The sequence below is a fragment of the Phyllostomus hastatus genome, unplaced genomic scaffold (genome assembly GCF_019186645.2).
Source record: "Phyllostomus hastatus isolate PE091 unplaced genomic scaffold, TTU_PhHast_1.1 phas_contig_254, whole genome shotgun sequence".
NCBI classification, from domain to species: domain Eukaryota; kingdom Metazoa; phylum Chordata; class Mammalia; order Chiroptera; family Phyllostomidae; genus Phyllostomus; species Phyllostomus hastatus.
Window position 1 is genome coordinate 22468932 of NW_025333810.1, and position 71698 is coordinate 22540629.

At 41.9% G+C, this 71698-nt stretch overlaps 3 protein-coding genes and 1 pseudogene across 4 annotated transcripts in view; 2 read left to right on the plus strand and 2 right to left on the minus strand.

Annotated features, from left to right (window-relative positions):
* Positions 1 to 13016: 13016 nt before the first annotated feature.
* On the minus strand, positions 13017 to 41418 carry TRIM4 (tripartite motif containing 4). Of its 2 annotated transcripts, none has more exons than XM_045838084.1 (6): positions 40890 to 41418; positions 31099 to 31194; positions 30210 to 30440; positions 26631 to 26653; positions 26273 to 26370; positions 13017 to 14951 (listed from the first exon to the last, which is right to left on the minus strand). In XM_045838084.1, exons 1-6 carry the CDS (start codon positions 41286 to 41288, stop codon positions 14365 to 14367), a joined length of 1434 nt encoding a protein of 477 aa, XP_045694040.1. In that variant the 5' UTR covers positions 41289 to 41418; the 3' UTR covers positions 13017 to 14364. The 2 variants fall into 2 exon arrangements, with proteins under 2 accessions (XP_045694040.1, XP_045694039.1); XM_045838083.1 differs by having other exon boundaries at positions 13017 to 14969.
* A 191-nt stretch (positions 41419 to 41609) lies between these two features.
* Positions 41610 to 42623, plus strand: LOC123818137 (gap junction gamma-3 protein-like). Its single transcript, XM_045838086.1, has one exon. It carries the CDS (start codon positions 41689 to 41691, stop codon positions 42463 to 42465), a length of 777 nt encoding a protein of 258 aa, XP_045694042.1. The 5' UTR covers positions 41610 to 41688; the 3' UTR covers positions 42466 to 42623.
* Positions 42624 to 46547: 3924 nt separating this feature from the next.
* On the minus strand, positions 46548 to 48163 carry LOC123818136 (annotated as a pseudogene).
* A 21296-nt stretch (positions 48164 to 69459) lies between these two features.
* LOC123818074 (zinc-alpha-2-glycoprotein-like) overlaps positions 69460 to 71698 on the plus strand; it is a 2464-nt gene continuing 225 nt past the window's right edge. Inside the window, exons 1-2 of the mRNA XM_045837917.1 lie at positions 69460 to 69737; positions 71658 to 71698. The exon at positions 71658 to 71698 is cut by the window's right edge and continues 225 nt beyond it. Of these exons, the coding sequence (XP_045693873.1) occupies positions 69668 to 69737; positions 71658 to 71698 (111 nt within the window). The 5' untranslated portion in view covers positions 69460 to 69667. The remainder of the gene's footprint in view (positions 69738 to 71657) is intronic.

Here is a 71698-nt window from a genome sequence, read left to right on the forward strand (position 1 = left end):
AAAAATGACTCAAACAGAACAAATCAAAGCCTCACAGCCAATACTTTTAAGCGACCAAGAGATAGCCAACCTATCAGATGCACAGTTCAAAGCACTGGTGATCAGGATGCTCACAGAATTGGTTGATTTTGGTCACAAATTAGATGAACAAATGAAGGCTACACTAAGTGAAATGAAGAAAAATGCACTGGGAACCAATAGTGATGGAAAGAAAACTGGGACTCAAATCAATGGAGTGGACCAGAAGGAAGAAAAAAAACATACAATCAGAAAAGAATGAAGAAATAAGAATTAAAAAAAAAATGAGAGGCTTAGGAACTTCTAGGACATCTTTAAATGTTCCAACATCCTAATTACAGGGGTACCAGAAGGAGAAGAGGAAGAGCAACAAGTGGAAAAGTTATTTGAACAAATAATAAAGGAAAACTTCTCCAATCTGGCAAAGGAAATAGACTTCCAGGAAGTCCAGGAAGTTCAGATAGTCCCAAAGAAGTTGGACCCAAGGAGGAACACACCAAGGCACATCATAATTACATTACCTAAGATTAAAATGAAGGAGAAAATTCTAGAAGCAGCAAGAGATAAGGGGACAGTCACCTACAAAGGAGTTCCCATCAGACTGTCAGCTGATTTCTCAAAAGAGACCTTGCAGGCAAGAAGTGGCTGGAAAGAAGTATCCAAGTCATGAAAGGCAAGGACCTACATCCAAGATTGCTCTATCCAGCAAAGATTTTATTTAGAATGGAAGGGCAGATAAAGTGCTTCTCAGATAAGACCAAGTTAAAGGAGTTCATCATCACCAAGCCCTTATTATATGAAACGTTAAAGGGACTTATCAAAGAAAAAGAAGATAAAAAATATGAACAGTAAAAAGACATTAAACTCACAGTTATTAACAACCACACCTAAAACAAAAGCAAACTAAGCAAACAAATAGAACAGGAACAGAACCACAGAAATGGAGATCACATGGAGGGTTAGCAACAAGGGAGTGGAAGGAGGAGGGGGAAAAGGTATAGAGAGTAAGTAGCATAGATGCCAGTAGGTAGAAAATAGACAGGGGTGGGGGGGGCAAGAATAGTATGGGAAATGTAGGAGCTAAAGAACTTATGACACATGGACATGAACTAAAGGTGGGGAATGTGGGTGGGAGGGGGTGGGCAGGGTAGAGGGGAGTGAAGGGGGAAAATGGGACAACTGTAATAGCATAACCAACAAAAAAAAGAAAAAGAAAAAAATCCCCATTTGGAGCTCATAAATTCTCACCTTTTAAGATAATTACTAGATGCCCCACTCATTTGGTTCCTGCTTCTTTCAATCCACAGTTAGTAAGGTGAGACATACTTCAATATTGTAGTCTTAATTGCTTCTATTGAAAATAATGATTCTTTTGAGTGATGTCAGAGGAATGGTGGTATGATAGGTCCCCTTGGTATCTCCTGTTGACATTTCAACAATTTGAACAGCTGTAATTCAACAAAGGATTCCCTGTCCAATGCACAAACACATTTAGGAGAGCCATACATTGAAACATCCAAAAGTGGGCAAGTGGGAGCAAACTGGGGAGGTGGGGAGGGAGAAAAGCTGAGAGGGTGCCAGAGATGCAGCCCAGAGCTCACAGCCTGGAGCTCACTGCAGGTCTCATCCTGGAGAGAGGACAACTCAGGTTGCTGCTGGAACTCCCTTCAGCCAAGAGGAACAAAGAGATACAGTGGGCATTCATGCAGGAGTTGTTAGTATAAGCTGCTGCTGAGCCCAGAGACCTGGACAGGGATGGAGCACAAGGGTGCAGCCACAGTTGGCTGACAATTGGCATCCAGACAGAGAAACAAAGCCACAGAGCCCAGCTATCTCCCCTCAGCCTCCCAGATATCATCTCCCCTCACCCTCCTAGAGCTAGCAGCAGACCCCAGAAGCTGTAGCAGTTGTGTGTTGGGTTGCAGAGCACATTAACTGCAAACCCAAGAACCGGTACTACAGAAACATTTTTTCCCCGAGCAGCAGAAGCAATCTGTCATTAAATCCAAGGTTGGTTAGAGACAGAGAGGGGAGGACACAGAGGTCTGCCAGTCTGCACTACTAGGAAAGCAAAGCAACAAAGGCAATGGCCAGCTTCCCCCAGTTCATCCCACCCCTACACAACACAGCTGCACTGCCTGAAGTATCTGGCTTCAGGGGACAGCACGGGGATTTCACAGATGTGGAACCCCATCATGAACCACATTCCACCCATGGAGTTTGTCCCTAACTCAGAAAATATGCCCATGTTCTCAGGTAACACAGGCCATTTTCCATGGGCCTACAGAGATCTGAAAAGCCAGGGCAGTGAGAGAGAACTAAGAAATTCTGTATCCTAACGTGTAGTCTATCCTAAAGAATGTTCCATGTGCACTTGAAAAGAATGTATATTCTGATGTTTTGGGATAAAATGTTCTGTACATGTCAATTAAATCCATCTGCTCCAGTGTGTCATTTAAGGTCACTGTTGCCATGATGATTTTTTTGTCTGGAAGATCTACCCATTGATGTCAATGGGTATTAAAATCCCCTACTATGACTGTATTTCTACTGATCTCAATCTTAATGTCCACCAAGATTTTCTTTTTATATTTAGATGTTCCTATGTTAGGTGCATATATGTTTACAAATGTTATAAACTCTTCTTGGATTGATACCTTTAGTATTACATAATGTCCTTCTTTGTCTCTCGTTATGGCTTTTGTTTTGAAGTCTATTTTGTCTGATATAAGTATCACTACCCCAGGGTTTTTTTCCATTTCCATTTGCATGGAATTTTTTTACATCCCTTCACTTTCAGTCTGTGTATATCTTTTGTTTGGAGGTGAATCTCTTCTAGACAGTATTTATATGAATCATGCTGTCTTATCCATTCAGCTACTCTATGTCTTTTGATTTAAACATTTAACCTGTTTACATTTAAAATTATTGATATGTACTTATTTATTGACATTTTATTCTTTATGTTTCTCTCTATTTTTTCTCCTTTTTTTTATTGTTGTTCAGTTATAATTGTCCCAATTTTTCCCCATTGCTCACTCCTCCTTAGCATTTCTTACAATGCTGGTTTGGTGGTAATAAACTTCTTTAGCCTTTTGCAGGGAAGGGGGCCTGGGAAGCTCTTTATAAATTCAAGAAGACTGAAATCATATCAAGCATCTTCTCTGACCACAATGTATAAAACTAGAAATCAGTTACAATGAAAAAAGACTGAAAAACAATCAAACACATGAAAACTAAATAACATGTTACTAACCTATGCTACTTTAATGAATGGGTTAACAGTGATATCAAAGAAGAAATCAAAAGTTACCTTGAGACAAATGAAAATGAACATACAACAACCCAAAATCTATGGGCCACAGTGAAAGTAGTCATAAGAGGGAAATTCAATGCATTACAGGCCTACCTCAAGAAGCAAGAAAAATCTCATGTTAATCTTAGTGCAATTGCAGGTAGGAATGCTGATGTGATAGGGGGTTCTTTTTCCTGGCATAGTTTTGGTTGTCTGGTTACACTGCTTTGTTAACCAACACCTGTACAATAGCATGCAAGACAAGGTGAAAATTGCAATATCCAGTAAGCCCACTGGAGGGGAGAGCCCACCAATAAAGGAGCCACCAACAGGTAAAGCCAAAGTACAACAAGGGAGTCCACACAAACAGAAGAAAGGTCAAACCTAAAGCATCCAGACAAGGAGATCATAGAGACCAATTCAAAAGAATCTATGTACCCCAATGTTCATAGCAGCACAATTCACAATACCCAAGTACTGGAAGCAACCTAAGTGCCCATCAATAAATGAGTGGATTAAAAAAACTACCGTACATTTACACAATGGAATACTACACAGCAGAAAGAAGGAAGGAGCTCCTACCTTTCACAACAGCATTGATGGAGCTGGAGAGCATTATGCTAAGTGAAACAAGCCAAGCAGTGAAAGTGAAATACCATATGATCTCACCTATAAGTGGAACCTAATCAACAAAACAAATAAGCAAGCAAGATACAACCAGAAACATTGAAATAAAGAACAATCTAGCCCTGGCTGGCATAGCTCAGTGGATTGAGCACGGCTGCGAACCAAAGTGTCACAGGTTCGATTCCCAGTCAGGGTACATGCCTGGGTTGCAGGCCATGACCCCCAGCAATGGCACATTGATGTTTCTCTCTCTCTCTCTTTCTCACTCCCTTCCTTCTCTAAAAATAAATAAATAAAATCTTTAAAAACAAAAAAAAAGAAAGAAAAGTTGTTGCATCAGACTGTGAGAGTTTATTTAAAAAAAGAACAATCTGACAGTAATCAGAAAGGAAGAAGGAGAGGGATAATAGGGGATAATGAGGGAGGGGGGTAATCAAGGAACATGTATGAAGGACACATGAACAAAGCCAAAGGGGGTGGGTTTCAGGGTGGGAGGCAGGGATGGGTGGGGCAGTGGGGCATGGTGGGGTGAAAATGGAGACAAGTGTACTTGAACAATAAAAAAAAATTAAAAAATATAAATAAATAAAAAATGTTCTTACCTCCAGTGAGCACTCAAAAGAAGTTTTAAGGATACTTCATTAACATAACATATGACTAATTTAATGTGGAGAATTGAGCATAAAGGAACCTCATGGCAGGAAACTAATAAAAGTGCTTTAAAACACACAGGATTAAGAGTATCATGTAATGTAGGAAAACTGCTAAGACAAAAATATGCAACGTTCCTAAATTTCAGAACTATTTTAAAGAGCAAAGAAAATAGACATATGTACAAAGATTTCAAAATAAAAGCAGAGCCCTGGCTGATGGTGGCTCAGCGGAAAGAGCACCAGCCTGTGAACTGGAAGGTCACAGGTTTGATTCTCAGTCAGGGCACATGCCTAGGTTGCAGGCCAGGTTCCTGGTTGAGGGCATGTGAGAGGCAACCAAACAATGTTTCTCTTGTGCATTGGCTTTTCTCTCTCTCTCTCTCTCTTTCTACCTCCCTTTCCCTCTCTCAAAAAATAAATAAAATCTAAAAAAAAAAACAAATTAAAAATAAAATAAGAGCAGAAAATAGATAAATACAGAGACAGAATTCAGGACAAAAATGCTTGGACTATTAATGTAAATTGACCTAACCCAGTTACCCACAGAAAAGGATTCTATGTCTCTTAAAAAGAATGTGTCTCATTTTTTAAAAAAGTGTTTCAGAAACATAAAAATAATAGAAGAGGCAGAGAAATGAAAATTTTAGAAAATAAGCATTTTGATTTTATCATTTGAAAAATTGGAGTTCAACTCCAAAAGTGTGAAAGACAAAGAAAACATTGTCATGTTAATGGGTGTTCCCTGAAGTGTATATAACATTGAAACTAAAATCTGTAAAAAAAAATTGTAAAAATGAGTGCAATATATAATGAAGACCCAGTACTTTTGAAAATGTAAGCACTGAGACAGCAGCAACTTTCTACAGAATGAATTACAGGAACTACAAGGAGAAGAAACAGAAACTCACTGAAGGAAGAAAACTTTAATCCACTCTTTTCAGTCCAAGAAAGATTACATGAACAAATATAAGTAAAGAATGAAGGGGGAAAGATACATAACCAGCATAATCAATCAGAGAGCTTTTATTGGCTTGCTGAAAGAATCTAGGCAGTGCAGTGATTAAGCACAGGATTATGGGGCCAGAGACAATGAGTTCAAATCCCAATTTTACTACTTAATTGGGTGTATAATCTCAGACAAGTTATTTCTATGTTTATTTCCTCTTTTAAAAACTTACAGCAGATAAAGAAGCAAGACCTGAAAGCGTGTGTGTGTCACATCAAATGAAAAAGCAAAACCAGGATGAGCTGTCAATAAGCATTCTATAGTTCTACACCATAATGCCAATGGTGGTAAAACTGTGAGGAAGAACAGAAAAGCTGTGCTTTCAGTTTTATCCAGAGGACCCTGATCTCTTTGACTCTGAAAATCTTTGGCACTTCAGAATTATCTATTTCCTACATTCTTGGAACCCAGGTCACAGCTGAAGGCTGTACCCTTAGGAGGATCAGAGATTTTCTCAGTCTTTCCTCTGAGTCCCTCTTGGCTGTCTGAATGCAGTCTATAGCTTCTAATTCATTAGCATGGGTATTCTATGACAAATGTCTTTCCAAAATCTCTTATGTCTTTATTTACCTGGGTTTCGTCATTGTCTCTTTCCACATTGTCATTTCATACCCCCTTACACTTTTCAGCTAGCAGATGTTTAAAGCAAATAAGTATTAAATGTATTAATAGGAACAATGTGTTGAAAGTTATTGCATATATAATAGTGAAATGTGTGACAATGAAACAAGGACTGGGAATTGAGGACACATTGTTAAAAAGTCTTTTGCCACATGAAGTGACATTATTTGAAGGTAGATTTGCAGTTTTCAAAATGTATTGTAAACCCTATGGCAAAAGAAGTTTAAATAATAAGTGAGGAGATAAAATGAATATTTTTTAAAGGCTCAATAAAATTAGAGAAGGCAAAAAAAAAAAAAGGAAAAAAGAAATGGACTAAATGAAAGTAATAGAAAACAGCTAGCAAGATAGTATATTTTAATACAACTATACAAACAATAAATTTAAAGGTGAATGATTTAAGAATAACAGTTAAAAATTGAGAGACTGGGTTGGAAAGAAAAAAAGTAAGACCCAACTACATGAGACTGAGATTGTATTGGTCAGGATCCTCCAGAGAAACAGAAGCAATAGGAGGGGTCATTGGCTATGGCCTCACACGGTCATGGAGGCTAAGTTGCACAGTTTTCTGTCTGCAAGCTGGAGAGCCAGGAAAGATGGTGGTATAATTCAGTTTGAGTCAAAGGCCTCAGTCATTAGTCCATGGGGACTAATGGTATAAGTGCCAGTCCAAGTCTGAAGGCTGAGAATGAGGAGCACCAATATCCAACAGCAGGAGAAGACAGATGTCCCAGCTCAAGCAGAGAACAAATTTTCCCTCCCTCTCCATTTTTGTTCTATTCAGGCTCTCAAATGATTGGATGATAGCTACCCACACTGAAGAGAACAATTTTCTTTAGTCTATTGATTCAAATGTTAATCTCTTCTGGGAACACCCTCACAGATAAACCTAGAAATAGTATTTTATGGCTATCTGGACATCCATTAGCCCATTCAGGTTGACACTCAAAACTAACCATTACAGAGATCTACAAGAAACCTACTTTAATATTATGATAGTAGACTTCCAGTTTCAGCTCCAACATGTAAAGAATTTAGAAGTCATAACTCATATCCCTAAAAGAAAGAGATGAGAAAAGTGAAAATCAAGGTTTTTCTCAGACCCATCAGAGAACTGACGTTGCATGGCAAATAGCCACCCCAAAATCTAGATAGATACAGAGTTGAAGCTCAGATCTGCTTCCCTGAAGCAAAACTCACCAGAGCCATAAACTGGTAGAGATACTTAAATGGTAGATTTGATGAATTGCTGGGGGTCGAGTGTGGGACAGCTTGAGTAAGAAACCTGTTGGAGCTGCAGTATTGGAGACAGGGGTACATATTCATGGGTTTTACCTCCAGGAACCCCATCAGATTCTCAGAACAAAAGTTGAAAAAGATACCCTCATGACTCTGGCAGGAGGAAGAGGAATAGAAATCATTGGAAACTGTGCCCAAGGCGTTTTCCATAACAAAAGCCTAGTCTCCAAGGGAAAAAGACTTTAACAGAGCCCTACCCAGGATCACACAGCATGGGTGGCTTACAACACCAGTGCAGGTACCACCAACTTTGGGGGCTGTGCAGCACAAGTCTAGGCTGCAATCTGAGATGGTCAATATCACCCGGAGAAAGTGTAGGAGAAATTAGTCACTGCCAAACTGCCTTCTGGGAAGTGTTACTTGCTGTTCCTAGAACTGAAGTTTCTGTGATAAAATAAGTTTGAGAAAAACTGCGTAATAAATACCGGTCCTAATGAGTCAGATAATACATTAATATAGCAAAGACTCAGAGAAATCCCTAAGTAAAATTGAAAACTATTACAAGTTTATTCTCAGTCCTGTTTGTGCATCAGAAGAGTTTATTTGATTTTTAGTAAATACAACACATGGGTCCCACCCCACACCTGAGGATATGAGAAAGGCCAATACCAAGACTCAAAACAAAAAAAAAGGACAAAGAATTGTTAATAAGATGGGAATAGTACTGTAGGAGAGTGCAGCCAAAGGGTCCCCAAAAGAAGGATTTATAATGGAGTTCAGAACTCAAGGCATCCAGGTGATTTTAAGTTGTCCTCACCCCCACCCCCCAGGTGTGGCTTGGGGGAAGGGACAAATGGAGCAGGGCCATTGAGAGCTGTTTCGCATAGCAAGAGCCTTGCAGCTACCCTCTGGTGTGGTCATTTAGCATATCTATAATCTTTAACTGTTTGCATAGATATGTTAAATAGCTGTGACCAGCTCTGAGCCAGGGGAATGGAGGTAACTTCCCCACCAAGACGTGACTGGGGGGCAGGTCCCGGGAGTTAACAGTGCCTGCGTGGGAGCTCAGAGAAGATTGGCTTCATGACATGGGGCCACGCCTGCCCAGACTCATGATGGCAGCCCAGTGAAGCTGGAATGACATGAGTTCTGGCATGTGAGGCCGAGTGTGGGAGGAGTCGGAAATGGGGCTGCAGAGGAAGATTGGCGCAGGGATTTAAACTCAGGTGTGGCAGCCATTAGAGAGAACCATGCGGCTTTAGCAGAGTGGGGACTCCTGTAGACACCGTCCGCAATGCAGCCACCTGCGGCTCCTCTACTGCCCGGCTCCGAGCCCCAGCCGGCTCTGCAGGCGAGGCCGCGGGAAGGGGCCACCAGTAAGTGACTCGGGAGCACCAGGTCACTGCCCGGCCCCCGCAGCCACCGCCAGGCTTCCGCAAGCTGTGCCCGTGCTCTCACCGCTCGGGCTCAGCTAACCTTGCAGCCACCTGCTCTGGCCAGGACACAATAAGCTCCGCGCTAGCCCTCTTGGTGCTGCTGCTGCTGCCGTAGCTCTCCCAGAAAGGGGGATCACACCCCTGCAGCCATGAGAAGAGTCACCACGAGGCTTTAGCTGGAGATCCTGGCAACACAACCAATGGTGTTACAGAACAGAACAAGGGGGGCCTGGAACGATATACTATTATTGAAAGAAGGCCCCGGGTCCGTTATGTCTGCTGCCAGAGGAAAGACGTCTCTCAATGCCAGAGATTTGTGAAAAGGAAAGGAAATGTTTATTTAATGCTATACAGACTTAAAGTAGTGACCTAATGTCTTCATCAAAAATCCCAAAGTCCCTTAAAACACCCACAAACAGACACAGTCCTTCCTTCCTTCCCCCTTTGCCCAGTCCAGAGTACTGTATCTCAGGAAAGGAAATAGAAGTCCATGGCTCAGGCAGTCCTCTGGTTCTTCCCAGTTAGTCCTCCATCTCGACTGGGAGACCTCCCTGGGTTCCCGGCGCCCTCAGCTGAGTCACTGGGATCTCTGCTAAAACCAGGTGGTGGTTCCCCTTCTAAAGCTGTGGGGGTCCCCGCTCTGTCCAGGCCTCGTGGTTCTCCCTTTCAGGGCTGCGGGAGTCTCCACTCTGTCAAGGCCGTGTGGTTCTCTCCTAAAGCAGCACGGTTCTCCTCCTCAAGGCTGTGCATGTCTCTCCTTCTCAGGGCTGCACATGGCTCTCCTTCCTAAAGCAGCATGGTTCTCCTCTCAATGGCCGAGGTCCTCCCCATTCTGCTAAAGCCGCATGGTTCTCTCTTCTCTCAGGGCTGCGCATGGTTCACCTCCTCAGGGCTGCGCATGGCTCTCCTTCTCAAAGCAGCATGGTTCTCCTTCAATGGCCGCCAAGTCTGGGTTTTTAATCCCCGCGGCCAGTCTTCCTCTGCAGCCTCATTTCCAACTCCTCCCACACTCGGCTTCACATGCCAGAACTCGTATCCTTCCAGCTTTACTGGGCTGCCATCTTGAGTCTGGGCAGGTGTGGCCCCATGTCCTGGAGCCAATCTTCTCCGAGCTCCCACGCAGGCGCTGTAGCTTGGGGGGATCTGCCCCCAGTCACGTCTTGGTGGGGAAGTTACTTCCATTCCCCTGGCTCAGAGATGATCACAGCTATTTAACATATCTAAACGACCAGCCAGAGGCTATAGATATGTTAAATGACCACACCAGAGGGTAGCTGCAAGGCTGTTGCTATGCAAAACAGCTCTCAATGGCCTTGCTCCATTTGTCCCTTCCCCCAACCCACACCCTGGGTGGGGGGGGATGGAGACATCTTAAAATCTCCTGGACACCTTGAGTTCTGGACCCCATTTTAAATGCCCATTTGGGGTCCCCCCTCTTGGCTGCACCCTGTAACAATGGTGCTGGGAACTAAGGAAGGCCTGCCAGCTGAGCACAAATTACTAGGAAAAACCGGGAGCTGCCTGAGCCACGGACTTCTATTTCTTTTCCTGAGATATGGTACCCCAGACTGGGCAAAAGGGGGAAGGAAGGACTGTGTGTGTGTGTTTGTGGGTGTTTTAAGGGACTTTGGGATTTTGATGAAGACATTCGGTCACTACTTTAAGTCTGTATAACATTAAATAAACATTTCCTTTCCTTTTCACGAATCTCTGGCATTGAGAGATGTCTTTCCTATAGGTGGCGGACATAACGAACCTGGGGAGTTCCTTTTCGGGTAATAGTATATCAGCGCCCCTTGGCCCCCCTGCTGTTCTGTAACAGTTTTATTGGAAGCAGACTCTTAGCCCAAATACAGCACCAGAGGAATCTGGAAAGTACTCCATTAGTTTCCTCACATATATTTATCTTCCCGCAATCTGCCACCCTTGGGAGGCTGAAGCTGTAATGGGATGCAGCCAAGGGGGACCCAAATAGGTATTTATCATGGGGTCCAGAACTCAGGGTGTCCAGGAAATATTAGAAAAAAATATATAGGATGTCCTCACCCCAACAAATCTGAGCTGGGAGATGGGACACATTGCACTGGGACACAGGGCCGTTGAGAGTTGTTCTGCATAACAACAGTTTTGCAGCCAACCTCTGCCATGGTCATTTAACATATCTTTAACTTTTAACTGGTTTCATAGATATGTTAAATAGCTGTGACCAAGCTTTGAGCCAGGGAGATGGGAGTGACTTCAACTCGTGATGTAACTGGGTGGGAACTCCTTCTGGTTACAGCACCTGTGTGAGAGCTTGCAGATGATTGGCTCCATGCCATGAGGCCACACCTGCCCAGACTTAACTAAGGCAGCTCAGTAAAGCTGGAAGAATACAGGAATGCTAGCAGGTGTACCTGATTGTGGGAGGAGTCGGAAATGGGGCTGCAGAGGAAGATTAGTGCTGGGATATAAACCCAGGCGTGGCAGCCAGATGAGGTTTGTTTGGGGACCGTGCAGCTTTGGGGTGCTCCGATTTGCTACGTGGCTTAGGATGCAGGAGAAACCTTTCTGGGAAGAAAAGGGATGAAAGGACTCTTGCTGGTGGGCCATGAGAAGGTGCCACATGGTTTTGAATTAACTGGACATCGCAGCAGCGACACAGCTGATGGTGCCGGAACCAAGGGGCTGCCTAAACCATGGACTTCTACTTCTTTTTCTGAGATACCATACCCCAGACTGGGCAGAGGGAGAAGAAAGGACTGTGCATTCGTGGGTATTCTAAAGAACTTTAGTATTTTAATGAAGACATTAAGTCATTACTCTAAGGCTGTATAACTCTTTGAATAAATAATTCCTTTCCTTTTCACCAGTCTCTGGCATTGAGAGCCGTCTTTCCCTGGAGGCAGGCAAGGCAAACCTAGTATGGAAAGTGGAGGGGGATCCGGGAGGAGAAAGGGAGTGTCCATTTGGTAATAGTGTATCATTCACCCTCCCAGGTCTGTTCTGTTTCCTTTGTCCTGTCATTTCTCCACAAATTATTGTTCTTTGTTGACACTGTGATCTTCAGAAAGCTAAGCCACCATTTGAGCTACTTTTCATTTTAAGTTTCTCCTGTGTGATGCGTGCTGCATGTGTCAATACACTGTTTTTCTCTTTTTAATCTTTTTGTTAGAATCCCATCTGAAAACCTAAGATGGGTTTCAGATCCCATCTGAAAACCTAAGAAGTAAATTTTTACCTCTGCTAGTGATACGATAGGCAGCTCATGAAAGTCTGAAAAAGAAGGAAAAGTTTGCAACCACTACCACCAGAGATGTAAAAGAAGTCAAGGGATAAAATACTCATTTGTTTACCAAGCAGTTCAAAGAGATCTCTTGAAGTCAGAGCAAGACTTTGTAGCAGAACCAGTCATGCTGGTTCAACAACCCTAAGGCAGAGTGGAGGAAAGGTACTTGTAACTTTCCCAAGGACTAGAAATTAACAAGGCAGGTACTGACAGAAGTCCTGATGGGATCTATTAATTCCCATTGAAAAGTACCACAAACTGATTGGCTTAAAACCACAGAAATGTATTGTCTCAGATTTCTGGAGGCTGGAAGTCTGAAATTAAGGTGTTGGCAGGGCCATGGTCTCTCAGAAGCTTCCAGAGGATTCTTCCTTGCCTTTCCCAGCTTCTAGCAGCTTCAGGCATCCCTTGGCTTATGATAGCATAATTCCAATCTCTTCTCTAGTCATCTTCCATGTCTTCACATGGCATTTCTTGTGTGTGTGTACAAATTTCCTTCTAATTATAAGGATACCAGTCACATTGGATCAGTCCCAACCTAATGATCTCATCTTAGTTTCCCAATAAGGTAATATTCACAGGTAGCACTTCAACATATCTTTTTAGAGGACACATTCAACTCATAACAGCAGGTATTTTGGAGGGCTGAGAAGAACTAAGCAGGAATCACTGAATAGGTGGGTGCTCTGGCTGAATAGAAAGACAAGCCAGAATGGACTGGGGCAAAAGAAGAAGAGTTAGGGAGAGAGCTGGAAGTTCTGAAAGAAGCCTTGTTAAATCACTGCCAGAAAATCAATTGCAAGTCTGGGAGGAAACACATTAAAATGTTAGTAATGGTGGGATCACTGATGACTAATTTTTTTATACTTTTTTATACATTCCAAATTTTGTACAATAAACACAAAATTTTTATAAAGAGAAACAATCATTATCTTTACAGTAACATTCACAATCCTTTTGAGTATGTACAATGGAGAGCAGAAAGGTAAAGTGAGAAAAACACATATATAGAAAAAAAATTAAAGATGATACTGATCCACAATCTGCATTCAATAAATGCTTACAAATAAAAGTTGATTTGAGATATTTATTTAAATCCCCCAAAAAAGTAAAGTAGAAAAAGATGTAGAATTTAACCCCAACACTCCCATTTGCCAGTTAAGCAATAATGAGTGAGTTACTCCAAAGGTTTGTTTTCTCACCCATAAAAATAGATTTTAATTTCCATCTCACCGAGCTGTTACAAGATTCATATGAAAGCATTTTGTGAACAGTCTAGCACAGTGTAAATACTTAAGTATTTTTCAACATTTTCAATATATTAATGAACTTGTACATACACGTATGATTTTGACAAATGGATGGCATAATGAACACGTGAAGGCTGAGACCCGGTCAGGTGAAGAGGAAGAGCATGGGCAGAGGAAGGGAGGACTGTCTCAGCTTTCTGATCCAAAATGTGAGGGGTATTAGTACTAACTGGAAAGAGGAATTACTCAACTGAATTGAATTTGGATTCTATAAATTTTTCAAGTTTCAGAAAAAGTGACATAAGCCTACACTGGGATGTCCATGCTATGTGCCTATAGCACCAGTTAGGATACTTCAGACTGCAACTAACCAAAATGCAACTAAAACAGCCTTATACAAAAAGGGAGCAATAATCTCATATAACAAGAAGCTTGGGATTAGGAAAATCCCAACAGTTTAATGATGCCAACAAAGACCACGCTTCCTCTTCCTTTCCAACACTACTGTACTTTCCTCAATTTTCACACAGCTGCTAACATCAGAAAGGGGCCTGTGTTCCCAAATACCACTTTTTAGAAGCTACAGCAACACTTCCCAGAAAGTTTCCCCACCTTGGAAAATTTCCCACCCTATCTCATTAGCCATAATTATCTCACATGGAACTCCTTCTCTTGACGCATGTGGAGAACACACACCAAACAGTTCAATTAGAAAGAACCAGGGAGAAAAGCAGAGAAGTGGGGCAAATGGCTACTAGGAAGGCAACAACAGGGTCTGCCATATCTGTCTATGTACAGAACATACAGGAAGTTGAACAAAACATGAAATTGGAGTCTGAATGAATAATACTTATGTACTACCAAGGATCAGGATGTATACAGTGAAAGAAGAGGATGGATGACCCTGGGCTGGGATATAGACCGGGTTTCTTGGGCAAGGAAAGAATAGCCTCATTTCCCACCAGTCACTGGTGGGAGGATTAAAGATGCTAATGGGCTCAACCAAAAAAATGGCTGGAGATGTGAGACAAAAGAACAAGAAAACGTGTGTATGTGCACTCCATCCACAGCATTGTAGAATGAGATATCCCCAGCCTCATAATCTAGGAAAACTCCCACTCGTGGAACAGCTGGCTCTAGACTGGTGGAAATTATGGGGTTACCCGTTAGGGGCCAATAGTGGGTGGAGCTCCAACAAATAGCCCAGATGCCCACATCAGGGGATATTTCTGAATTATCAACAATCCCCAGGATGTCCTCCCGACACACTCCCACAGCAATCACCAGGCTACTTTGGTTCTCAACTTCCCAGTAATGTTTCCCTGAAGTGAAAATGTTTTTTCCCAAAACACTGGGTAAGTGTTGAAATCTCTTCACAGACTGCGTGGGCTGCTGAGGATTCCTCCGTGCAGTAAAGTAGTTCCATGCTGAGGAAAATACTGGCCAAGAACTGGCTGGTGTTCCATTTCGCACGCACCTCCCTTCCTGGGAGAAGACAAGTTTGGGGTGAGCTGTGTCTTCAGCTAAACTGATAGCCACTGGAGAGAAAATGAGAGCTGAGATAAGTAACACAAGAGCTTACCACCAGCCCTCCTCCAGAAATACCCATCTTTTCCAATTTCAGTTCCATCCTTCTCCTCCTAATGAGTACGGTCAGGGATGAGCCTCCTCATTGCCTCTCAACTATTCATCAGGTGGGCCTAGTGGGCCCTAGTATGGTCTGTAGCAACCTAAAATTCTCATTTCCCTTTGGCTCCAAAATACGAAGACCTAGAAAATGGGGAGCACATTAGTCCATGGCCCTTGCTCTTCAAAATCAGCATAAAATTTGGAGAAACATTAACAAATTATGACTTACTGAATCAGAACTAGATCAAGGCTGTTGACTAGCTGATTCTTTGTACAGGTACACATGGAGGTCATCATTAACTAGGTTTCTCTTCACTTTTCCAGTTGTTCACTGGGCATCTCCACAGGCCCCCAACAAAGAACTCAAAACAGAACTCATTATCCTAAGTCACCTCCCATATACTTGGGACTTGTCCCCCCACAAATGCAGACATCGTTGTTTTCTGTGTTCTCTAAGGTATAATGGTATTACCTCCACCCAAACACCACATTTGAAATCTTTAGATTATCTGACTATTCTTTCCTTCTGACCCTCAATGACTAATTTTTTAAATATATTTTATTGATTATGCTATTACAGTTGTCCCGTTTTCCCCCTTTTCTCCCCTCCACCCTGTACCCTCTCTCCCACCCACATTTCTCCCCTTTAGTTCATGTCCATGTGTCATACTTATGAGTTCTTTAGCTTCTACTTTTCCCATACTATTCTTGCCCTCCCCCTATCTATTTTCAACCTACATTCTATGCTACTTATTCTCTATACCTTTTCCCCCCTCTCCTCCTCCCACCCACCCCCCTGCTGCTAACCCTCCATGTGCCCTCCATTTCTGTGGTTCTGTTCCTGTTCTAATTGTTTACTTAGTTTCTTTTGGTTTTGCTTTAGGTGTGGTTGTTAATAATTGTGAGTTTGCTGTCCTTTTACTATACATGTCTTTTCTTTATCTTCTTTTCTTAGATAAGTCCCTTTAGCATTTCATAAAATAAGGGCTTGGTGATGATGAACTCCTTTAACTTGACCTTACCTGAAAAGCACTTTATCTGCCCTTCCATTCTAAATGAGAGCTTTGCTGGATAGAGCAATCTGGGATGTAGGTCCTTGTCTTTCATGACTTGGAATATTTCTTTCCAGCCCCTTCTTGCCTGTAAGGTCTCTTTGGAGAAATCAGCTGACAGTCTGATGGGAACTCCTTTGTAGGTTACTGTCCCCTTATCTCTTGCTGCTTCTAGGATTCTCTCCTTCGTTTTTACCTTGGCTAATGTAATTATGATGTGCCTTGGTGTGTTTCTTCTTGGGTCCAACTTCTTTGGGGCTCTCTGAGCTTCTTGGATTTCTTGGAAGACTGTTCCCTTTGCCAGATTAGAGAAGTTCTCCTTTATTATTTGTTCAAATATGTGCTCAATTTGTTGCTTTTCTCCTTCCCATTCTGGTACCCCTATAATTTGGATGTTGGAACATTTAAAGGTGTCCTGAATGCTCTTAAGCTTTTCCTCGATTTTTTGAATTCTTATTTCATCATGCTTTCCTGCTTGGTTGATTCTATCTTCCTTCTGGTCCACTGTATTGTTTTGAGACTCAGATTCCTTCCTTTCACTATTGACTCTCCTCCACGTATCTTCCTGCATCTCTTTTATGGTAACCTGCATCCTTTCATCTAAATTGCGCCCAAAATCAACCAATTCCGTGAGCTTTCTGATCACCAGTGTTTTGAACTGTGCATCTGATAGATTGGCTATTTCTTGGTCGCTCAAAAGGATGAGTCCTGGGGGACTGATCTGTTCTGTTGGAAACATGTCTTTCCCTGTCTCTCCTTTTTTTTTTCCCGGTCTGGTAGCTGTTACGGTGGGGGGCAGAGCCTTAGGTGTTCACCGGGGCTGGGCACCCCAGTCGCTAGATTGTGACGTTATATGTGGGGGCGGGGGCAGGAGCAGGGATGGGAGGGAACAATGGTGGTAGTTCCGGTCTCCTGGGCTCAGACCCTTCTCTGGGATCCTGGGCTGCGAGCTCTGCCCTGGTCCACAATCGCTGCCTCACTGGTTCCACCAGCCGCAGCTTGCGTACTCAGGGATCACCGCTGCGTTCTTGTGCCCCGGATGGCTGTCGCGCCGATTTCACGCCAAATTTTCCCCAACCTCCACGCCCGCCCAGCTCGTCTTCTCCTACCAGTCTGGATGTACAGGTCTACTTCAACTTCTTGGCTGTCCGACTTCCATTCAGATAAATCCTCTATCGGTTCTGGGTGTTATTCTATCTGTAAATTATTGTTGTAAATTGTTGTTGTTCTAATCTTGGTTGTGCGAGGAGGGACGGTGCGTCCACCTATTCCTCCATCTTGCCAGAAGTCCCCTCAATGACTAATTAGTTCACTAAGTCCTATCAAGCCTACGTCTAAAATATCAGTCAGGTTCTTTTCCTCCTCTCCATCCCCACCGCCACAGTCTTTACCCAGGCCTTCTTCAGCATCTCTCACTTTAACTCTGGCTATAACATCCTCCCTGGCCTCCCTGCCTCCAAATTCTCTTCCTTCCAACTCTCCATGCTGCTCTAGTTTGTCTTCTCTTTTTTAAATCAGGACTGGATGTTAGGTTTTGACACAAGCTTTTTCTACATCTACTGAATTGACCAACTTTCCTTTTTTTAGTTTGCTAAGCAGTGAATTGCACTTTTTTTGCCAATGTTAAACCAACCCTGCTTTTCTGGGCTAAATTCCATTTGGTTGTGATGTATTATTCTTTCAATATGTTGTTGGATTCAATCTGCTAAAATTTTAGAACTATTCTATGTTTGGGAAACACTGATCTACATACAGTTCTCTTGTAATGTCTTTGATTTTGGTAATGCAGGCCTCACAGAATGAATTGGGAAGTACTCTCTCCTCTTCAATTTTTTTGTAAGAGTTATTGAAGAATAGATATTTCTTACATGTTTGGTGAATTCAACAGTGAGGCCATTTGGGAAGGGTTTTTAATTTTTTTAATTGTTGTTCAACTACAGTTGTCCCCATTTCCCCCCAGGACTATCCCCTGCCCTACCCATCCTCCACCTCCCACACTCAATCCTCCACCCCCACTATAACTACACACCAATATCTTTAATAGAAATTTAAGTTATTCTAGTTATCTATTTGTTCTTGAGTAAAGTTCAGTCATTTGTGTCTTTTAAGAACTTTGTGCATTTTACCTACTGTGCGTTGTCAAATTTATATTTATAAATTTTATTAGCAGCACAAAGTTGCTCATAAAATTTACTTATTATCCTATTAATATCTGTAGAGTTTGCAGTGATATTCCCTTATTCTTCTCATTGACTTTATGGGTGATACTGGTTAATAAAATTATGTAGGTTTCAGGTATAGCCTCTCTCATTGTTGATATTAATAATAATAGGTGACTTATTTTTCTGGTCATTCTGGCTAAAGGTTTATTAAGAAAATCTCCTGGCTGGGGTAGCTCAGTGGATTGAGCGCGGGCTGCAAACCAAAGTGTCGCAGGTTCGATTCCCAGTCAGAGTACATGCCTGGGTTGCAGGCTATGACCCCCAGCAACCGCACATTGATGTTTCTCTCTCTCTCTCTATCTCCCTCCCTTCTCTAAAAAATAAATTTAAAAAATCTTAAAAAAAAAATCAATCTCCAAAAAGCAGTTTTGGTTTCACTAATTTTTCTGTTTTTCTGTGTTTTATTTTTATTGATGTCTATTTCCATTCCTTTGATTACTTAATCTTCTTTTTCCAGTGTCTTAAGGTGGAAACTGGTCACTGATTTGAGAACTTTCTTTTCTAATATAGGTTAGTGCTATAAATTTCTCCTTAAATTCTAGGGTTATTGAGAAGTTTGTCATTTAGTTTCCTAACATTTGGGAATTTTCCAAGGGTATTTTTGTTGCTAATATATAACATATGCATTAGGATAAAAAAACATACAGTGTATAACTGAAATTCTTTTGAATTTAATGAGATTTGTTTTATGGCCTACCTTGTTCTATCTAGTAAAACAGTTCCAGGTATACTATTTTTTTTTCAAGTCCTCACCCAAGGATATGTTTATTGATTTTTAAAGAGGGAGGGAGGGTAGGAGGGAGAGAAAGAGAGGGGGAGGGCGGGGAGAGAGGGGGAGAGAGAGAGGGAGAGAGAGAGAGAGAGAGAGAGAGAGAGAGCACGAGCGAGAGAGTGAGAGACAGATAGACAAACATCTGTTGTTTCCTGTGCACACCCTGACAGGGGATCAAACCCACAACCTAGGTATGTGCCTGGCCCAGGAATCAAACCTGCAACCTTTTGTATATGGGACAACGCTCCAACCAACTGGGCCACCCAGCCAGGGGTCCATTGATACTTTTTTAAAATGTGTATTCTGGTGTTCTACATATATCAGTGAGGTAAAGCTGGTTACTAGTGGTCTTCAAGCGTACTATATATAGCCTTGCTAATTTTCTGCCTACTTGTTTAAAAATATTGGAAAAAGGTATTAAAAATCCAGCTATAATTGTTGATTAGTCTATTCCTCCTTGCAGCTCTATTAAATTTTTGCTTAATATATTCTGAAGCTATAACTAGGTGTATAAATATTTAGAACTCTATGTCCTCCTGATGAATTAACCCCATTATCATTAGGAAATAACCTTTTTATCTCTGATGATATTCTTTGCCCTGAAATATTTGATATTAATATAACCACTCCAGATTTCTTTTGACTAAAGTTAGCATGGTATATCTTTCTCCATTGTTTTACTTTAAACATATATGGGCCTTTATATTTAGGGCATTTCTTGCAAAATATAGTTGAGTCTTGCTTTTTTTATCCAATCATTTAATCTCATCTTTTTTTAAAGATTTTATTTATTTTTAGAGAGAGGGGAAGGGAAGGAGAAAGAGAGGGAGAGAAATATCAATGTGTGGTTGCCCCTCACATGCCCTCAGCTGGAGACCTGGCCCACAACCTAGGCATGTGCCCTGACTGGGAATTGAACCTATGACTCTTTGCTTTACAGGCCCGCACTCAATCCACTGAGCTACACCAGCCAGGGCTAATCTCATCTTTTAATTAGATTATTCAGACAAGTTATATATACTTATACCACACACACACACACACTTTTTAATCCTCACCCAAGGATATGTTTATTGATTTTGGGGGTGGGGGAAGAGAGAAACACCAATGTGAGAAACACTGATTGATCGCTTCACAATCAACTCCCATACGTGCCCTCACTGGGGTTCAAACCTGCAACCCAGATATGTGTCCTGACCAGGAATCAAACCCGCAACCTTTTTAGTGTACTAGATAATGTTCCAACCAACTGAGCCACCTGGCCAGGGCAGAGGACTTATATTTAATACAATTAATAATAATCATCTTGCTCTATGTTTTCCTTTTTTAATTTTTTTTTCAATTACAGTAGACATTCACTATTATTTTGTATTAGTTTCAGGTGTACAACATAGTGGTTAAGTAATCATGTACTCGACAAAGTGTTCCTTGATATTCCAGCACCCACCTGGCACCATAGTTAAACTTACAGTATTATTGACTATATTCCCCGTGCTGTATTTTATATCCCCATGACTATTTTGTAACTGTCAATTTGTACTTCTTAATCCCTTTTCACTCAGTCCCAAATACCCTCCCCTCTGGCACTCTATTCTCTGTGTCTATGAGTGTATTTCAACTTTGTTCATTTCTTTTGTTCTTTAGATTCTACATATAAGTGCAATCTAATGGTATTTGTCTTTCTCTGACTGAATGACTTATTTCTCCTAGCACAATATCCTCTAGGTCCATTCATGCTGTTGCAAATAGTAAGGTTTCATTCTTTTTCTGGCCCAGTGATATTCCATTGCATGTATGTACCAGTACTTTTTATCCACTCGTCCATTGATGGGCATTTTGTTTGCTTCCAAATCTTAGCTATTGTAAATAACGCTGCAATGAACATAGGGGTGCATGTATTCTTTCAACTTTGTGTTTTGGGTTTCTTTGGATATATATACCCAAAAGTGGAACTGCTAGGTCCTAAGACATTTCCATTTTTAATTTTTTGAGGACCCTCCAGTTCTCCAAAGCACCCATTTGCATTCCCACCAACAGTGCATGAGGGTTCCCTTTTCTCCACATCCTCACCAACACTGGTTGTTTGTTGATTTATTGACAACCATTTCTGACAGGTGTAGATGATACCTCACTGTGGTTTTAATTAGAATTTCTCTAACAACTAGTGACACTGAGGATCTTTTCATATGTCTATCGGCTATCTGTATGCCCCCTTTGAAGAAGTGTCTATTCAAGTCCTCTGCCCACTTTTTAATTGGATTGTTTGGGTTATATATGTTGAGTTATATGAGTTCCTTATAAATTTTGGGTATTAACCCCTTACTGGATTAATCATTAGCAAATATTTTCTCCCATTCAGTAGGTTGTCTGTTTTATTGATGGTTCCCTTTGTTGTGCAAAAGCTTTTTAGTTTGATGTAGTCCCATTTGTTCATTTTTTTCTTTTGTTTTTCCTTGCCTGAGGAGATGTATCAGAAAAAAATAATGTTGATAAGAGAGATGCCAGGCATTTTACTGTTTATGTTTTCTTATATAATTTTTATGGTTTCACATACTACATTTAAGTCTTTAATCCATTCTGAATTTATTCTTGTATATGGGGTAAGAAGGTGGTCTAGTTTCTTGTTTTAAGTATATTTTAATGTTTATGCTATTACAGTTTTCCCAATTTTTCTCCCTTTTATCCCCTCTCTGCCCTGCACTTCCCAACCCTCCAGCATTTCCCCCCAGCCTTAGTTCATATCCATGGGTTGTACATATAAGTTTTTTGACTTCTCTGTTTCCTATATCATTCTTAACCTATCCCCGTCCATGTTATGCCTACCAATTATGCTTCTTACTTCCTGTACCTTTTCCCCACTATTCTTTCCCTCCCCTTCTCCACTGAAAACCCTCCATGAGATGTCCACTTCTCTGATTCTGTCCCTGTTCTAGTTGTTTGCTCAGTTTTGTTTTTGTTTTTTAGGTTGTTATTGATAGTTGTGAGTTTATTGTCATTTTACTATTCACAGTTTTGATCTTCTATGTCTTAGATAAGTCCCTTTAACATTTCATATAATAAGGCCTTAGTAATGATGAACTCCTTTAGCTTGATTTTATCTGGGAAGCACTTTATTTGCCCTTCTATTCTAATGATAGCTTTGCTAGATAGAGTAATCTTGGATGTAGGTCCTTGCCTTTCATGACTTCAAATACTACTTTCCAACCCCTTCTTGCCTGTCAGGTTTCTTTTGAGAAATCAACTGATAGTCTTATGGCACTCCTTTATAGTTAACTTTCTCCTTTCCTCTTGCTGCTTTTAAGAGTCTCTCTTTATCTTCAATCTTGGATAAATTAATAATGATGCCCCTTAGTGTATTCCTCCTTGGGTCCAATTTCTTGGGGACTCTCTGTGCTTCCTGGACTTCCTAGAAATCTATCTCCTTCACCAGACTAGGGAATTTTTCCTTCATTATTTGTTCAAATAAGTTTTCAACTTCTTGCTCTTGTTCTTCTCCTTCTGGCACCCCTATGATTTGGATGTTAGAGCACTTAAAGTTGTCTCATAGGTTCCTAAGCCTTTCCTCTTTTTGAATTCTTGTTTCTTCATTCTGTGCTGGTTGGATGTTTATTTCTTCCTTTTGTTCCAAATCATTGATTTGAGTCCCAGTTTCTTTCCATTCACTGTTGGTTCCTGTACATTTTGCTTTATTTCACTTTGGGTAACCTTCATTTCTTCCTTCATTTTGTGACCAAGCTCAGTCAGTTCTGTGAGCATCCTGATTACCAGTGTTTTGAACTCTGCATCTGACAGGTTGGCTATTGCGTTATCACTTAGTTCTATTTTTTTTCTGGATCTTTAATCTGTTCTTTCATTTGGGTCTTATTTCTCTGTCTCTGCACACTGGTCTAGGTAAATATTTCTTTAACTCCTTGTTGTCAGAGTTCAATGCAGTTTGACTTTCTGGCACTTCTGGTTGTTTATTGTTTTTTAAATTGGTTGTTATCCTTTTTTTGGTTGTGCAAGGAAGCAAAGCGTTTCTACCTACACCTCTATTTTGGCCAGAGCTCTAATTTCTTTTTTTTCCCCATGTATCTGTCCAATTTTCCCAACACCATTTATCAAATAGACTGTTTCTACCTCATCAAATATTCTTGCCTCCTCTATGAAATTTTAATTACCCATATAAGCATGGGTTTATTTCTGGGCTCTCTGTTCTGTTCCATTGATCTATATGTCTTTTTTCCTGCCAGTACCATGCTACTTTGATTACTGTGGCCTTATAGTATAGTTTGATGATTAGATAGTATACCTCCAATATGTTTTCTGTTTGTCTTACTTGTTCCTTTTTCTGCCTTCTTTTTTATTTATCAAATATTGTTTATGATTCCACTTTATCACCTTTGTTTTAACTATTTTACTTTAGTGTTTGCTGTGAGGCTTATCAGAATCTAGCTTCAAGTGATATACCACTTCACAAATAATAATTGTATAATAGTATATTTCCATTTTCCCCTCCTAACATTCATGTTATTGTTGTGTATTTTACTTGTAATATGTTACAAACTTCACAATTTTTTGTCTGTCTGTTTAAACATTCACTTACTACATCATTCATGGTACCCAGAAGGAACAACAAACAGGATGTGTGTGTATTCAGAAAGAGATTATAAGGTATTGGTTCACATGAATATGGTGACTAGCAAGTCCCAGCCTGCTGTGTGTGAGCAGGTTCAAGACCCAGGCAAAACTCATGCTCCTGCTGAAAGGCCTTTAGGCAGGAAAGGCCAAAGCTGCAGATGAAGGTCAAAGGCACTTCCCTCTTGCTTGAGGGTGGGGAAAGGTGCTTCAACACTTTGTTCTAGTTAGGGCTTCAGATGATTTTATGAGGCACACCAACATTATGAAGGACAATCTGTCTTACTCGTAGTTCCCCAACTTAAATGTTAATCTCATGCAAAACACTTATAGCAACAACCAAAATAACATTTGACCAAACATCTGGGCACCCTGTGATTCACTCAAGTTAACACATAAATTAACCATCACTATTAACTTTTAATGATAATTCACACACACAGAATGTGGTTGGTAGGGTAATATAGGTATAATAATTTATGTTTTTAATTTGAACATTTCACCTAAAATGTCCTATGGTGTGCTTGCTTGAGTGTGATGTTATGTTACAGAATCACATGCTTATGATTTTGTAATAAAAAGGGAGGTTACCTGTGCCAGACCCTATATATATTTATATCATTATCATTTCAGGTAATCTTTTAATTCTAGGTTTTTCTTTCAGTTCTTTAAAGATTTTGCTCACTTACATTGTTTCCAATGAGAAATGTGATGACTGACATCTTTATCTTTGTTCCCCTGTAACATATTCTTTTTATCCTGTTACATTTAAAATTTTCTCTTTCATCACTGGGTTTGGTGTAGTTTTCATCATATTTCTTGCACTTAGGGTCTACTGAACTACTGGATCTGTGTACTTACAGTTTTCAATTTTCAAGCTGGAAAATTTGGGGCCATTATTTCTTCAAATATGTTTTGTTTCATCCCATCCCACTTCTCTCCTTCAAGGACCCTAACTACCACATATAATGCTGCATGGAGTTGTCCCACAGTTCACTGATGTTCTTTTCATTTTTAAAGTATTTTTCTGTGTTTCATTTTGCAAAGTTTTCCCTGCTCCATTTTCAAGATCATTAATCTTTTCTTCTGCATTCTCTAATCACCTCTTAATCCAAAGCAGTGTAATTCTTCACCTCAGTCACTGTAGTTTTCGTCTCTAGAAGTTTGACCTGGGGTTTTTTCAAATATCTCCCATGTCTCTATTTACCTATTTACAGAACAGTTAAAATAACTGTATTAATGTCCTCTTATGTTTATTCTGGTCAATTCTGGGTTAGTTCTGATTGATTATTCTCACTATGGGTCATGTTTTCCTACCTTTTTGCATGCCTGGTGATCTTTGATTAGATGCAAAACATTGTGTATTTACATTGTTGAATACATACTCATTTTTTAAAATTCCAATCAATCTTCTTGAGCTTGTCCTGGCATGCAGTTACTAGGGAATAATTTGATCATTTGGGGTCTTCTTTCATGATTTTTAAGGAGGGTCCAACACATGGTTAATTACTCCCCATTAATTAGTCAAGATTTTCCTGAGTGCTCTGTCCTATACCCCATGAATTAAGAGTGTTCCAGTTTGGCTGGTTGACACAGGCATTGTTCCTAGCTGAGCAACAGGAGCTGTTCCTTATAACCATTTTGGAAACTTCCTCAACCTCAGGTAGTTCTTCACGAGCATGTGCGGATAGGTACTCTGCTGAAAGCTCAGCGGGTGCCTCTGTAGATCATCAGAGCTCTCTGTCTCTGTATAGCTCTCTCCTCTCCAGTACTCTGCAAACTCCCACTTTTTTTTGTTCTCCCTGGACTCTCAGTTCCATTGTTCAACTCAGGGAGTCTGCTTGGCTCCACCTCTGTGAACCCTCCCTAAGATGGCCAGAAAGCTCTCTCAAGGCTACAGGCTGGAGTAATCATAGGGTTCTCCTTGTCTGTTTCACATTTGCAACATGCATATGCCTTGGTACTTCCCTAGAGATCCATGAAATTTGTCATCAGCCTTTCCAACACTCATCTTCTCAGCCTCAGCCCCTGCCTTTCCCCACAATGCACCTTATGGTTTAGTCACACTGGATACCCTCCATTCCATTTTTTCCACACCTTTAGCTCATGCTGCTGCCTGTGCTTGGACAGGTATACTCCCTTTTTCATGCGGCAAGCTCCAAGTCACCCCTCAAATCCCAGAGCTATCAGCTCTGCTGTGAAAACTTCCCTACTTCATCCCCCATCAGAGGTCTTCCTCTGTACTTCTGTAATATTTTATTCATACCACTGATACAATGGATCCCACAGTATTACAGTGATATGGGTCTGTGTCCCCAATTTGCTTATGAATTGTTAGAAGAAATAGGTCCTTTTCTTTTTGTATAGCTGGTGGCTTATAATACACAGTATGTGTTAAATAAATGATTCTTGAATGAAGCATAAATCCATTTATTCCTAAGTAGTTATCATTTTTCCTGACCCTGCTGTTAGCTGTATATGCTGCTTCCTCATTCCTTTCCAGACTTCTGTTTATTCTCTTACTGAAAGACTTATAAGGAGCTCCAACTCCTAGAAATTCTGCTCACCTTGGAATCGCTTCAGCATTTCCTTCATCATTGGTACATGACACTCAGTCTTCACCTGCAGAACTTCAACGGAATAGTTTACATCCTGGTTCTCACTCCTAAAGAAAGTACAGAAGGCAGTTCTTCTTAATAGATAACTAGGGCAGCTAAGACCCCAACTCCCATGTGAAGAGTCCAAGCCCAAAGCTTAGACAACTTCTCTTCTATTCCTCCTTGCAAACATGAACAGAATTCCTCCTCCACAGACCCTTACGGTGTGCCCAGATTGACCTATGGAGCCCGGCCTTGTTTCCCTTCTGCTCAAGCTGTATTTTTACTATTCCACTCAGACCCCCATAAAGTAAGAAGGAGATCATACCTGGTCAAAAGATCTTTTGGATTCTGTTAAGAGAAGAAAGAAATAAGTAAGTTATGTACCTTCCTCTTGAGATCTGGTACTCAACTTTATGAGCAGGTATTTTTCTGTCAGTCACTTTTATTTATGTCACATATGATCTCATGCTGCTGGAGCCAATGAACTGACACAGTGCAGTCCTTTTTTTTTTATGTGACCCCTGCATACTATCTGACAATGTCCATCAATTCTTTCCTTGAAATCCTCTTCTTCTTCCTTTAGCTCTATGACATTAACTCTCTCCTGCTTTTGCCAACTTCTATTCTCTTTCCATCATACATAATAACAAACATTGGTGAGGATGTGGTGGTAACATAAAGTGGTTCAGCCACTTTGGAAGAGAGTTTGGCAGCTTCTTGAAAAGTTAGATATATATATATACCATACAGCCCATCAATTCGGCTCCTGCTATCTACCCAAGAGAAATTGACACATATGTGCACACAGAGAATGATGAACAGAGTTCACAGCAACACCATTCATAATAACCAAAAGGTGAAAACCACCCAAACGCCCATCAACTGCTGAAAAAGTAAACAAAATGTGGCATATTCTACAATGGAATACTATTCAAGAATTAAAATAAGAAATGCAAATGCAATACTAATATATGCTACAATGTGAATGAACCTCAAAAAAACATTATACTAGATGAAATACATACACAAAAGAACACATATGATTCTTTGTGTGATATAGCCAAAAAAGGAAAATCTATGGCGTCAGAAAGTAGGTGGTCTGAGGCTGAGGGTAAGAATGGAGATGAACTGTAAACAAACACAGAGGGATCTCATGGAAATGCCCTAAAACTGGACTGTGGAAAGGATTGCACAAATTGATGAAACTACAAATACCACTCAGTTTTACACTTAAAATGGGCAAATTATATCTCAAGACTGTTGTGTTTTTTTAAAGGAATATATCAAAGTGGTTAATTACCATTTGAAAAAGGACTCGACCTCATTATTCATCAAATGCCACCTACCTTTCGGGAGAAGGGAAGAAGTACTGATGACTGAGGGCATGAGATAACATTATACGTCATTTAGGATGGCTAAAGTTCAAGAATTCACGACTCTAAGCATGGATGAGGATATAGAGAGCTGGATCTCTCACACTTGCTAGCTATGGTGTAAACTGGTACAACCTCTGTGATCAGGAATTGCTCTCCTTGGCACTTAACTGACAGAAAATGTATACATATGTGCACCAAAAAGACGTGTTGAAAACTGTTTTTTTTGTAACAGTAAACACCAGAAACAACCCAAATTTTACTATTCAATAAAATGAATATGTTTTCATATACTGATATAATGGAATACTTTCACCCCTTCTGTATCCATGGTTCATATGTATGCAGTTGGTTGTAGCTATGGATTTGACCATCTGCAGATGAACAGATGAAAATATATGTTACATTGTTGCTGACTATGTAGTTAGGCCTACCATGGTTATACCTGTAATAAACATTTACATTTTTTCTTGTTATCATTCCCCATTCCCTAAAAAAATATAGCATAACTATATACATTGTATTAAGTATAATAAGTAATCTTCAAATGATTTAAAGTATACAGAAGGCTGTGTATGGGTTATATACAAATACTATGCCATTTTATGATAGGGAGTTGAGCATCCATAGATATTGGTATCCATGGTATCCATCTCCCCCATGGATACCAAGGGATAACGTACTATACAGCAGGGTTTTCAACATCAGCACTTTGAGCTGGATGAGTCTTTACTGGGTACTGAAGGGGAAGGTATGTTCTGTGCATTATAGGATGTTTAGCCTCTACACACTAGATGCTATTAGTAACCACCTCCGAGTTGTGACAACCAAAAGGGTCTCTAGACATTGCTTGCTCAGGGAGCAAAATCATTACTGGCTGAGAATTACTGCTATGCAGTGATGAAAACAAATCATCCACTGCTACCTACAACAGTACGAATTAATCTCACAAACATAATGTTGAGCAAAAGAAGCTAGACGCAAAAAGAGTGTATACCAAAAGAATCTTATTCAAAAGCAGGCAAAACAAAACAGTGTGAGAAGCCTGAAAGGAGACTAGCTCTCAGGAGGAGGGAAGGGATATTGATTGAGGGTGTGTGGAGGGCTTCTGGAAGGCCACTCTTGTTGTACTTCTGGACTTGGGTGGTGGTTACATGGGTGGGTCACTTCATGATAACTTGTCAAGCTTATGATTTGTATTTTTTCTCTATGGATTTTATACTTAAAATATCTTTAAACATGTTTATTTTACTATAACAATAAAAATATTGTCAAAATCTGTGGACACAGGTAAGCTATACTTAAAGGTGGAAGTATAGCTTCAATATACATATGGTATCTAAATGAAATGATTTCCAAGAATTGTCTAGAACTTTTACTATTTGTTTGAGCAATGAAGTTCCAAACACATATCCAAACATATACTCTAGCAGAATCTTTGAAAGAACACCTTTAAACACTTTTAAAAATACAGATTTAACATCTAGAATGCTTACAAAAAAAATGTATCAGCCAACATAAGTGCGAGGTTAGGCAAATAATTAAGGAACATGGAACTGGATCTTAGAACATCAAAGCCTTAGAGAACTTATTTTACTAATATATCTGTCCTTCCATTCCTTTATGTTTTTCATTTATCCCTTCTTTTTAGCTTATGACCTACTTCCATTCTTCTTAGGAAACATAGAAACACTAAAAATAAAAAAAATATTCTGCATAGCTTACTATTTTTTTAATTTGAATGTGTTCCTGCAAAATACATAGTATTGCTTAGGTTTATGTATTTTTAATTTATGTAATGAATTAGAAGTTAGAGCTCTTGCTGCATTCTGTTTCTTGCTTTTTTTCCTTAGGCACTGTGTTTTTAAGATTCATTCCTGTTGCTACCTATACATTTAATCCCTACGTCCACTTTTTGCCAGTTCCCTCTTTGGTCATGGACACCCAGATTGCCCCCAGCATCATCACCACTACAAACAATGCTACAGCAAAATCATTATCTGCTCTTATTATTACTGTTTTTCCACACTAGTTTTTGGTGTTTGCTCTGTAGCTCTTTATCCCTCTTCTTGAGTTGGCATGCTTAGCTCATTTATACGAGCATTTACCCTTTTGTTTGCTGGTATATACAGGGTGGGGCAAAAGCAGGTTTACAGTTGTGAGTATGCAAAACACAAAATTTATTATTGTATTATTATTTATTAACTATTGTATTATTTTCCATACTAACAACTGTAAACCTACTTTTGCCCCACCCTACATAAACATAAATAAGACAAATAGAAAAGTCTTAGATATGCTTCAGATCTTAGGTAAGTTATTAGACCAAGTGAATCATACCTATCTTTTACATTAATTTCCTCGGAATAGTAAATCTTTGATTCTCTAATTATATAATGACAGTAGTAATTCAATCATCACCAGAGAGAAAACATTTCTTCTAATAAATCCACTCACCAAGAAAGACATCCAGCTCTAAAGACAGGAGTTCAGTTAGCATTGTTAACTAACCTCTCCCCTGCCTGTCTCACCTGAAGCAACTCCAGGGTGGAGCTCTGACTCTTCTTCTCTACCTCTTGCATGAGTTTCTTTAAGGAAGCGATCATCCGATTGAGCCTTAATGTGTTCTCAGCATGTTTCTTCTTTGTCTCTTTTTCTTCTTCACTCAACCTCTGAAGAAACAGTTGCTCTTCCTCGTCCAGGAGGTGGTGCAGCTTTGCAAACTGTGCACTGACTCTCAACTGCTGATTATTCATCTTGTCCTAGAGCCAAAGGAGATTCGCTCAGTCTTTGTCTCTGCCTAATCCTTACTCCTAAACTCCTTGCACGTGACTCCCCAATAATCCATGGTCCTATTTTAATCACCTTCTTCAGAAAAACCCCTGCCCAGCCCCCATAAATTTCCACTACACCTCTACTTACTTGATATCTTTATACTTATCTTTATAGTATTAATTCATTCTTTGTAACATCTGAATCTCTACTATTGCTAGCAATGCCTTCCTTGTTTGTAGACTCTCTGAACTAAAAAGGACATTCACATCTACTATTTAGTTTAGCCCTCAGCACACCTGCTGTTCAGTTTAGTTAAATCTTTAGATATGTGTGTGTGTGCACACATCATGCCTCCCAACTAGATTAGCATCTCTGAAAGCAAAGTCCGTGTACTTCCCACAATGCAATGGACACAAACCAATTCCAATCTTAGGAAAAAGTAGGAAAGGGGCACTGCCTTAAAGTAGAGATGGATATGAAGTGTATGGAACTCACAGGTCTGTACTTCCTGTTCTATCACCTTATTGTCAAAGGGGCCTGGCAACTGATGGCATCCTACAAAGCTCATCCCAGCAAAATTACATGAGCAGCTGCAAACTGAAAGGGCCTCTGAGACAAGAAATGACCAACCACTTCTGCTGTTACCTTCCACTCTGCGGCATTCTTCATTTCCGAGTCCTGTAAATGTGTGACTTTCTCCATCTTGGCCATTAGACTATGTTGAGTCTTCAGGAGTTTCTCCTGTCAGCAGAAACACATATCAGAAAGAAATCATCTTTCCAAGCATCTTCCTTGTTCAAGATCAAGAAGTCACCTAATCCAAACAGGAAAGGATATTGAGAAAAGGTTGAAGATGGTCACAGGACATCTTCAGAATGAGAAATATTCTGGTCTTAAATACTCATAATACTATATAGAGTTTGTCTATTAAATTGGCAAAAACTAAAAATTGTTAGATGATTAATAAATACCTAGCATGACAAGGGAGAAAGCCTCTGGCACCATAATAGTAAGAAAGTATAAAGTTGTCATCTTTTTGAAGGGCACTGGCAAGATTTAACAATTTAAAATGTGTATAATCCTACTTCTAATAATCTATGCAACAAAACACTACCTAAAATAATCAATATATATATGAATGATCACTGTAGCGTTATTCATTATCCATCAATGGGAAATTATTAAATAAATTATGGTATATTGATATTCTACATCAATTTCAGATAGCTCTCTCTATATTAAAATGTTTTTTGTGGGTTTTTTTAGATTTTATTTATTTATTTTTAGAGAGGGAAGGGAGGTAGAAAGAGAGAAACATCAATATGCAGTTGCTGGGGGTCATGGCCTGCAACCCAGGCATGTGCCCTGACTAGGAATCGAACCTGCGATGCTTTGGTTCACAGCCCACGCTCAATCCACTGAGCTACGCCAGCCAGGGCTATATTAACATGTTTTATTAAGTTAAAATTAAGCTGTAAAACAACAGTATTGCAACATTCTATTTTGAAAAGAGTGTGTGTGTGTGTGTGTGTGTGTGTGTTTAGAAGGAAAAGAAGGAAAATATGGGAGGATATACACCAAAGTATTATTAACACTGGTTATTTCTGGAGGCTAGAAATGGCTTGTAAGTTGTGGGGAGGGAAGACTAGAATTTTATAAATTTGTTTTGTTTCAATTTCTACAAGACACATATGCCATTTTTTAATTTAGAAACCTGAATAAGCTATTAAAAAATAAAATGAGTCAGTCAGCATTAAGCAAGTGGGTCAGACATGACCCTGGAGACAGTGCAGGCAGGTTAGAGATCAAAGGCTGCAGGAAGAAGGAGTCCAGATTTAGCCCCTGGGTTCTGACTTGAGTAGCTAAATGGATTGTAGGATATTTACCAAGTTAGAAAACATAGGAAGATGAGCAGCATGTAAATGGAAGGAAAAACAATAAATTCAACTTGAATAAACTGAGTTTGAGATATATGTGGAACATCCAAATGGAGAGATATACGTAGTTTGCAGCTAGGAGTGAAGAAAGAGATCTGGGCTACAGAAGCAGATTTAGGGGTCAGAGCACAGGTAGCAGTTGAAGCTATGGGTTTGAGTAAAATGACCCAGAAGAATTCAACAGAATAAAAAACAGAGTATTACGGCTAAAACAGGGAATAACTACAAGGAGTCTGCAGAGAATGAAAATCATGCAGAGAAACTGCAATGAGTGGTTGGTGAAAAACCATGAGATAATGGTTTCTTACACAGGAAGGAAAAGAATATTTAAATTAAAAACTGGTGAAAACTGTCAAATGCTGAATAATGGTCTAGGGCAACTTTCTATAAGCCTGCATGTATGTCAAAATAAAAAGCTTAAAAAAAAAGAAATGATTAGAACAATAAATAAGCAATATAATTAATTTTTTAATTCCTACCTAGGAGAATAATAACAACTAATAGGTATCACTTTTCTTCCAATCGTTTATAAATGACAATGCTTCAAGTTAGATCATTGAAAACATAACACCAAAGTTGCCAAGGATGTGACGCAAACCAGAACTCTCATACAGTGTTGGTGGGTATGTGAAATGGTACAACCACAGAAAAAGGTCTAGTATAAAACTTAAACATACATTAATCCTGGAGTCCAACAATTCTACTCTTTATCCCAGGAAAAATTAAAATGTGTCTACAAAAAGACCTGTATAAGAATATTCATAACAGCTTCATTCAGAAGAGCCAAAAGCTGTCAACAGCTCAGGAATCCATTAAGAGGAAGATGGATAAACAAACTGAGGTATGGTCAGATGAGGAACACTACTCAGCTGTAAAAAATTAACAGTACTAGCCCTGGCTGGCATAGCTCAGTGGATTGAGCACGGGCTGGGAACCAAAGTGTCCCAGGTTCGATTCCCAGCCAGGGTACATTCCTGGGTTGCAGGCCATAACCCCCAGCAACCGCACATTGATCTCTCTCTCTGTCTCTCTCTCTCTGTCTCTCTCTCTCTGTCTCTCTCTCTCTCCCACTCCCTCCCTTCCCTCCCTAAAAATAAATAAATAAAATATTAAAAAAAAAATTAACAGTACTGATATGCACAAATGGATGAATTTCAAAATCAATGTGCACAGCAAAAGGAGCCTAGATAGAAGAGTACAGACTGTATGATTCCATTTACATTTAGTTCTGGAACAGGCAAAACTAATCTGTGGTGGAAAAGAAACAGAAAAGTAGTTGCACTGGGTAAGGGAAGGGAGCAGAGACCAACTGCAAAGAGCATGAAGGAGCTGTCTGGAGTGGTGGAATGTTCTTTATCTTGAGAAGAGCTTGGAGGTATGCATTTGACAAAGCTCAGCAAATATACACTTAAGATGTGTGCATTTAATTGTATTATTTTTATCTCAAAAAACACCATAAACATATGAACTCTGGTTAATGATAGGCACACTAAAATATAGGAGAAAGTGTACTGTCTGCGATTAACTTTAAAATGCATCAAAAGGAAATAAGAATTGCTGGATGCAGAGAGGATACAGACAGGCGAAGAGGTGGTAAGTAGAATGAAATGTTAAAGGCAGAATCTAGATGTGGGTATAGTTATTATAAAATTCCTCCAACTTTGATATATGTTTGAAAACTGCCTAGTAAAATGTTGGGGGAAACAACATTAGGTTGTAATGGGATTTATATAGCAGTTGTGTTATATATCACAAAATCACCTGTGCTATTTTGTAACACAATGTTTTCTAGCCTTATAAAATCTATTTATTACCCCTAGTTGTTCACTTAAATAGGTATATGATCCTGCTACTCAGTAAGCTAAGTAATTATCTCAAATAATTTGATTCCTTTATTCAATTATATACCTGCCACTTTGTGATCACTGTCAAATCTGATGTATGTGTGATGAGGCTTGTAATGAGATAAACAGCTCCTTTGAATGTGACCAAGATTTTTTTTTAAGTTTTCGCTTTTGTTTGATAAATAGAATTTTTCAAATTTTTAAAGCTTTTAACAATTCTAGTATGCGTGAATTACCCTGCATGATTGGTTCTATTATCCAAGACTCTAACTACTGTATTATGCCATGTATAATGCACACTATTTTGCCTGAATTTTTTAGGGAAAAATAAGAATGTGCATCATACATGGGCAGTGCCTGAAATACCTTGTATCTGTTCTTGTGTTTTGTAATTATTTGTTACATAAAATTTCTTGTACCACAATGTTCAAGAATAAATGCTAAAATTATTTTATAATACAAAAAACAAGTATCTAAATATAAATAAATAAATAATTGAACTTAAAAGAATTAGCCCTGGCTGGTGTGGCTCAGTGGATTGAGCGCAGGCCTGTGAACCAAAGAGTTGCCAGTTTGAGTCCCAGTCAGGGCACATGCTTGAGTTGCGGGCCAGATCCCCAGTAGGGGGCATACAAGAGGCAACCTCACATTGATATTTCTCTACCTCTCTTTCTCCTTCCTTTCGCCTCTCTCTAAAAATAAACGAATAAAATCTTTTTAAAAAATTAAAATGAGCCCTGGCTGGCGTAGCTCAGTGGATTGAGTGCTGGCCTATAAACCGATTCCCAGTCAGGGCACATGCCTGGTTTGCAGGCCAGATCCCCAGTAGGGGGCACACAAGAGGCAACCACACACTGATGTTTCTTTCCCTCTCTCCTTTCCCCTCTCTCTAAAAATAAATAAACAAAATCTTTAAAAAACTTAAAACGAAAGATGTTTTCTCCTGAAAGTTTGGGCCAAAAACGTGGGTGCATATTATACACGGGAGCATATTATACATGGCAAAATATGTTAAGTCTTTCTAAATCTTGCCACAGTTGGTATATAAATAGGGCCCGTGAGTAAACTTGGGAACCCTTTGGGGAGATTAGAAAACTCCTTCCCTGCAATAACAGAAACTGCCAGGAGATGGGAGGAGGGCAACACCAAGCATTTCAAAGCTAGCTAGTTTTTCTTTTTTAAGCATTTTCTCATTTAACATCAGATAATTGTATACAAGACCATTAAGTATCATAAAAGCTCATACACTTACAGAATGAAGATATTTTCTGCTTGTAATCATGTTGTTCAAATAATATTAAACTTCAAATCAGAGAGGAGTTTCACACTAGACCTTTACAAACTAGTTATGTATCTGAGGAAATCAGCCTCACACATTTCCTGGGTTGCAGCTGAAGGCAACTAGAATCAGTGGTCTCTTAAATACCATCACTGCTCTTAACTTTGTGCATTTCAGTCACTGTAACCTCTGCACCCAATCCAAGCAGGTAGCTGTGCCTCCAAAATAGGTACCAAATCAGCCCACTTACTGTCCCCATTGTCACCCTCTAGTTCAAGTCACCATCATCTCTTGTCTGGACATCTATAATAATCCCATGACTGGATTTGTATGTCCAGTCTTGTCCTTCCCTCACCCAATATCCACAGGCAGCCAGAATAATCTTTCTAAACATCAATCAGACCACATCACTATCCTGCTTAAGACTCCATTGGCTTTCCACATCACCAAGAAAATTCAAACACCCATAATGGCCTGATATAACCCCACTCTTGCCTACATCTCTCAACTCATGCTTCTTTTCCCCTCACTCATGATGCTCCAGGTGCCTAGACCTTGTTCCATATATATGTCCAGCTCTTCCCCAGCCTCACATCTTTGCACTTGCTGTCCACAGCCTGGAATGTTCTTCCCTCAGTTCCTCAGATGGCAGGCTCCTTTTCATCCATCAGGTCTCAGCTGAAATGTCATAACCTCAGAGAAAGCTGCCCTGTTACTTCTCTGGCATGGCACATTATTCCTTTCACAGTATATCACAATCTGTGATTATTTCATTTATTTGTCTGCCTATTGTCTACCTCCCACTCCCACCTCAACTAGACTATGCACTCCATGAAAATAGTCTTTACTTGTCTTTTCACCATCGTATTCCCAGTGCTATGACTAGTGCTATAGCACAGTGTCTAACACAAAACAGGTGTTCAAGAAATATTTGTTAAATGACTTAATAGCAATGAAGGGATTCGTTCCAAGAATCACCATATTAAATACTGAAATGATGGTACGAAGAGCAGTGCTTAGCCTTTGCTGTGTAAACAATCTGCTCCCTCAAGTTTATGAAGCTATTTCTTTTTCTGTTCCCTCTTTTTCTCCTCCACCACCAATGATTCTCTTAAAAACAACTTGTGTTCCAAAAGACTTGTTGAGATTTCCCTCTGTGAAAGTATTAAGATGTAGGTCTATGGCTCTCTATCCTGTATGTACTTTAGAATCACCTAGAGAACTTTTAAACAATGCTGATGCTAAGGGCCCTATCGAGTGAATCAAAATGCCTAGGAGGTGAGGGGTAGGGGAGAAGCCTGGCTCAGGGGTTTGTTTTTCCATTTCTTTCTTTTATTTGATAAAATATTATTTTTATTATTTTATTGCTGTTCAATTACAGTTGTCTGCATTTCCCCCCCCACTACTCCACCCCCACCCCAGCCAAACCCACCTCCCTCCCTTGCTTTCCCCCCTTCCCCCTTGGTTTTGTCCATGTGTCTTTGACAGTGGTTCCTGAAAACCCTTCCCCCCATTTTCTTCTCCCACCTCCCCTCTGGTTACAGTCAGATTGTCCTTAATTTCAGGTGCCTTTTCTTTTTCTTTTGTTGATTATGTTCCAGAAAGGTGAGATCATATGGTATTTTTCCCTCACCGCCTGGCTTATTTCACTTAGCATAATGCTCTCCAGTTCCATCCATGCTGTCACAAAGGGTAGGAGCTCCTTCTTTGTCTCTGCTGTGTAGTATTCCATTGTGTAAATGTACCATAGTTTTTTGATCTACTCATTTACTGCTAATCCCAAAACCAGATAAAGACATAACAAAGAAAGAAAACTTCAGGCCAATATCACTGATGAACATAGATACTAAAATCCTTAACAAAATATTGGTAAACCACATCCAGCAATATGTTAAAAAGATCATACACTATGATCAAGTGGGATTCATCCCAGGGATGCAAGGGTGGTACAATATTTGCAAATCAAGAAACATAATACATCACATAAACAAAAGGAAAGACAAAAATGATATGATCATATCAATACATGCAGAAAAAACATTTAATAACGTACCACACCCATTTATGTTAAAAACACTTAACAAAGTGGGAATAGAGGGAGCATTCCTCAACATAATAAAGACCATATATGAGAGACCTACAGCCAACATCATACTCAGTGGGCAAAAATTAAAAACTTTCCCACTAAGAAACAGGAACAAAGACAAGGTTATCTGCTTTCACCACTCCTATTCAATATAGTACTGGAAGTTTTAGCCACAGCAATCAGACAAGAAAAAGAAATAAAAGGCATCCAAATTGGGAAGGAGGAAGCAAAACTGTCATTGTCTGCAGATGACATGATAGCGTACATAGAAAATCCTATAGACTCCACCAAAAAACTACTCAGCCTAATAATTGAATTTGGCAAAACAGCAGGATACAAAGTCAATATTCAGAAATCGATGGCTTGGGTATTTCTTAAAAATGATCCCAGGTCACCTTAATTGTGTCCTGAGCCACTGGTATGGCCCAAAGAGAGCAAGCAGAGTGGACTAGGAATTCATCAGAGGCAGTTTTCTGGATGTAGTACTTAGGAGCTCAGATCCTGAGAGGAAGCATCTTGCACACTGTTTGTCAGGCTCAGGTGTAGGTTTAAGATGGGGGATATTTTCCAGGGATTAGGGGACTCCCAACTTTTAAGACACAGCCCACCCATCCGAGTATATGCTGGAAATGGTATGCTTGGAAACAGGGTAGCTCCACCCAACAGCAATTTAGTGTTTTTCTAACTATGGGTAGGGACAGAGGGTACAGAGCAGGACACATACCGAGGAATTCTGCCTAATGATGTAACTCCTGAACACCCACCCAGTCAACCTTGTGATATTCAGGCCATCCCAATGTTCCTCTTCCCTACTCACTCCCCACCTGTTGAACATATTATTTAGTCCTGAAATTCCACCTCTTTCAAGAAGTCTTGTTGGCTACATTAGATGTGGCAGAGCGAACAGTGTAATGGACTAAGAGTTAGAGGACCTCAATTTAAACTTTCCTACTTGCTAGCTCTGTGACCTTGGGCAAGTGACCTCACATCTCTGTGTCTCAGTTGTCTCATCTGCAAAATGGGGATCATAAAATCCATTAGGGTTGCTATGAGGATTAAAGAATTACTGTATGGAAAATGCTTAGAACTGTGGATGGTACATAAATAGTCAACTGATAGCTACTATTAATATTATTATTATTATTATTATTATTGCTGAAGTGTTAAGGGCTATGTTCCTGTTTCATACCCACCTACTTTATTTGCCTCAGCCCTCACCCACAAATGTGTTTTCCCTTCCATTTCTCTAATGGGTCCTTCAATCTCTTCTGCTGGCTGCTAAGCACTGATATTTCCCAAGCTGCTCTTTATACCCCCTTTTTCTTACCCTCTGTATTGTTCCCCTAGGGGAATCTCATCTGCTTACTTCCTCTATGATTTCAAGGATATGCTGACAATTCTAAAATAGTGTTTCGAGCCTCTGCTGCCCCCTGCCTCCTGTCCCTCTTCCTTGGACTTCCTGTCACAGTTACTTCATACTCAACATGTCCCAAAATGAGTACTAGAAATCTGGATTGCCATCCTGGACTCCTCTCTCTCCCTCACCTACCAAGTCCAATTAGTCACCAAGTCATTCAACTCCTGCTCATCCTGAATCCATCCCCTCTTCTCCATCATCCCTGCCCTCCACAAATTCAGGCCCTTATTGCCTTCTGCTTGAAATGGTGCAACCGCAATCTAACTGGTCTTCTCCATCCACACAGATACCAAAGGGATCTTTCTAAAACAAAAAACTGATGGTGTCATTCCTTTAACTCAATCCCTAATGACTCCCTACTGCCTCAAAGAGAAAGCTGTGAACAGGATCCCTCATGACATGGCCCTTGACTTTTTCTTCAACCTCAACTCCCACCATCCCCTGTACCCCCCATGTTCTACACTGCAGAAGTACCAAGCAACCTCCAGTCCTCATACATACCACATGCTATTCCACACTGCCACACTGAGTATGCTGTTCCCTTGGCTTACATATCCTCTCCCCTCCCTTGTTGTATTCATCCTTCAAGACTGAACTCCTTTTTAATGCCTCTGTGAAGCCATTCCTCACTCCTCATTGATCACTCTGACCTCAGACTTTGTGTACCTGGTACAGAACTGGGTCTCACACATTGAAATTATTAGTGTAAATGCTCATGTACCCTACAAGACAGGGCCCATGTCTTTCTCATTTGTTTATGTCCAGATTCTAGAACAATGCCTGGCATACAGTAAGTATCAATGAATGTTATTAAATGAAGGAATTAATGTACACTTCATTGTCCAGCTTTACATGTTTCCTGTTTATAATTGGCTGATAAAATTGTACAGCATTTTATAGTTTACAAAACACTTTACCTTGTATCATTAAATGAGTGCATGCAACCAGTACTTACTAGACACCAGTTCTGTTGGAGGCCACTGGAGTTGCACTGTCAGTAATGGAAGTGGGGTAGGGCTACCCGGGAAAGGATGATCAAGGAAGGTCTTCAAGCTAAAAGCAAGTAAGATCTAAAGAATGGAAGATGTAAGTAGAGAAAGAGAACAGCCTTGAAACAAAAGCAAGAAGGCCAGTGTGGCTGGAGCAGAGTAGGATAAACTGATTTATTCAACTGAACCTTAACTAATAAATGAGATAGGACAAATAATCTATAATTCAAACATTAAGTGATTTTCCCAACTGATGAAGGAAACTACTAAAATCCAGTCTCATCACTCCACACCATGCTTTCCCAAATCATCAGCTGCCGATAACACCTGTTTGGACAGACCTGCACTGTCCAATACAACATCCAGTTGTCATGTGAGCACCTGAAATGTGCACAGCTCATATCGATATGTGCTATAAATGAAGTACACACAGATTTTAAAGACCTACTATGAAAAAAATATCTCACTGATAATCCTTCGTAACGATAAACAGCATTTTGGATAATTAGGTTATATAAAATATATTATTAAAATTTAACATCACCTGTTCTTTTTACCACTATAAAAATGTTTAATTAAACATGTGGTTTGCCTTATGTTTCTGTTGGACAGCACTGGTATACAAACATGGTCTCGGTGTGTTTTTCTTAAACTACAAGCTCCCCAGGGCCAGCTCCTAGGTGATGACTACCCTTGCACCGCCCCGCCCCACTCCCAGTTTTAACTTCAGCTCTACGATCCTGTGTAGTATAACTTTTTTGAGCCTCAAGGGGTTTTTCATGCTTCCAATGGAACTAGCAGCCACTTCATGGGGCTCTTATGAAAGTTAATTAAACGGTCGACATTCCCGGGCAATACCAGCAGCCCCTTACGGGCCAGCTCACCCGGTAGCTCTCGAAGGCCTCGTCCACGGGCGCCAAGGAGTGGTCCTGGTGCTCCTGGGACTCCCTGCACACCAGGCACACGGGCCGCTGGTCGTCCTCGCAGAAGAGCCGCAGGGGCTCCCCGTGGCGGTCGCACAGGCCGCAGGTCTCGGGAGCCCGGTGCCGCTGCCGGTGCCGCGCCCTCTCCGCCAGCCGGGCCAGGGCCCAGTTGGGCCGCAGCGCGGCGGTGGAGGACGGCTGCCGGCACTCGGGGCAGGGGAAGCTGCCGGCGCCCTGTTCCGAGCTGTGGCGCAGGCAGCGGCGGCAGAAGTTGTGGCCGCACTCTATGGACACCGGATCCTGGAAATACTCCAGACAGATGGGGCAGAAAAGCTCCTCCTGCAGGTCCTCCGCAGCCATGGCGCTTCTCTTTCCCAGCGCCCGAGGCGGCCCGTGGCGAGCGAACCGGGAAGCTGGCGGCCGCACTTCCGGGACCGGGGGCTTCTGCCCGGCGCGGACCCGCCCGGAGGCGGCCCTTCCCTGCCCGGGGGTGGCGGGCAGCTCTGGAGCCGCGGGCTGTCGGTGCGCGGCTACCCAGGCCTGGACACCTGGCGTGACCGGACGTGGGCTGTTCCTACCGTGGACAGCAGAGATGTGGACAGACTCACCGATGGAGAGCAGGATGATAGCTAGTTGGAGGGGGTGGCGAGTGGGGGCAGGTTACCCATCTTTGAAGTCGGAGTGAAAAGGTGGCCTACGGCTCTTCCTAAGGGAGAGTGAGCAACACACCTACACGCACCGTCTTGTGCTCCATAACAGGATGCGTGGCAGGTTCCTGAGGCGGCTGGTGGCCGAGGAGAGCTGGTACTCCATCCCCGTGGGGCGCCTCCTTCTTCCCGTGCTCCTGGGGTTCCGCCTTGTGCTGCTGGCTGCCAGGGGGACTGGGGTCTATGGCGATGAGCAGAGCGAATTCGTGTGTCACACCCAGCAGCCAGGCTGCAAGGCTGCCTGCTACGATGCCTTCCACCCCCTCTCCCCACTGCGCTTCTGGGCCTTCCAGGTCATCTTGGTGGCTGTGCCCAGTGCCCTCTACATGGGTTTCACCGTGTATCATGGCATCTGGCATTGGGAAGACTCGGGAAAGGTGAAGAAGGAAGAGGAGACCCTGACCCAACAAGGACAGGGCAGCACAGATGCCTCAGGGGCTGAAAGGCCCAGGCTGCTCTGGGCCTATGTGGCACAGCTGGGGGTGCGACTGGTCCTTGAGGGGGCAGCCTTGGGGGGGCAGTACCATCTGTATGGGTTCAAGATGCCCAGCTCCTTCGCATGTCGTCGAGAGCCTTGCCTTGGCAGTATAACCTGCAATCTGTCCCGCCCCACTGAGAAGACCATTTTCCTAAAGACCATGTTTGGGGTCAGTGGACTCTGTCTCTTCTTTACTCTTTTGGAGCTTGTGCTTTTGGGCCTGGGGAGATGGTGGCAGACCTGGAAGCAAAAATCTTCCTCTTCTGACTGCTTCCCAACTTCAGAGAGCACCAGGAAACACAAGGAACCAAACGATAACTTCCCAGTGGTGGAATCAAAAGATCAGTTCTGAGTAGCAGGTGAGAAGGGCACTGATGTCCTTTTTACTTCTTTGACTCAAATTATAAGAGAAAATTTATTTAGTAAGTCACAGAGGTAGAAGAAATGAGCTCAGGGAACAAACTACAGAAGCAAAAGAAAGGCTCTTGCAGCTTAAGAGAGGAAGGTCAATGTAACACATCTGGAGGGAGAGACTGGGGAGGGGTGGGTCACTGTTCCCGGAGTGTTGGGTCCCTCTAGGACTTTTCATGGTGGAAGTCTTAGAGGAGGTCCCAGGGGCTGAACAGAAGATTCATCAGCTTTCCAGGTGTGTCCTTTCAGGGTCCTGGTCTACACTGATTATAGCACCAGGGCAGGGGGTCATCAGTCAATGCAGCTGGTCCTGAGGTCAGCTGTAGTATGGCTTCTCTGGTTTTGCTGCTTTTCTGGGCCTGGGGCTGAAATACAACTGAGGCCTAGATGTTATCTTTAGGGAGGAAAGTCTGTGGGTCTAAACTGCATAACCAGCAATGTCCTTGGGGAGGAATGTCACCCTGCTGGGCAAGATCTTTGTTTTCCCAGATTTGCCCCTTGCTAGGCACCTGGGGCCTTCTGCCCTGGTGACCCTCTGTACCTGACCCATTGTCTTTGCTCTGTTCATGTCTGTCTAATTGCTTACCACAGTTACAGTTCCAATGCAGAGCAATACAAATATGTAAATTATTGCAGTCTTAAAAGTAACAGCCAAATAATGTCTAAGTAAAATTTTTTGAAACCAACTTGGTTTTGACCATTGGAGTGGAGTTTTCTCTTTCCAAATGTCTTAGCTGTCATCAGGTTTGAGGGGTGAGGTTAAGAGTTGCAAGCTACTCTGGTGATTTAAGTTCTGGAGTCCTAGGCAAGCTACACCTAGGAGGGCATTGTGGGCTCTCCAGGAGGACTAGAGGTATCTATGTAGCTGGGCCTGGAGTGGGGCTAGCTGGGCCCGTTAGGCTTAGTGTCCCTGAAGCCGCTCTTTTTCAGCTTCATTCTCCAGGGAAAGGAACCTTTTCTCAGCCTCCAAATCCAAGGTCTAGTTGAGTTCCTAGAAAAGCAGGATATCCTGCTCCCCCACAAAACCCACCGACTCTCTGAAGCTCAGGAAACCTGAGAGCCAACTTTCCATAATACAAGCACGAGAGGAAGTGTTAAGCCCCATCTCCTGCCACCCTGATTTCCCTCTTTCTTACCAAGCATAGGAAACTCTAGGTAGAAGAAGTCCATTCTCAGGACATGGGGCACATTCACTCAATGCTGATAGAGGTTCTAGTAGTTAACTTGTTAGGGGAAGGAATCTAGGGTTAGATGGTCTTCTCCAGACTTGACTTTCCATCAGTGTTTTAGGTAGTTCAATTCCCAGAAGGTCTGCAGGCTGTAAGATGCTCTGAGCCAACTCTGGGAGATCTGCTGTGAGTGACAGTTGTCTAAGATGCTGGAAAGGAGCAAATCCTGCAGCTTCTGGTGCTGGAGCAGTTTCTGATCCTCCTCCTTGAGGAGGTCAAGACGAGGATGTGAGAGCAATGGCCAGAGAGTGGTGTAGCTGCTGTGAAGACATTGTGAAAGACCCGATAGCACCTGGAGGATGGATGAAAGGAAATGAAGTTTTTTAAGTGGGAATGGTTAAGATTCAGAAGCACAGATACATTGCCTTTTGGTACCCGGCTTGAAGACAGTGACCATTTTGCTATCCCAAGGAACATCCACTGAGGTTTTCAACAAGTAATATACTTGCCTACTTCAGGGAATTATCTGTTTCTCTTTAATAGATTTTCAACCTTGTATTTCTGAGGTGCTTTGTTTTTTTATTCTTCCCACTTTGTTCCTTTACTTATGAATGAAGTCTTTAATTCCTCTTGTGTCCCAATATCAGACACTGCCTTTCCCATAATATTCTCAATGAGTATTTACTGAATGTATGGCTAAATGATTGGAAAGGGGCTTTCTGCAATTTTTGTTTTGGGTTTTTTTATAAAAGTCCCATAGCATATCTAGTTTTAAAATGTTTAAATTATACAACTAAGAAGTGTATTTCTTCACAAATTGGGATGCTATATTGAGAAAGACTCATTGAGTCTTAATATAAACTGAAGAGGAAATGTTCTTATCAGTTACTGATGTTTGTCATGAATGTTTGTGAGGTGAGGGTGTGAGTATGTGTCTGTATGCCTGCCTGTGTATTTAGTGACAGAAACGAGTCACTAATGCGTGACTGTGTCTCATTAAGGTCCTATGTCTTCAGTCCTACCCTACTCCTAAAATGGATGTTTTTCTTTACTGAAAATATCAAGGTGCCCCAATTCACAATTTTATTCATCTGGAATTTCAGGGGACCCCAAATAGCCAAACAATATTGAAAAATAAGAACAAAGTAGAAGGACTCACACTTCCCAATTTCAAACTTGTTACAAAGCTACAGTAATCCAACATGTAGCACTGGCATACAGATAGAATAGACATCAGTGGAATTGTGTTAGGAAAATTTCCTGGGGCCAAGAGACTGGAGAAAGAGGCTGACAACTCCAGCATTACATCAAGAGTTTTTTAAAAAACACACACAAGGCACATCTTGGGCAGCAGCAAGACAACATATATATCCTCCATGCCACATGGCAGGCACTGAAGGGTTTTCTAGCACAGGTCAGGAAGGATAGTGGTACTGGGGTGTGACCAGCCCCAGATAAGGGGAAAACATCTGACATGCTTTCCCAGGGTAGGGCAAAGGCCTGTTTCAGGAACCAGCATGCCTGGGGTACAGTGTTGGGGTTGATCAGACATTTTCTGAGGGGATTTATGGGAAGCTATCTCTGTTCTGGTCCAGATCTAGCTGGATCTAGCTTAAGGATCCAAAGCAGTCACATATGGGACATTCTCTCCTCCAAAAATAAAACTAAGAATACAGAAAATTTTTCATATATCTATAAGCAATTGATTTTCAACAAGGGTGCCAAAGCAATGTTTGGGGTTATAGAGGTTTGGGGATAATAGCTGAGGCTCATAGAGTTTCCTTTTGAGTTGATAAACATTTTCTAAAATTGTTTGTGTTAATGGATGGACAACTCTCTGACAATACTAAAAGCCATTGAATTGTATACTTTAGTTGGATGAATTATATGGTACATGAAATATATATACGTGTGTGTGTATCAGTAAAGCTGTTTAAAAAGGGATGCTATGAAGGAGGAATTACAAATGATGACATTGGCCTTTTTCCATTCTTTCTCACTTGGCTGGGTTCTCGCTATAGCAGGTAAGGGATTCTTTATGAAACACTTATGTAGCAAAAAGAAAAATTATTGTTTTACTAGTTGTTGCCGAAGTGTCTCTTGGGGAACCAAATAGCTTTCCTTAGGGGTGTGCCTTCTTAATTTATTTGGGGATAATTTAGGATTGAGGAGGAGAAAACAAAACTAGGTAACTACTCTTTGTTGAAAATTCAAGGACAAGGAAGAACTGAAGAGAGAGGTGTTGCTGCAAAAAGGTGGGAGGCCAGAACACTCTTGGACAGAAATGACTGAAAAACTCAAGAAAAGAGAAACATACTATTCATTCAGCTTTAAAATACCTCCCAATCACACTATGATGTAAACATCCCTGTTACCCCTGAATCAGCAGCTGAACTCTACCAGCTTGTCTGTGTGGTATTGAGGGATATGAGTTTAAAAAATAGGGACTTAGCACCACATATAAGGTGCTGCTGTGTTGGAGCCAATGCAGCAGCTGTCATGAACCAAGAAGAGATTGAGAACTGAGCAGAAATCAGAGCTGTCAGTGGTCCAGGGGACATAATCCACTGAATTCACAGTAATCTTCCTAAAGGTTGTGGCCGAGTGTTTGGGTAAATCTAATCTATATATAGATGCTGGACACTGCATTATATATGCTTGGAAGGCCAGAGTTTCTGGATAAGACATATACAGCAAGACTGGGTATTCAGGGTTACAGGACTTCGAATTTGCAGGAGTAGAGAGTGTGGAAAAACAGGAGAGAGATAAGTAGAGTCACTGAGCCAGGAAGGAAATTGTCTTTAGCAACAAGAATACCACCAACAGTAATCAATCTTTATTTGCACCGGACAAAGGAGAGGCATGGTTTTGTGGAGGTTTCTGCTGGCTGACTCTGGAACAAAGTCCATAAAAATTGTGATGCTGGCACCAGAGAATTCTGGTGAGAAGGCACAAGCAGTAGTTCTTCAGGGAAATGCTTTAAGCAGCATGGCCCACCATGGCCCTTAGAGATGCTTCAACAGCCTCTAACTTGTCACAGACGTTAATCCCCACTCACTAGGTGTTGGGGAGAAGATCCAGTCGTAGGGTTTCCTTCAGAGTTGAGCCAGGTGTCTTTATAACTCTGCAAAGTAGAGAATCAAGCAGAAGCTGAGACTTTTTCTAAATGGGAAGAGATTTCGATGGAAGGACAAGGAGTTACAACAGAGCACTCTGGTCATGGTTCATCAGAAGGAGTCATCAGATTGACAGTCATGGGGCTTGGCTGGGAGCAGAGGTCAGAAAATCTTCCTGGAACCTAGTTTTCTACTTTGTTTGTTGAATTTATAGGAGTGGCATTGGTTAATACAATTACATAGGTTTCAAGTGCACAGTTCTATAATACAGCATCTGTAAATTGTATTGTGTGTTCACCAACCCAAGTTAATTCATCACCATTTATGCCCACTATACCGACTTCTACATTTCTCCACCCCCTTTTCCCTCTGGTAATCACCAAGCTCTTGTCTGTGTCTATGGATGTTTTTTGTTTGGTTTGTTTTGCTTAATCCCTTCACCTTTTTCTACTTTGTAACATGTGGAAGTTGTACTTCCCAGAGAATAAGGGACTTGCCAAAGGGAATCATCAGGACAAAGACACCAGACAAAGAAGAAAAAAGGACATCAGTGCCCTGCTCACCTGCTGTTCGGAACTGGTCTTTTGATTCCACCACTGGGAAGTTATCGTTTGGTTCCTTGTGTTTCCTGGTGCTCTCTGAAGTTGGGAAGCAGTCAGAAGAGGAAGATTTTTGCTTCCAGGTCTGCCACCATCTCCCCAGGCCCAAAAGCACAAGCTCCAAAAGAGTAAAGAAGAGACAGAGTCCACTGACCCCCAAACATGGTCTTTAGGAAAATGGTCTTCTCAGTGGGGCGGGACAGATTGCAGGTTATACTGCCAAGGCAAGGCTCTCGGCGACATGCGAAGGAGCTGGGCATCTTGAACCCATACAGATGGTACTGCCCCCCCCCCAAGGCTGCCCCCCTCAAGGACCAGTCGCACCCCCCAGCTGTGCCACATAGGCCCAGAGCAGCCTGGGCCTTTCAGCCCCCTGAGGCATCTGTGCTGCCCTGTCCTTGTTGGGTCAGGGTCTCCTCTTCCTTCTTCACCTTTCCCGAGTCTTCCCAATGCCAGATGCCATGATACACGGTGAAACCCATGTAGAGGGCACTGGGCACAGCCACCAAGATGACCTGGAAGGCCCAGAAGCGCAGTGGGGAGAGGGGGTGGAAGGCATCGTAGCAGGCAGCCTTGCAGCCTGGCTGCTGGGTGTGACACACGAATTCGCTCTGCTCATCGCCATAGACCCCAGTCCCACTGGCAGCCAGCAGCACAAGGCGGAACCCCAGGAGCACGGGAAGAAGGAGGCGCCCCACGGGGGTGGAGTGCCAGCTCTCCTCAGTCACCAGCCGCCTCAGGAACCTGCCACACATCCTGTTATGGAGCACAGGACAATGATGAGTGTAGATGTGTTGCTCACTCTCCTTTAGGAGGAGCTATAGGCCACCTTTTCACTCCGACTTCAAAGGTGGGTAACAAGCTTTCTTGCTTTTCTCCAAGGATCTGGTTGACCAAATATTAAAGCTCTGATTGCACCTATGTATATACTGAGTTATCTTTGTAAAATAATAATAGCGAATAATAGTGACTGTGGGTGTGGCTCTCTCTTCTGTCCTCTGTTCCCTGCTGCAGTGGAGACCAACTGTCAGTGTTGGGTAGAGACCAGGGTCTGTCTCACATCTCTTTCCCTCCTTCCCTCTCATTCTAAATAGGCTGAAAAGTAAGAGACCAGCGTCCTCTGAAAACTAATACTTCTCCAGGTGATGTCTGCCAGCACTGATGCTATTGTCAGCACCATCTGAACAAAATCATTGCTGACCTTGGGGAAAAAGTGCATTCTCTTGCTTTCTGCTTTTCTCTGGCTCATTGCCCTTAGATGCTCACAGGTGTGTTGGGCTGGCCTCTGCTCCTACCACAAAGTAAAAGTGAGATGTGGTTAGGTTAGGGGGCTCCCTGGAGAACGAGTGAAGAGAATAAATAAGTCTCAAGGCTTGCTTTAGTCTAATGTTCTTTAGCCTAGGAAAAGAAGAACTTTTTAAAAGAAAACACAGCAGAATCTACTAGTTAAATGTAATGGGGTTTGGTCAAAGCCAGAATTGACTGGAAAAAAATTTAAAATTTGATTCTCCTTTGCCATTGTTCCTAGGGCTCATATCTCCTTCACAGCGAGAGGTGGTGGTGGTCAGGAACAGATTTCAGCAACTCCTCAATTCTCTGGAGAAAATATGATCATGCTAACAGCCCAGTTTGTCATCTTTATCTTTGTTCCAATTAGCAGTCTTCCTCAGTGCCCAGTCGCTTTTTCTAATCATCACCATTAAACCCAAACTCTTACACACCTGGCTCCCCTCACTCTTCCAAGAACACACAAACCTCTTATTCTACAGAGAAACTAGGGACTCTGTGAGGTGAATCCTCATAGCCACTGCTTCTCTTATCTTCATAGTCACTTCCTTTTATAGCATCTTAGGAAAGAAGTGGCCCTACATGTGTCCAAGGCTACTCTCCCTTCCAAATCTGTGTCCTTGGGTGTCTCCTTTCTGGCTTCTTAAGGATTTGATCCCTAAATTACCTTTCCTCTTACTCAGACCATCCTTACTTCCTCTTAGACTATGAACTTGCTTAGGTTTTCCCCCTTTAACTCTAGTAGTAATAACCTGAATTTCTAAGTTAATATGGAAGCAAATGAAACATGTTAATTTGTCCTGTATCAGCTTTCCAATTATGATACTCACAAAGATGCACAAAACAATTTGTTTTTGTTTTTATAAGAAGAGAGGGAGAGAAACATCAATGTGTGGTTGTCTCTCCCATTCCCCGCACTGGGGACTAGCCCGCAACCCAGGCATGTGCCCCGACCGGGAATAGAACAAGTGACCCTTTGGTTCACAGGCTGGCACTCAATCCACTGAGCCACACCAGCCAGGTGGCACAAAACAATTTTAAATGGGCATTAGTGCCATAAACTGTAGATAAGAACAGGCCATATGGGAAAACTTAGGCAGAACAGTCACTCCTGTACAACAGGAAGGGATGGATTAAGATGCTTCCAAAGGTTCCAGTTGACCAGAGAAATATGTCCCCATCCATTGACTGTGAGAAACCATATTTTGAGCCACTAGAAATCAAGAGGTTGACTCTCTGCCTGCTCCTCAGTCCCTATCTTTCTACCCCCATCATAGATTGTGAAGACTCAGAAGTACATCAGTGATGAAATTTCTTTTCTGTAAAACTGGGTTAAAATTTTTAGGAGAAACCTATTTCAGTCTTTAGAAAGATGCAAAATTGTCCTCATGAGTAAAGATGGCAAATTGAAAATAGAGATTTATCTCCTTTCATTGCCAAGACGCTTCAAAAATGATAGTAAATGGATCTTTAAATGTACAGACCCACCAGAAAGAGAGTCAGAGAAATGTGGTCAGTAGCACAACTAAAATCTATGTTGAAGACAATAGGACAGATTTTGAGGAAAATCAAACTGTGGTGCTAAAAGTACATTGGGTAATTTTTCAGAATTCAAGAGAAGAAGATAATTGAAAATAATAAAAGGCAAATAGATAAGGAAACAAAATCTTTTTTCTAATTTGAAAATCAAGACAACAGTAAAACAAAAACACTAGCTTACCTTTTGGATGAAAAAAAGCATTTAGTGAAGTGCCAGGGGAAAGAAACAGTTTCTCAATCAATGCTCAATTAAATTTTGTTTGGAGAGATACTGCACTCCATAAAGACCAAAAGGAAGGTCAAGTTCCAATGCTGGTTTTAGGTTTCTCAACCTTGGCAATTTTGACAGTTGGGGCCTGATAATTTTTGTCTGGGGGTCCAGGAGATGCTGTCCTGTGTGTTGTGACATGTTTAGCAGCACTCCCAGCCTCTATCCTTTAGATGCCAGTAGCACACTTCGCTCTCACCCACAGATACCCATAAATATTGCTAAATGCCCCTTGGGGTCACATCCATCCTGGTTGAGAACCACTGCTTTAGGGTAGCACTGGTCCCTCATCTCCCCACTCATGGCTTCAGTTACCAGCTCTGTAAGGCAAGACATCTGTACCAGAGCATCTCCAAGGGCTTTTGTTGAGTGGGACATGATGATCTACCCATTTCCATGCTGGTTGTGAATGTTCCTTCAACCAGCCCCATCTGTGAGGATGCCTGCAGCCCCTCCCTGCCTCATAAGTCAGGGGTGGGAGGTTGAGGAATCTGCCCTGGGGAGGCAGCCCTGGGGCTTTGGGGATTTCTGTTCTGGCTCTCTTGGAGCATTATCAGACTGAATTCTAGTTTGGTCAATTTTCAAGTCTTACTCTCAGCCTACTCATTTTAAAGTGCAGGCACAGCACCCTCTAAAGCACAGGTGGCAAACACAAGGCCCAAGGGCTAAATGTGGCCCTCCACCTTGTTTTATCCTGCTGGGCACCTTGTTTCTACCCGGTGGCAGCACCGTAGCACTGAGTTCCTTGCCCCTAGTTAAGGAGTAATTACATTTATACAGTCCTGAAATTACATTCAGCCCTTTGAAGGCAACCGCAAGGCTAATGTGGCTCCAGGAAAATGAGTTTGACACCCCTGCTCTAAAAACTTCCAGCACATTCCCAGCAGAGTTGCAATGTAACACAGAGCAGGCCTGCAATATTTTAAGTGTTGGGAATTTAACTAGTTTCCAGAGGCCCTGTCTCTAGTTCTTCTCTCTGCCCTGTGCCCAACCAAGACCCACAGCCAGACACACAAATGTCCTCTGCGAGGCTCTAGGAACTGAACTGGGGTCTCCAGAGCTCACCACACAGCTTTAGGGGTTTAGAAGAGACAGTGGAAAAAGAAGGACAAGAGGACTAGCCTGAGAACCCCTTAGTTTGGAGCCCCCAAATCTAATTCTGAGTGACCTTCCTGTCCTTGGCCCCATGGCTGTTACCACCAAAATGATACTTATTCCACACATTCCTGGGCCTCATATTCAGGCAAAATTGTGCTCCATCTCCCAAAGTCTGCAGACCAAACGGAGTTTCCTATAGGCCAGAGCCTAAACACAGTCTCTCCTCCTTCATCCCCTGTGTTCCTGTGCCTCTGTGGTTCCCCACCTCAGTCTGTTCCAGCAGGCCCCAGCCCACCTGTCTCATTCTCTGAGACCCACACCCTCCTCCTACAAACAGGTCTGCAGCTTTGTCCAGAGGGACCAGAGGGCTAAGGGCTCAGCATTGCTGGTAAAGTTCAGCTCAAGGGACACCTCTTTCTAGGACTGGAGAAATAGTTTGCAGATAAATCTATCTGGGAGAAAACTGGTTGGATCCGAACCCTGTTGAGACTTTAATACCTGTGAGCTCAACAGTTGGGAGAGGGAGGAAAGCCAAGAGTTCAAATATGTAAATAGATTTTTAAATTCCATCATGATTACGGTAAAAAAAAATTTCTAAGCATCTCTATTCCTTTGGAGAAAAATCTCAGGATTCCATTGGTGGCAGGATCCATCTCAGACAGTTAGGGTGTGACCGAAGGATGTTCACTGAGGACAGTGCTGGATCCCGTTCACTGGTCCCATCTCACCCCACCTGGCCTGGAAAACATTCTAGATTCTTTTATTCAAACTGTGGTCCATGTGAAGCAGAACAGGCATCACCATGTATGCAGAATCGGGCTGAATCCCCAGCTTGTCCAATTAAATCTGAACTTTAATACCCCCAGGTCAGTGGTGCACACATTGGAAGTGGCAGAGACAGTGTAGAGCCCCAAGCAGCCCACCTCTAACCCCCAGCCCTGCCAGCCCGGCTGCTCCTGTCCCAGCATGAGCACTCACCTGGCAGCTTCAAGCAGAAGCACCAGCAGCAGGAGGAGACAGAATCAGGCTCAGGCCAGAGTTCACAGGGTCCCCGCTGTGCCTCAGGCCCTGCCTTCTGCCACCGCCCACCTCTCCCCCTCCCCTTTTCATTCCTGGCAGCCTTAGTGAAGGGTAAAAGAATTGCAGCTGGAGGAGCATGCAACCCTGCTGATAAGGAATGGTCTGTGGAGAATAACTCTGTTGTTAAGGGTGAGGGTAGGAGTCCTAACTACACTGAAACAGGGATTTTCAGATCATTGGAAAGCGAGCAATGACTTCAGCATGTTTCCAACATGAAGGAGGGCTTGCCACCTACAGCAGACAGAATTTCCTACAGATTATCTCAGGGTGTCCTCTCCTGTTGGCCAGGAGAAATAGCACAGTCTTCTCCCCACAACACAATGGGGCATCTGCTCCATGTCCCCTCAGCAACTCCAGGAGCCCATCTCCTCTCCACCTGGGCCAATGAGATCTGTGATACCTGCCCCCATCCCCATTCCTGCCCCATGGCTAGAGCCAGGATCCCCTCCAAAGAATGGTAAGGGGCAAGGCTGGAAGAGCAGGTGGGTAGGTGGGTGGGTAGGAGAGCAACTCACGAGTGCAGAGTGCAGGGTCTGTTTACTCTGTTGAAGCTCCTAGAGCCAACATTGCACTTCCCAAGGAGGAGAGTCATAGGGAACCTCAGTTCTAGATTCTGCCCCTGTGGCTATTTGGGCATCATTCCACCATTTTCTAACATTCAGTATTGCCATTGAGAAGTCTAAGTCCAGCTGGATAGTCTTCTTTCACCATTTAAGTGATTTGATCTTTCTGACAGCTTGTCAAAAGGATTCTTTTTTCTTTTTAACCTTTGAAGCCTATTCACTTCTCCAGGAGATTCTATTAAGCACAACATAAAATAACCTCACACCGGCTCTCTCCAGGGCATGCTCACATCTGGTCCACAGGATGTATACACATCCTTAGGGCCAACAAACTTGGGGCATGCAGGCCTATTTCAATGCAGCCACATTTCCTCCATTCATTGGCTGGGAATGCTGTCTTTTGCCTTTTTGACGTACCAAGCAGGAGTCAATAGGCACATTGGAGCTCCTCTCATGAGGCTCGGGATGCAGAAGGCAGCACCCTCATGCCTTTCTCTTGGGGAGAACTGACAGCACATCTCTTTCCAAAGGTAGTCTCTCCCCCAAGTTAATCCTCTCGCCCTCTAATTTCCAACAACTCTGCCATTTTATAAAACTTTGATGTGGGTATACAGTTTAAGAGTGACATAATTTGCTTTTCCTTTGAAGTAATACATCTCAGACTACTAAATCACTTTAGAATGTCATTTGCGTTATATATTCTTAAAACATTGTACCTCAAAATCCTGGCCAAGATTTCCAATTTAATATTTTGTTATCTTAACATTTATTCAGTGCTTAATAAATGAGGGTATTCTAAGTGCTCTGTGGCTATTGACTCACTTATCCCTTTTAACAGTTTTTGATGTAAGTACTACTATTACAAAGTAGGGAAATGAAGAATAGAGAAGCTAAGTAACTTATTCAAGGTCAACCAGCTAGCAGGTGGAGAAGCTGGGATCTGAACAAGCAATCTGCTATTCTCTGCTTACATGTCCTACATTTTAATGACCAACTCTGCTATCCACCCTGGATCCCAACCAAAAAAACTTGGGTGCCATCACTGACATCTCCTTCAATGACCACCTTATTGATCTAGCAGCTGTGCAGATACTGTCCCTTGAATTTAGAAGGGACATAGTTCAAGACTGAATTAATGGAATGCCATCCTAGTGTCTCTGCCTCTAGGTTTGTCCACCTCTAATTCATTCTCTGCATTTCAGAAAGAATATTTAACTCAACTCTTATTTAGATTTACCAACATGTTTACCAGCTTCTTTGCTCAATGTTGCGTGTTGAACTCCATACCTTCCTTCTGGATTAAATATACTTCTTTTTCATTTATTTTTATCATTTTTTAATCAATGTTTGAATATAGTTGTCTCCATTTTCCCACCACCACTTTCCCCCAACCCACCCAACCCCACCTCCCACCCTCAATCCTACCCTCCTTTGGCTTTGTCCATGGGTCTTTTATACATGTTCTTTCATGACCCTTTCCCTTCTTTCCCCTGTTATTTTCCTCCCCATCCCCTTTGGTTATTGTCAGTTTGTTCTTAATTTCAGTGTCTCTGGTTTTATTTGCCTTGCTTGTTTGTTTTGTTGATTAGGTTCCACTTACAGGTGAGATCATATGGTATTTGTTTTCCACCACCTGGTTTATTCACTTAGCATAATGCTCTCTAGTTCCATCCATGCTGTTGTCCTTCCTTTCTGCTGCATAGAATTCCACTGGGTAAATGTACCACAGCTTTTTGATCCATTCATTTACTGATGGGCACTTAGGCTGCTTCCAGCACGTGGCTATTAATGGAACTGCCTTTTGACCCAGAAATTCCATTGCTGGAATTATACCTTAAGAATCCTGAAACACTAATTTAAAAAAACCTATGCACCCCAATGTTTTTTTTTAATTTTTTTAACTATTGATCACTTTTTTACATGTGTAGTATTAAGTATATTCACATTGTTGTGCAGAGATCTCCACAAGTCTTTCACCTAGCAAAACAGAAATTTTGTACCCATTTCTCCCTCCCCTTGGCCCTTGAAAACCATCGTTCTGCTTCCTGTTTCTATGAAGTTGACTATTTAGATACCACATATCAGTGGAATCATACAGCATTTGATCTTTTGTGACTGGCTTGTTTTGCTTAGTATAATGTCTTCAAAGTTTATCCATGCCTTAACATCTATCAGAACTTTATTTCTTTGATATTCCATTGCATGTATATATGCATGCATGTAGCACATGTTGTTTATGCATTCATCCACTGATGGACATTTAGGTCACTTTCATCTCTTAGATATTGTAAAAAGTGCTATTAACTAAGTGCTATGGGTGTGCTAAATTTTCTTCTTCTTGAAGTACAACCTTCAGTAGTTCCTCTACTGGGAAATGTTAGGTGTAAACTCTTGATTCTCTTTGGTCTTAAAAATGTTTTAATGTATCCTCAATCTTGAATTGTTATTTAGTTGGGCATAGAGCTTTAGACTGACATTTTCCCTCCTGATTTTAATGATAGTATTTAATTACCTTCTGCTATCTGGTGGGTTTATAAGTCTGACTTACAATCTTTTGTGCAAGTGCCAACAGACTCTAAGAAAAGTGTTACAAATACAGTTGATTAAAATCATTGAGTATATATTTGCAAATACTGTAAGTTATCCACAGTTTGTGAAAATGCTGACAAAAATAGAGAACAATTAATGACCTTGTGTTCTTTACCAATGCTTGTTTGTTGAGTTGTGGAAAAGTTTTGCTAAGATTTACTCTACTTGTAGCTCCAAAGCAAGATTTTCATGAAACCAAATAAATGCTTACCAAGGGTTCACTAACCAAAGATCACCAAAATTTGCAGTATAATTTATAATTCTTCACCAATAACACACTGTAGATGACCAAAGCAAATTTGAAGCCCCAAGGAAAAGAACTAACCAGATAGATGTAAGAATTAATGTTGAAATTTAAACTTTTTGAAAACAAATTAATAATAATAATTTTACACATTGTTCTAACAATGAATGAATCAGTATGCACATCAATCAGATCAATAGCTACTTACCACATAACAAAGGCCATATTATTTTGCTCTACTGAATATACTACATCTGGCCCAGTGACTAAACAGTGGGGCTCTTATTTGGTTAATTCTTCAGTAATCCATCTACTACAATCCATTCTGTTTTGCAGGGCTCTGGCTGGTGAATTAATTGGGGATATGATGGAGATCAGTGCCATGCATTCCTTAATTATTTGAAGATGCCACTGTTTTCTGCCATTTTCCCTGGGATGTAATATAGTTTTTATTTGTTCTCTTGGCCTAGTGGGGTTGGGGGACAGAGAGAGCTCACTTGCCCTTTGATATGTAATAACTTTACTTCAGTGGTCAAGGAATCTATGTGGGATTGAGCCATCTGCTAAGTTCATCCATTCTGATGGTACATTCTAGAACATGGGAAATGAATACCAGATGGGTCTGTAGAGGCAGTAAATGTAACCTGTAACTGTGAGAGGGAGCTGGGACAGGGCTCAATTTATTACCCAACCTCCACATGTGCCATGATGCAGCTTTGGATCCTCAGGGTTCTCAGTGCCAGCTCAAATCATGCATGCAGCCTCAAAAGGTCTCAGTATTCCCCTTCCATGGTGGGTGGCTATTTGAGTAAATGGCTGCAGGTTACTTTGGGGAAGAACTCAGGAAATCACTACTGCATGCACCTCACATCATGTTGGAGGGTACTTCCAGATGGAGATTCAACCCTTTAATTGATGAGTTCTCAGTCTAACTCACTTAAAACTAACTAACAATTCTCTTTGGAAACCAAGAGCTCTGACCCCATCATTAAAGGCTATCCTGATGGTCCAGCCAGAGTGACCAAAGCCCTTGTCTAAATATCTGAAGTGGGGGTGGAAAGTGATGAGATGAACAAGGCCCAGGGAATAGGGATACTTTTCAAAGTTGTACAAATTTCTTCTGATTTTTCAATGGCCCCATTTATAAATGTCCACAGTGCCCAAGTCAGTGTGGGTATCGGGGGAGGAGGCCAAGGTTGGTGCTGGGGGCTGGAGGGAGGGCATTTCTGCCTAATTATTTCTAAGCTTCTGACAGGACCCTAAAACCCCAAGACAAAACTTCTCTTTCACAACAAGTTTCTGAGGACCGGTGCCAGGAAAGGAGCCCCCAAGGGTAAAGAGAACTCTCGTCCCACTTCTTTAGTCCACCAGACAATACCCTCTTTGTCCCTCCTCTTCCCACCAAATGAGACCAGCCTCCTCCTACAGCCATATGTTGACAACATGTGCCAAGACCTAGAGCAGCAAGACACCCAGCATGCAAAGATCACCCAAGGTTAGGGAGTAGAAAGAAGTGTAGAAGCCTGGCATCTCTGTACCCCGTAATGATAGGAAGAAATATCTTCTCTCCAACTCTCCCTCTTTTTCACAGGTGGATGTATCTATCTGGTTCAGGGGAGAGTGAGACACCACCAGGAACAATGGTTGAGGAGGGGTCAGCAGAAGCAAAGTATCAGAACAAGAAAGAAAACATCACCCCAGAGAACTGGATATAATGGTACTGGGCCTGGGATCTGGAGAGAAGGGAGCTAAGTTAACCCTGGGCCCATCATCACATGAAAATCTGGAGGGAACAAAAATATAAGCTAATAACTCCTTAATATTGTGTGGGCTTAAAATCTGTAATGTTTACAGGTAGTCAGCAAGTGCATTTCTCACTGCTATTGGAAAGATCCAACTTGGCAACAATTTAGCTCGAAGAACTAGTGATTAAAAGGCCATATTCTGCTTTTATTACATATGGATGCCTTCTGATTCACTATCTGATTTTCTAGAAGATTCTCCTTCCTGCATTTTCTACCAAATAAAGACAAGTCCCTCTGCCCATGTGGGCATGCATTGCTGTGAAGTAGCTATTAATCCCATTGACCAAGTATTCCTTGACCGTCTCCTGCCCCACGGTGGGACTCATAGCTGACCCACTCCTCAAAGTCCTCTTCACTTTTGCAGGTCCTTGCTCTGTGACTTTCTTTATACCAGACTTTCTACACCCCAGGGTATTCCCCAGGTTTTAGGCTACTGCCCGCCGCAATAATTAAGCCTTCTTTTTCTATGATTGTGAAGGCAGTAAGTCCCTGGGACCCTACAGCCCAGTGATAGGAATAGAGGATAGGAGGAAAGCCAAGTTCAGAAGACCAGGGAGGACATCTTTGTGGTGACTTTGAAAGATACCATGGACTATTCCAAAGACAGAGAAAACCAGTGGACTGAACTGAGTGTTGTGTATGGAAGGTACATACAGGGGTGGGCAAAAGTAGGTTTACAGTTGTTTGTATGGAAAAATATATTATACAAGAATAAACTCTGTGTTTTGTGCACTGGAGGCTGTAAACCTACTTTTGCCCATATGTATGTGCTGTTTTCACAAGACCAAGGGGCAGTCCCAATTAGGCATGAAAAGAGGATTTAGTGGGAAGGAAGTATCAGATCCCTAAAAGATCATCAGAAGACACAAGCAGAAATACACAGACATTTCTGCATTCCCCGCCTCCACAACACAGCTGCTTTCTCTTTCCCCAGTCACAGGCCTCAGCTTTCACAGAAAATGATTTCAGAGTCAGCTCTTCACCAGGCATATCTGATCTCTCAGCTCCACACCCACACTTGTCTGAGGCTGATCCTATTTAGGAACATATCAGACTCATCCATACCCAGGGATGTTGGGTGGAAAGTGAGCCAACTTTGGGGTCAATCAAACTTGGTTCCTGTGGTGCTTCCACCCATCACTAACTGTTTCACAGGGACTTAATAAAAGGATTTAATCATCCAGGCTCCATGTCATCAGTGAGTCCTCTCATGGCTGTCATGAGAAGTCAGTTTTTAAAAACAAGTCTGTGTAAGCTTCATGAGGGTAGAGGCAGTGCATCTCTTGATCTGTTCTATACCCTCATTGCCAAGGACATTGCTCAGCATTTAGAACTTGCTCAGTAAATACAGTCCATAGTTCATAGTCCATGCTAGGTGCTCACTAAATGTTTTTCTTTCCATACACTGTTACAACTACATGGGACACTAAGGATCCTCCATTTTTACACACGAGAAAACAGACTCAGGTAATTTGTGTGGAACATACAGACTGCAAGAGGTAGAACAAAACAAGAAGCCAGTTCCTCAGATCTGGTGTGCTGTTAATAAAACAAGGGATAAAGGGTGAGATTAGAAAACAAAATGTCCCCCCTCAAAGCTGCAGAGAATCTGGAATTGCCAGGAGGAGAGATCAGGAAAATAGCCTGGACCATGTCTCCTAAGTAGGAGTGATTAAGGCACAGGGGACAAGGAAGGACATTGGCTGGAACAGAAAAGTTATAATCATAAGTCGTAAGTCCCAGGAGTGATGAATAAACACAGAAAGGAGGATACTAGGTAATTAGAGTAGGTAGTATTTATTAAGCAAGTACTATGTAACAGATTCTGTGATAAAGTTATTATAATATCCAGTTTAACAATGAGGAAATTGAAGCACAGAAGAATTCAGTAATTTGCTCAAGATTTGTAAAATCTGGATTATTAACCATAATGCTTACTATATTGAGTAAAATCCTAGTTAGGAATTATTGTCTTGAATAATCAGAAGAAGGTCAATCAAAGCCCTAAGTAGAGATTACAATGACCCCAGAAAGTGGGCGTTCAAGGAGGGGGAAACAAAGAGGAATTATTGAAAATGGGTGAGGGAGATGGGGACATTCTCAATGGGGATTTTATTATTCTCAATGGGGATGAGAATAATAAAAGCAAGATAAAGGAGTTGGAATCACTCTACAGTCACTGGACTAGGCAGTTGAACTGTTAAGTTGGGTGGAAAGAAAAGTTGCAAATAATATAAAAACTAAAAGTATTTTGCTTGGTTTTGGAATGGCTATATGAGTGTTGTGTCTGTTACCTCAATATTCACAAGATATCCAAAGAAATAAACTATTCAGCTGACTCTGGAGAGTCAGCAGATCTGATTTTCTCTCCCAGTCTGCTGATAGGTTCCCTCTTGTGGCACAAGGGGTATTACCACTAAGACTCAGAAAACACCAACACAAATGTCAATGTCTGGCTTGGACCTTACTGAAGAGAGGACATTAGGTGCATGGTCTGCCGTAGAGTTCCAGGAGGCTGGCAGTAAGACCTGAATCATCCTGTTTTCCCTGCAGTGGTTGACCAGGTTCCCCAAAATTGCCCCAGCACATCTACACAAGAGGGGCCTCCATTGCTCAACCCCTTTTCCCCACGGCTGTTTGATCAGCTTGATACATCAACAGGCAGGGTGGTCAGCTGGGCACACAAAGTCCCCTTTGCTAGTGGGGATACAAAAGCAGATAGAGGAGGTGCAGATACTTTTCAAAGTCTGGGATTTAACCCTACTTTCAAGCCAAGAAACTAATCTGTTACTGTTCCGTGGAAGCTGGCAGAAGACAGGAGAGCCCTGGGGTGGAGACAAAGGACTGGTGATCACGCACAAAAAGCAGTATGAGCGTCACGCAGGCCAGGGTTGTCCTGGGCTCCTAACTCCCTGACAGTCACTCCAAGGACACAGGTTGATGCTATACAGGCAGTCGGCTTGCAGTGCAGTCAAGGAACACTGAGGTTGAGGAATGCAAGCTTTTATAGCCAGCTGTCATAAGCCTGATCTCTCTCCAAAGGGGATCAGTACTTCATCCCCTGAGGATGCTCACCACAAATGCTACCCTGAGAGATGGCCTGGGTAAAGATCACATGGGGTTTCTGCTTACTTGACATGCCCAGTATGAATGTGCCAGAACCTCAAGGCCCATGGCTAATTGCCCCTCTCAATAGCACTCTCCCCTACTCCTTCCCCCACCCCACATCTGTGCTCAATCAGCAGGTTGTTGCCTGTTGTCGCCTGACTCACAAGCTGGGTGCCCCTACTGACGAGGCAGGATTGCCTCAGAATGGTGCAACTCTGATCACTGGCAACTTTCATGGATGTGGGACACAGGAAAGGTTCAGGATTCTGGGCCAGAACTGCTCACTGCCCTGCACCTCTGAGTGTGTTTGGAGGTGTGGGGAGAATCAGTGCAATGCCCCCTCCAATCTACAGCATCCTGGGGGTGGCCACTGGTGTTCTTCTCCCCTGCTTCCCTCACAACCATCACCTAGGATGCCCACCCCCCCACCCATGGTTCTCAGGTGAATCATGGAAGAAGGGAAGAGCACCTATCTTCCTTCCTGGGCTTCCCAAAGGAATCAGGCAGAGGAACATCCTCCCTTGCAGTGATCACTGCCAAACTCAGTGCTCACCTGACAGGCACAAGCATGAGGCATTGACTACCCTTCTTGCCGCCCCTCCCTTGGCCCCCCTCCTCCTCAGCCATGAGTGGTTGTTGGGATTATGCCTGAGATTCCCACCCCACCCCAAACCTTCCCCACATTCCCTCTGTCTCTTGTGGGTAGCCCTCTCTGCCAAGGGAAGGGAGGATGCTCCTGCCATTGGCATGCCCCTCCAGCCCCTCCCACTGGCCCTGGAAAGCTCCAGGTTTTTCATCAGATACAGGAGCACAGGGATGGGTCATTCTGTTTGTGGAGCCCCTCAGCCAAGGGGAAGGAGGTTTTCTTAGTTGAAGAAATCTCCCTGAAACTATGGTAAAAAGAAAAAGAGATAGTAGGGGAGAACAGATAAGAAAATTAATGACCAGGACTTCTAACAGCTATACAATAGGAATTCCACAAAGAAGGAATTAAGAAGGAATAGATTCATACCAAAGCATATTGTTAGGAAATTTCAAAAGTTAGAGAAAAAAAATATTTTACAAGCTTCTGGATGGGACAGAAAAAAAACCCAGATTGCACATGAAAGAATGAGAAATCAGAAAGGCTCTAGACATTTCAAATGTACCAATGAAAGCTGGAAGACAACAGAGAGATGCCTTCAACCTCTCAAGAAAATTATTTCTAACCTAAAATTCTATACCTAGCCAAACTGTCAATCAAATGTGAAGGTATAATGAAGACATTTTCAGATACACAAGCATTCAACAATTTTACCTCCAGAAGCTTCTTGATGTGCTTCCTCAAGATGAAAAATAAGCTAAGAGAAAAAAAAGAAAAAGAATAAGCTAAGAGAGGAAGATCATATATATCTACACATACATGTGTGTATATATATATATACATATGTAAGTGTGTGTGTGTGTGTGTGTGTGTGTGTGTGTGTGTGTGGACATGGATGATGCTACATAGATAAGAGATGGAATTCCCAGGATGATAAGAAAAGGAGATTCAAGGAAGGTATGGAGAGCAACCTGTCTAGCCTGAGATTTCTGAATGTCTTGCAATGAGAGTAATATGGTTGGTGAGGATTTTGCAACTGGATAAAAACATTAAAAAGTAGTAACTAAGCCCTGGTTGGCATAGCTCAGTGGATTGAGCACAGGCTGTGAACCAAAGCATCACAGGTTCAATTCCCAGTCAGGGTCCCCATGCCTGGTTTGCAGGCCACAGCCCCCAGCAACCGCACATTGATGTGTGTGTCTCTCTCTCTTTCTCCCTCCTTTCCCTCTCTAAAGATAAATAAATAAAATCTTAAAAAATAAAAGAATGGAATCTCTCGATTCTCCCTCCCAAAAAAAGTAATAACTATTAGCTCCATTGAAAATGAAGTTATTTGGAAAAGTAAAATAATTATAGTTTACTACATAGAAGAGCTGTAAAGTTATTAATTCATAGTCATAATAATGAAAACAATGAATATAGATCTAAACCTAAATTCTCATATATAATCTTTAGATTGAGAGGATGGAAAATGGAAATGGGCATGTGTGGCAGAGGTTGGGAAAGGAAAGAAGGTAAATCATCATCCAGAATATTGGTTTTATAATGCTTAGCACTGAAATCAAGAAAGCATTTTATTTAGAGACATGGAGGCAAACAGCTGCAAAAAAAACAGCTAAAAGATGTGAAAAATAATTTTAAAAATTCATTGGGAACCACATTACTTTGAATAAGCCAGGCATTGTGAAAACATATTTACTGTCTTTCACAAAGAATTTTCACTGGGAAATGATTCACAGAAAAGGGAGGAATTGCAAAAAGATTATGTATGCAATTGGAAGTAACAACGTGAAAGTTCATCTAAAAAAATAATAATTTGAGGCTCAACTGCTTTTAAAGCTTTATAGGATAAAATAAATACTAATAATGAAAAATTAAAATTAAATAACCCTAAATGGAAGCAATGCCATGAACAAAGCAGAAAATGAAACCAGAACAACTTACTTGTGTAAGAACTTTGGGAGGCCAGACCTTTATGGCCTCACAGTCTCACACCTTCCAAGGACTGTTAGGTTGTGAGAACATCTGAGTCACACACACACACACACACACACACACACACACACACACACGCACACACGAGTATGCCTACAATGGACAGATTCATCAAATTCAACAAAGAAATCCCAGCCTGAGTCCCCTTGGACTCTGCGGCCCTGAACACCAATCAGAAGCGGAAAGCAGAGAGCATCTCAATGAAGTGGCTGAGGCCTATCTGGAGGAGGAGTGCCCTGAGATGTTCAGAGGGATCACCTGGACTAAGTGTTCACAGCTTCTTATGCTCTACACACCAGCATTGAGCAAGAGAAGGGCCAAGGAACCTTGAGGAGAGGGGATATAAGGGGGTAGATGACCTAGTAGAAGAGAAACAGGAGGGTTTAGAGGAATGGTGCTTTTAGAACCCTACTTAACCCACTAAAAAAAAACTACTCTCAGAAGCTACAGGTTCAGGACATGAATGAGGACAGAGTGGGACATTTGTCAGCCCACTCCTGAGACTCTCTACAAAGGGACCTAAGTTTAATTTCTGTCCATGTTCTGAGCTCCCCAGGGAGAAAGCCTGGATAAGGCACATGGTCCTTTACTTTCTCACATTAGTATTATTTAATTACACTGTATTGTGTGGGGAGTATGTAGAAATGTTGTCTTTGATATTTAGTAATGGGAGAAAAAACTCAGAAGAAAATAAACTAGCCAGTGGTATTTAAAAAACAACAACAACAACAACAACTTTGAACCCTTTGAAAACACCACAGGAGAGAACATTTTCAGATCAATGAGGAAACCAAAAGTCCACATGAGCAGCCCAAGGCTAAGGCAGATTAGAATGTGAGATCTCACCTCAGTTATAAGAGGAGAGGCAGAATGGACAGGGACAAGAGGGAGGAAACCTCAAAAGACTGGAGTCCTGGCAGGCTATGGGAGAGAGGAGGAGAGGACACACAGCCACTCACATACCCAGAGAAATCTGCAGGTATTGAGGTTTCCAAGAAGGTGTGAAGGTCTAACACAGCTTGCCAAAAACAGGTAGAAAGAGTGTTGCTGAGCAGGAGGATGTGAGGCAGCTGAGAGGGGAGGGTCACATGGTCCTGACAGGGATGTAACCGGAATTTGGGACCAAGCCATGGGGATCTACTGGGTACACCAGGGAGGATAAAGGGGGTCCAGAGAACCAATGTGGGTCTTTCCAAGCCACCTCCTCCCCACCCAACAAAGAACACCAACAGCTTCCTCTGCAGGTAGGACCACCTTCAAGTGCAATTTCAGGAAACCCCACCCCAGGAGAGCCTCCTTGCCACAAATTATCTCCTTAACAAATGCTCAGTCACTTTAGGATAGCATGTTGCTCTGTATCTGGGGGACCCCTCTGCAAACCACCCATCAGGCCACAAAGATGCATGTCAACGCTTACATTTCCATGTAACTGGCTTCCTTTTTTTCCTATGTGTTTTATTTATAATGCATTAAAAATTATCTTGAAAGAAAAAATAAATAAATACATTTTTTAATTAGGAAAAAATAAAATTTGTCTCAGCAAGTGAGTAGATGGCCTAGAAGGCTAAGAACTGGTAATGCAGAGGAATGGAGTATGCAGACAGTACAGGCTATGAAGGAAAAGATGCAACAGTAAAATGTGCCTGATCCATTGGAAGACATTGGATGTTCTTTGGATGGGAGTCCTCAGGAATCTGACTCCAACTCCCTTTTGAATATATCACCCCACCTGCCATACCCTCAGTTTTCTTTCTGAGCTCTCTTTCCTCCATATTGGCCTCAATCACCCTCAGATAGATTTGGTGTCATTCCTTTTGATTGTTGCTCATTTATTCTTTGATCTATTTTTGTAAGTATTATTAATTGTCTTCTTTCTGCCAGGAACTGGGCGAGGCACTAGGGACAGAGATGAACATTAACACACATTATCGCTATCCTTCTAAAATTTGCCACCTGCTGCCAACAGAAATTCTGTCCCTGTCAACATCCTGCTTAATCACAACACCTTTCATGAAGCCTTTTTTGACATCATTCCACACTCAACTTCCTCCTCTGATTAAGCTCTTGTCGTCACCCACCATTAGTAGCAATTATGAAAGATGTGAAGGAATGTCTTGATCACGCTGGGCTATTTTACAAAATATTTTAAGTTTTTGTGATTAAGCTATGAAAACTCATTTTTTGTTCTTAGGTTTATTTTTAAAGTATTTTTTATTGATTATGCTATTACAGTTCTCCCAATTTTTCCCCTTTTATCCCCGCTTCACCCTGCCCCTCCAACCCTCCATTATCCTCCCCCCACCGCCTTAGTTCATGTCCATGGGCTGTATATATAAGTTCTTTGAGTCCTCTGTTTTCTATACCATTTTATGTTGGGAACCACCCTGCCTGGTTTCAAGAGCTGTAACCCCGCCATGGCTAAGGCTGAGCGAGCAACCTTCAGACCATAAGCCATTAAGGAGACAAAGCTTATCTCCCTGGCAGGAGTGCCACTTCTGCTCCTTTTTCCATAACTGGCCCCCAATGCTTGATCAGTTAGCCAATGACAGGTAAGATTCCCCAAGGGGGGAACCACCTGAGATAGGCATGATCACGTGGAGGCCCCAGGGAAGGACTTGGGAGGCTACAGCAAAAGGGGGTGATGGACCCTCACCTCTCGGCTTTGACATAGCCTGAGTTTTCATTCTGTCTGTGAGAAGTCTCCTAATTTCTTGGCTATCTTGCCTCCTCTACCTGACTTAAGCCTGAAACAATGACAGAGGGTGGTGCAACCCTGTGCTGGAAAGGGCAGGTTCCCTAAGTAATCAGGTCTGAGAAAGAATAAATAAACTCCTGTGAAACCTGCTTTTCTAAGAATGCTCTTAATTAAATGATAAAGGCCTGAGCAGGAAATGAGTTTGTTTCCCAAAGTTTTGTAGCCTTTTAGCTGATAGACCCTGACTCAGAATGAGCCCTAGTAGTTCTTTATATGCTATCGTTTGATCCTTCCTGCCTGACAATAATTAATAAGCTGTACCTGTATTCCTGTGCAAATTAAACCAAATAAAAGCCTGGGTCTAGGCAAGGGTGTGTGCGCACTCTCTCCTCTTGAGAGAGTGGCCAGGCTGCTCTGAAGCACCCTCCCCTTGAGAGGGTAGCTGTGTCATCCCTTTTCCTCCACAGGACTCGGTAGTCCATGTGAATGTTTCATTTCATCCATAATGACGTGGACACTGCAGGCAGGTGTCTGAATCAATTTTTTTTATCTTTCCCCATCTATTTTATGCCTACTAATTATGTTTCTTCTTCCCTGTACCTTTTCCTCCCTATTCCTCCCTTCCCCCTCCCCACTGAACTCCCTCTGTGTGCTCTCCATTTCTCTGATTCTGTTCCTGTTCTGTTTGCTTAGTTTTTGTTTTCATTGCTTTTCTTTTTTTTAGGTTCATTTGTTGATAGTTATGAGTTTGTTGTCCTTTTGCTGTTCATATTTTTTGTCTTCTTCTTTTTGTTAGGTAAGTCCCTTTAACATTTCATATGATAAGGGCTTGGTGATGATGAACTCCTTTAACTTGACCTTATCTGGGAAGTACTTTATCTGCCCTTCCATTCTAAATGAAAGCTTTGCTGGATAGAGCAATCTGGGATGTAGGTCCTTGCCTTTCATGACTTCAAATACTTCTTTCCAGCCCCTTCTTGCCTATTAGATTTCTTTTGATAAATCAGCTGATAGTCTGATGGGAACTCCTTTGTAGGTAACTGTCTCCTTTTCTCTTGCTGCTCTTAGGATTTTCTCTTTGTCTTTAATCTTGGGTAACTTAATGGTGATGTGACTTGGTGTGCTCCTCTTTGGGTCCAACTTCTTTGGGACTTTCTGGGCTTCTTAGACATCCTGGAAGTCTATTTCCTCTGCCAAATTGGGGATGTTTTCCTTCATTATTTGTTCAAATAAGTTTTCAATTTCTTGCTGTTGTTCTTCTCCTTCTGGCACCCCTATAATTCAGATATTGGAACATTTCAGGTTGCCCCAGAGAGTCCTCAGCCTCTCTTCATCTTTTAGGATTCTTGTTTCTTCATTCTGATTCAGCCGGATGTTTATTTCTTCCTTTTGTTCCAAATCATTGCTTTGAATCTTGGTTTCCTTCTTGTCACTGTTGGTTCCCTGAATATCCTGCTTTATTTCATTTTGGGTATCTTTCACTTGTTCTTTCATTTTTTGACCAAGCTCAATCAGTTCTGTGAGCATTTTGATTACCAGGGGTTTAAATTCTCCATCAGTTAGGTTGGCAACATCCTCATCAGTTAGTTCTGAGGCTTTGCTCTGTTCTTTCATTTGGGCCATATTTCTTTGTCTTGGTGTACCTGGGAAGTTGTTAGGTATTCACCTGGCATGGTAACCCTCTTTGCTGCACTGCCTATGGGAGAGGGGCCAGAGAGGGAGCAATGCATCTTGCCTGCTAGTCTCTAGAGCACTTTGCACCAGACTCTTGAGTCAGACGGGAAGTATCTCTCACCAAGGCAACTCCAGCCATAGCCCACAGTCAGCTCTGAGTCTCGGTTCCCCCCCCCCCTTTTTTCATTTTTATTTTATTTTAATTGTTGTTCAAGTACAGTTTTCAGTCTTTTACTCCCATCCCAGCCCACCCCCCAGTCCTCCCCACCACCCTCCCATTTCCAACCCCCCCATGTGTCCATGTTTTGTAAATGTGTCCAGTTTTTGTCCATGTGTCCTTTATACTTGTTTCTGTAAACTCTTCCCCTTTGCCCCTGAAATTCCCTCCCCTCTCCCCTCTGATCACTGTCAACCTGTTCTCTGTGTCAGTGTCTTTGGTTATACTTTGCTTGTTTGTTTGTTGTTTAGGTTCCTGTTAAAGGTGAGATGACATCGGTTCTCCCCTTAAGTCAGTCTCTCCCACGCAGCGGTTCCCCAGAACTTGACAGTCAGCCCCACCCCTCAACCACCTCCCAGCAGTTTTTCTGAGTTGCCCACCAGGCGGGGTCCGCCTTACCTGTCTGGTTGTTCTGGTTGATTTTTTTCTTTAATTCCTTGGTTGTCAGAGTTCCATGCATTTTGATTTTTCTGGTGCTTCTGGTTGTTTATTGATTTTAGATTGGTTGTTATCCTTCTTTTGGTTGTGAGAGGAAGCGGAGGGTTTCTACCTACACCTCCATCTTGGTCGGATCTCTGTTCTTAGGTTTAAATCATTAAGCACTTTTTAATTTATCATTAAACTGACAAATTAAGTTTTTGTCAGTTTCATCCTTAAAACTAGAAAAGCCAAAATTTTCTTTTGGCACTATTATAGAAATCACCTGATTTTCAGACTGTGCTTTGAGTCAATATTTTCTGCTTTTGAGTTGATTTTCTTCTTCTCTAAGCTTTCCAGCCCCATGGACTCGATCATCACAGACTCTGTCCTTGCATTTCTCAAGTTCTTCACACTGCCCTATGGTAGCAGCTGCTTGGCACCTAATATTTTGCCTTCCTGAGCATTTTATTCTAGTCTACCACTCAGTCACCTGTTTGACCCTCCACTGTTTATCAGGCTTGCAAGAACATGCCCAACATAAGTTTTTAAACTGCCTTTAGCCCCAGTCTGGCCCCATAAGCAACCTTGGTTCCCCTCCCTCCATTTCCCGGAGTGACTGTTGCCTGAAAACATCCTGTCCCAATTTTGGTAGCAGTGACACCATCAGTTACCGAAACACATTCCTATTCTGACTATAAGCAGAATCACCAGTTAGTTCTCAGAATCAATAGATAGACTCAGAATTAGGTGGGAGAAGCACAGACCAAATCACACCGTGGAACTCATTCTGTAAACACAAGCTGCTGCCAACAGGGCAACCAACGCTGTAGCATGGACCCATGACAAAGTCCCCACACCAGGTCATATCTTGACTCTCCAGTGGCAAACTGTCTGTAGACTCACTGAGAAAACCAACCAGCCTGGACTGCCCTGTTTATCCTGTTTTGTCACAGTCAGGAAAGGAGCCCATCCTGGCACCTCACCAGGGAAGGGATAAAAGCCCAGCCATTCCTGGAACTACACCTGGCACTCCTTCCAAGTAGTCAGCTCCGGGACATGGGAAGTCCAGAACCTTCCACCCAGATACAACAAGCATGATGTTGCCTTTCCTGCTGTCCCTTCTGCTTGTTCTGGGTCCTGCAGTCCCCCAGGAAACCCAAGATGGTAAGTTGGGAAGCAAGGGCTGGGTATGGAGGAGAACAGAGGGTAGGTAATGAATAAGACAGATGTGCTGGGAGAGGAACCCAGATGAAGCTGGGATTCCCAGTGTATGGTAGGAATGGGTGTTCCAGGCTGTCAGCTAACTCAGCTCACATGCTTCTAGAAGCAATTTAGAGACCTTCTGGACCCATATTAAATAAGGCCTTAAATAATTAGAATTAAAAATTCTTAGTAGACAAATGAACAAAACTAAGATGTAGACAAGTGAAGTGACTTGTCCTAGGTCACAGCCAGGACAGGGCAGAGGCCACACAGCTGGAACTTTCTGTTCCTCCTTCCTTCCAATAGCTGGATGCACTTATCTGACTCTCAGAAATAAATATGGCAACTCCGAAGAGCACTTGTAAAAACACATTAGCATATTAACTGGAGGATGCTTCTAGAAACAAAGCCATTCCCTCATTCCACAGTTAGTCACTACAACAGTGGACCTGGAAGGCTAGAGACTGGGAAAGAAACCAGATGGAGGTCGGGCAGAACTAGGGTCAATTTTAGGACAGAGTAGTGAGGCTTTTCTTGGCCTATAAAATTTCAGGATGATGTAAGCTAAATTGTACAAGTTTAGAATTTATTGCATTCACAAGCTGTCAGAATATATCTTTTATGACAATTGATCCTATTTAGACTATCAATCACATCCTACACCAAAATGTAATTTAGTCAGGGTTCTTTAGAGAAATGCAATGAATGCTACATATGTGCACAGAAAGAGAGATTTCTTTCAAGCTTATGGCTCACAGCACTGTGGGGGCTGCAAGTCTGAAATCTGCAGGGCTGGTCAGCACAGTGGAGATGTGGAGATGTGGTGTTTAGTTTTGGGTCCAAAGGCAGTCTGGAGGCAGAATTCCTTCTTCTTCTGGACACTTCAGTCTCTTCTCTTGTGGTCTTTAACTGATTAAAGGAGGCTCACCCACATTACAAAGTGGAACCTGCTTCATCAATATCTACTAAGTGAAATCATAATCATATTCAGAAACTAAGAGATTAACTTCATTAGTGTAACTGGAAATCTGCTATATGACCTCTAAAATTAGTATCACCTATGAGAGTTCTATCAGGAAACCATTTTAAAATTAATTATGAAAATGCTCCAACCATCTACCACTCCCTTACTCACACAAAATTGCAGGGACTCTTCTAAAAAAAAAAGGAGAGAGAAGCAAGGGCAACCCTGGTATATATGAACTCCATCCTGTTCTTACTTTATGCTGATCCAATCCAGGTCATTTCCTGAGGTTTCTAGTCAATTCTCTTTCCTACACTTTCTAACTGTATGTATTTGTCAGGTTCAACTAGGTAATGTTCCAGTGACAAGGACACTTTTTTGTGGCTTCACTCAAAAAATGTTTATTTCTTGCTCATTTAAAGATGAATACACATCAGTCAACTTGGTGTGCTCCCAGGGATGACTCAAGGATTTAGGTGGTTTGCATTTTGGGACCCTCTTCTTCATCCTCTGGCCTCCACAGTCATCACCTAAATGAAGAGAGACAAAGGGTTCAAACCAGCTTGCAGGCCTCTGACCAGAAGAAAGACATCACTTTCCCTCACATTCCCTTTTGACAGAACTCAGTCATGGTCGCAATATACCTACAAGAAGACTGAGAAATATTATCTCTCATGGGCTAAGAAACAAAACAGTGAAGTGAAAAGACAACATTGTCTCTGAAATATCATCCCCAGAATAGAAGTAGAGCCCCTTCTCTCACGTGAGCTTCCAAGGGTATGTGGCTGACAACAGCGTGGTGAGAGCTGGGGAGGAGGAAGCCCAGTGACCAGGCCTCCCTTCCTTGTCCTCTGCTGTGCCACTGTGGGATTCCTCTGTGTGGACCCCACATCTGAATCTTTTCTCCTCTTTTGCAGGGCCTTATTCTCTGACCTTCCATTCCATTGGAATATCCGGG

What these genes read in the sequence shown, in the direction of transcription:
- TRIM4 (XM_045838083.1), bottom strand. Translation starts at nt 41,288, where the DNA reads ATGGCTGCGGAGGACCTGCAGGAGGAGCTTTTCTGCCCCATCTGTCTG. An exon ending in CCACCCTGGAGTTGCTTCAG is followed by an intron (nt 26,654 to 30,209) that starts GTGAGACAGGCA and finishes TTCTCTTAACAG; the next exon opens with AATCCAAAAGATCTTTTGAC. An exon ending in AATGCTGAAGCGATTCCAAG is followed by an intron (nt 14,970 to 26,272) that starts GTGAGCAGAATT and finishes TACTTATCTCAG; the next exon opens with CTCTCATTTTCTCTCCAGTG.
- LOC123818137 (XM_045838086.1), top strand. Translation starts at nt 41,689, where the DNA reads ATGCGTGGCAGGTTCCTGAGGCGGCTGGTGGCCGAGGAGAGCTGGTAC.